This window comes from Hippocampus comes, unplaced genomic scaffold (genome assembly GCF_001891065.2).
Source record: "Hippocampus comes isolate QL1 unplaced genomic scaffold, H_comes_QL1_v1.1 scaffold94, whole genome shotgun sequence".
Classification (NCBI taxonomy): Eukaryota; Metazoa; Chordata; class Actinopteri; order Syngnathiformes; family Syngnathidae; genus Hippocampus; species Hippocampus comes.
Window position 1 is genome coordinate 2,809,921 of NW_017806059.1, and position 64,967 is coordinate 2,874,887.

Here is a 64,967-nt window from a genome sequence, read left to right on the forward strand (position 1 = left end):
GATAAATTGATTGATGTTGAAATTATCAAAAATGAACATTTTGTTTCAAAGGACTGTCTTCAAAAATATTCGAGATTGAATTTGATTCTTTTAGCATCAAATGTGATCATTTTCAGATCAAATACATTATAATTTTTACTTTGGATGATTATGCTTGTGGAGGCTCTCAGTCGTACAGGAAAGTTCCATCGTAGAAAGGGTTCTGTCAGTCGTCATCTGTACCTGTGGGTAAAAAACAAAAAACAAAAAAGGACGTTTCGCTTCTCTCACAGAAGCTTCGTCAGCGGTAGACAAGCTTCTGTGAGAGAAGCGAAACGTCCTTTTTTGTTTTTTGTTTTTTACCCACAGGTACAGATGACGACTGACAGAACCCTTTCTACGATGGAACTTTCCTGTACGACTGAGAGCCTCCACAAGCATATGCTGCAGACCAAAAGGATCCTTTTCTACCTGCAACCTTGCACAGCTGCAATACACAAACGCTGAATCACTCTTCACTTGGGCTTCAAGAAATCCACAAGTTGTTCCATATGATTGTTTCACTTCCATTTGTCTTTTACCACCTGACAGCTTCCATGATGTATGATGATTCACCATTAGCAGCTGACTCTGTAATCTCCTTTGCGAAATCATTAGGCGCACTGCCAACTCCGCGGTGATTTGTCCCAATACCATCATGGCCTGACAGGAAGACATTCCAAGTGTGATTTGCAACTTTTTCACGTCAACAAAGGAGCGATGTGAGATGTAGTCCAGCCCTGGTAAAGAAATGAAAGCTGTCCTTCAGGATTAAACAAATATTTGATGTCATCTGTGTAGGAGTATTGGATAGCAATTGGAATGTTGGATTCCACTTGAAGTATTTGATCATGTTGCTTAACATTAAAAACAAAACCTGATTATATGGAAGTGCGCAGAGTGGAACCAATGGGATGGCTTGTCATGCCCGTGACTCCGGAAAAAACATGTGAGCAATTTGGGCCATTCATCATTTAGCTGTAGCCAGAGTGAAGCTGGTCTGATACAGTTTAAACCAGTGGTCCCCAACCCCCGGGCCGCGAACCGGTACTGGTCCACGGGTCATTGGTGCCGGGCCGCACAGAAAGACCAAATACAGTAACTTACATTACTTCAGTTTTATTCATTTTGGAATCCGAAACGTGTTGTATTTTGAAAAGTTACTGGATTCTGTTATATCGGTCGACATGATGCCACTTTTGACGCAAGGGGAAGGTGGCGCTTCTTAGTCACGTGATAAAGTTACTGCTAAAATGAAACCCAAGAGCTCGCAAAATGAGTTAAAAAACAAAGTCTTTGGAAAGTTCCTTTGGGAAGGGGACAAGGTCCAGCCAGGAGACAGAAGAGGAGCCTCCGACTTTTAAGAAAAAGAAAGCTACATTTAATAAGACAGTATCAGGAGTCCTACTTAAGATACAGATTTATTTCAGCCAGAGATTCCCACGCAACAAGCCCACTCTGCATAACATGCGGCGATGATGAGTCATATTTTAAATGCACTTTTTTTTTTTTTTTTTGCGATGTATCTTATTTTGAAGGCACGTTTCAACGTTACCATAGCGACCAGAGAATTTTGCGGCCAGATCAGACGTTCCTCGTGTCATGATTCGTGTTTATTATTATTTTGCGAAAATACCAGTTTCATGCAGTATCATATTATTCTATTGTATTTATCCGGCCTTAAAGGCCGGTCCCTGAAAATATTGTCTGACATTAAACTGGTCAGGGCGGCAAAAAAGGTTGGGGACCGCTGGTTTAAACGACAGTGTGCGGTTCCCTCACTTGGAGATGTGGGGGGAGTTCATAGACGCTCACAAGTCCCATCTTAACTCATCAGTGAAGCCCTACAAGTTTTAAACATGCAAGTCATCGTGCCTGACCTGACAGTCAAAAGAATTTCGCCATACGAAGCCACATTTTAAAGTGAAATTTTGTCTTTTTAAGGAAACAAATAAAGAAGATGTGCTTGCAGCAGGATTTATATACCAACAGTGTGTGTTTACCCTCTGAGAATTGAAATGGACATTAAACAACTACATATACAGCCAATATCAAACTTATTGGAAGTGGATATTAACTACACTAAGGAAGGGAACAGGGAAATACGCACAGTCTCATGCACACACACGTTCGCCCTCTCGACAAACATATTAATGAGCCTCATCTGTCGCAACACATGCACACACACAAGTTACCTGCAATTTCCACAGACTATTACCATAATGGTTTCAAAGGTCATTAGAAATAATCCCAGGATCGTAAATCACATTTAACACTGTTGAAATTTTCCTTCATGTTAACCACACAGCAAATAGTCTATGATGCACACAATGTTTCTGTTTATCCAACAGAGACGATATCACCTGAAAATAAATGGAGCAGAGGAAACGTTGTATTATTTTGTGTGGACTTGACGTTTTTCGTTGTTGACTGACGATTTCAAACGAGAGCTAGCAAACATGCATTCAACCACAAATGGACTGGAAATGATTTGTTGAGTCCCATGCACTCTGAATATATTGCACTAGTCTCTCTCGTCAGATATACAGTACTGTGTTTACTGTCCAAATGCACACAGAGGAACATCCGACATTGGAATATGTGGAAATACTGTATTTTAGAATTGAAGTAAAAATATGTAGTAATAATGTCCCAATTTTATGATGCCTGTTCACCCACTTGAGTATACTGTACTCCAGCCTACCCACCTGTCATTTTGTCTTAGTACTGTTTGAAGTTGTGTGTGGAGCTCATCCTGGAATTACTGGTACTTTAAATCAGTAATAACTACAACCCTTTCATTCGTGATTGAAAAAAAAAAAAGCACTTTATTCATTTATTCAAGCTTAGATGATTTGGAACCTGTGTGGTGAATACAAACTGAGGATTTAACCATCCATCCATCCTTCACAAGGGTCGCGGGCTGGGGCGTTTCCCAGCTGTCTTCAGGCAGTAGGCGGGAGACACCCTGAACCGGCTGCCAGCCAATCGCATGGCACACAGAGACGAACAATCACATGCGCTCACACTCACACCTAGGGACAATTTAGAGGGGTCAATCAACCTGCCATACATGTTTTTGGAACGTGGGAGAAAATCTGGAGTACCCAGAGAAAACCCACGCAGGCATGGGAGAACATGGAAACTCCCACACAGGAAGGTCAGAGCCCGGAATTGAATCCTGGACCTCTGTACTGTGAGGCAGATGTGCTTACCAGTTGACATCGTGCTGCCCCCTTCACAAACTTCCATCCATCCATTCATTTTCTAATCCGCTGATCCTCACGAAGGTCGTGGCCGTGCTGGAACCAGTGATGCAAATGACAGTGTTGACTAGCCCAGTTGACAAAAACGTTTAAGTCAACCGACTCTGCTCTATGACCATGAGACTGTTGGGTTTTTTTCTTCTTAAATATTCATTTCAATCATTTTTTGGCACCGGCACCAGAAGGATACTTTTCCCAAGACATGTAGTGGAACAGTTTGCACCACGCATTATGCTTTTTACGCTAGTTTTAGCACCAGTCATCACAGTGTCAGATCCGATGTCACTCTCTGGGCTGCCTGATTGAAATCACAAGAAAATGGCTGGTTGTGCAGATACCGTTAAGTGGCAATGATTGCCACACTTCTCTTGTGCGGTACATGCAACACCACCACCAGTATGTAAAATGGGGTTGCCAGAGAAACGCTAACGTTCTGTCATTGTTGTTTCAGAAGACGGGCAGCGACTTCGACTTGGGGCCATAAGAGGGAGTGATGAAGGAGCTGCCTCGCCAATCTGGCAGTATTTCGCTTTAAAAAAAAATTTTTAGTCCATTATACAAATACAATGATACGCCACCTTTGCACAATAACAGCTGGAAGAGGCTTTGTCATGATTCGGTTTGGGACCAACAGGTGGCACTGTAAGGCTCCCCTGCAGCTGCACACCTGTTGGTCATTAGGTAATTAGTGGCTTCAAAAGGACTCCCAGCCCGAGCAATCTTTGTCGGGTCATTGTTGCTTTGTGCTACTATCAAGTTTCATTGTTGCTTTGTGCTGCTGTCATGTTTGTTTGTTGCTGTCAGGTTTGTTTCAGTCAGGTTTTGGTCATTATGTTTTATCTTCGGTCATGTGTTTTGTTTGATACTTTGGACTTTGTTTGTTTTGGATTTAGTTTTCTGAGTTTTAATACAATCTTTCAAGTACACCCTGCTCCTCCCTCCTGCCTGCATTTTGGGTCCAACACCACCTCGCTACCGTGACAGGCTTCAGCTGACTCCTGAAACTAATGGGGACAAGTGGTGAAGAAAATGGATAGATGGATGGATGGATGCTTTTTACAACACTATTATAATTTTCATTGATCTTTTGGAGTGCGTTTTGAGTCACACTTGAGTGAAAATCATTGTGCTTCATCACATCTGAACGAGATGGCCTGATCTCGCTCAGATGTGATGAAGCACAATGCTTGTGCAGTCAATAAAGCAGCAGATGTGTGAAGAGGGTCCAACGAAGGACACACCAGCTGCCCAACAACAACAAAATGCCAAAAGCTTCATCAAAGAGTGCGTGTGACAAGACTCCGCTCTTGATGTTCTGCGTGCCTGTGCATAGTAACAACTGTCAACAAGTCAAGTGGCCGCACAGAACAACGCAACAAGCAGCAGTCTGTGTGTGTGTGTGTGTGTGTGTGTGTGCGCGCGTGCGCAATGTTAACATCATTGGCTATGTACGTTCATAACCACCATGCTGACGTCAGCACGCTCACCCTGTGGGCTGAAAATGCACACATGCACACTCACACACATACTCACTGGCGCACGCACACACACACAGGTGCACCCACACAGCACTTGTTTTGGGAAGCTAGGTGCTACAATGCAAAAAATTATTTTCCTACGGATGACAAAATTGACATTTGGGTTTTGGCTTGCTCAGTCGTTGATTATTACAGTAGATGTCAGTTGAGGTTTGAAAGAAAATGTCCTGTTATGAAAATGAGAGGCAAAAGCCAAAGAAAAGTGATCGACTTCCTCCCTATAGCCCAGAGATATTGTCAGAGTTTGTCCACGTCTTAGGTTTTAGGATTATCATGACCTTCTTCCGGCGGCCCGGTGGTCCAGTGGTTAGCACGTTGACCTCACAGTGCGGCGCTGCAGGGTTCGATTCCGGCTCCGGACTCCCTGTGTGGAGTTTGTATGTTCTCCCATGCCTACGTGGGTTTTCTCTGATTGGACACTCCAAATTGCCCCTAGGTGTGGATGGTTGTTTGTCTCTGTGTGCCCTGCGATTGGCTGGCAACCGGTTCAGGGTTTCCCCCGCTTACTACCCGAAGATGGCTGGAATAGGCTTCAGCATCCCCCGCGACCCTTGTGAGGATAAAGCAGATCGGAAAATGGGTGACCTTCTTCCTTACAATATTTTGTCATCTCAAAAGCTGGGGGTTCATAAATGTGTTTTGTTCACAACTGCGCGACATGGGAGTGTGTAATATCACATTGCAAAAGACAGACAAACAGGCTCATGACAATCGCTCCATGCATTCCATTGCTGGCTCCTTCTGTTATGAGTCAGTTGAAAACTGGAGACTGTCTGAGGTACATTGTAAAAAGTATAAATAAATGTCGGCAAAATCAGCAAATAACTAATTCCTCTCAAAATATCCCTTTACAGTGAGCGATATACCACGCCCATGTCCCACTTCCCTAACCCTAACATACAGTAATGTCCAGAGAACGGCACTCAATCAGCACCAAAATGTATGTGGACATCTCTACTTATGCCCATTTCAACTTCTAAAAATTTCACAATGATACGCCTCTCTGTGGCTCATGATGGGATCACTGAGAAGCGCACAGAGCTCATGAATTTCGCTGCCTTCTCTGGTAACTTTGTGTAGATGACTGCTGCTTGAAGCCGATGCAATACAACATGCGCATTATTTTCTTAGGGCATTCTGTCCCTGGGACGGAACAGTCTGTCAGTGCGTCCATGGATGCCCATTTTTGGGACGCACGACGGAGCATGAGAATTTTTTTAAAAAAGGACAGACTAGCAAGGACGGAAGTGGGGTTTCATCCGTCTTTTTAATTGTCCCTTACTGGGCTAAGTATGTGGCGACGGGAGAGAAAATAACAAGGCCATAGTGTTGCCATTTTATTTTCTTAACAGCACAACTTTTTTCATCTCAACAGTATTTTTGTAGCAACACTGCTATCTGTGTACAGTCACAGAACATAACAAAGTACCTACTGACATCCATTTCACAAATGATCAATCCAGCCCATTTAGAAAGCTGGCAGTGTTCTGTTTCTCTGTGCCCACCCACCAAGATGTTTATGCAATTTGACACACGCATTTCTAAAAGTAACGTTTCATTTTATCATAGGAACTCTTTTTGTGGTGTGAAATACTAATGCTGAGTTGCTTATCACTAAGACTGTCATGTTCCTGTTCCTGGCTTCGCCAGCAGGTGGCAGGCTGAGCAGACTTGCTGGCTGCACACTGCTGCTAATCTGGTAATTAAGGACTCTGTATTTAAGGACCTACAAAGTTGCCACTGGTTGTCGGAGAATTGCTGCTGCTCTTGCTCATGTGACCTGTTTTCTAGACTTCTCGCTCTCGTCATGTTACTCTTGTTCTCGGGTTACTTTGTCCATAAGTACTGTATAGTTTTCGTTTTCATCGTTCTTAGCCTACGTGAATTGGGTTATTTGCATTTTATTTTGTTTGTCTCGGATTAATTTTCTTCCTTGCCTTTTGTTCAAGTGCTTTTGGTTATCGTTTTTGTTTTTCAGGCCCTTATTTGGCCAATGCTTTATGTTTCTACTTTGTCGGTGCGTTTTTGTATTAAGCGTTTTTGTTGCGGAGTTTTTGTCTGGTGTCTACTATCTTGGGGATCCAAAAACATTATTCGATTCGTTCGAATTGTGACAAAGATATTAAAAAATGTAAAGAAACAGTTATGTCATTTTTGTTTGATTGATGGCCTATCCGGGCCTCACAGTGCAGAGGTGCAGGGTTTGATTCTGTGTGGAGTTTGCATGTTCTACCCATGCCTGCGTGGGTTTTCTCCGGGTACTCCTGTTCCCTCCCACATTCCAAAAACAATGCATTGCAGGCCGATTGGACGTTCTAAATTGTCCCTAGGTGTGAGTGTGAGGGTGGATGATTGTTCGTCTGTATGTGCCCTGCGATTGGCTGGCAACCGGTTGGCAAGACGGCTGCAAGAGGCTCCAGCATGCCCCGCGAGCCTTGTGCGGATAAAGCGGTTCAGAAAATGGATGGATGAATGTAAAAAAAATCCCTCTCTCTCTCTTTCTAGTTTTGGGTCAAAATGTGATTTGGACCATAAATTTAAGGCAGTAGTGTCCAAACTGATATGAAATATTGAAACACACCAAAATAAGTTAATAAACCAATTACCTATTAATTATATATTACTGTCACACATGAATTGTCATCATCAACTCAAGTACAACTTTATTGTCAAATGCGCTGTAACGAGTGTGAAATGTTATTGTATTTAGTTAATTTGCATCTCTGAACATTTAGAAAAGCTATACAGTATGTAAAATAAATTCATTACTAAGTGGTATCATTTTTTTAGGATATGCTGCAGGCTGCTTAAAAATACACAAATGACACCTGGGCCATAGTTTGGACACCTCTGTTTCAAAGTGATGATATTGTTGCTTAAATGGCCCACAAGGGTGCAAAGGCGATTCCGTTTCACCGAGTCCTTTCGTGGCAGTTCTGCTCCAGCTGGGACTTTGCTATTGGGAAGAACTGTGAGTTGATTTGGTTTGGCGGTTTCTTCTCATCTGTTGGTCCAAGTTTCAAGAAGATCAAAGTTAGAGCCAGGGAGGACGGTAGTGTGGCTGGATCAGGGGCCAAGAGATTTTAAAGGCTGAGGCCCTCAGCGTGCTGCCACTAGGACCAGCTCGGTTTAAGGGATGGCCATCACCTGATGCCACTTGTTGGGTAATTTGGCAGACAAGGGTTTCGCTGTGCAGTTTAGTTGGGGCAATGCATGACAACTGGCACATGCCAGCACTTGTGGAAGTACTAATAATCGCTTCAACGCTTTCAAGGACAGGGGCAGTGGACAGCTTATCATGTTATCAGGTTACAGAGTGCATGGAAAGGTTAAATTAATCAGATTAATCGATTTTAAGAGATGTTTGGTGCCCTCTGAAATTCTTGGGGTTCAAAGCAATTGCCCGTGTTTTCCTAATGCTAAGTCTGCCTCTGTATCTGAGGTGAGCATTTACATCTTGTGAGGTGGAGCTGAGCTCTCACTGGCTAGCATCTTGTATAATGGTATGTACAGCACGACACAGGTTTTGTGTTACTTTTTACATTTGGGTTATTTTCTGCAAAAGTTTGGGATTTCAAGATTGCACAACCTCAGGGCTGTTTGACTTGAAAGACTCGTATTTAACGTGTGAATTGCCTGCCCTCTTTCAATGGGGTTTGGCACATTGTTGCATAAAACTGAATAAAATTCATATTAATTGTCACTTTGCTGATGAGCCGTTCAAGTTCAGGCCAGCTTACCTGCAACCTTAATGAGGACAAGCGCGAGAGCAGATGAATGGATGGATCCCCCATTTGTATTGGGTTGACATTGTGTCGAAATTGAAATATTCATGTAGATTTCTGGCACATTCTGCATGGCCTGATTTGGGTGATTGTACACATAATCACCAAGATGTTGCCAGAGAAATGTTGTTTACAAAGCCTGAGCAAATGTGGACAGATGACTCGAAATTTGATAGCACTATTCCGCAGCACACCATTTAGGTTGCATCATCGGGGTAAAACCACAGGAGATAGAACCATAAAACACACATGCACGATCATTTTACGGCACCCGATGTTGACATCCAAATGGTCAACTGGGGGGGGTAGATAAGAAAACCAATGGAGTGTGTGTGAGACGATATCACAAATACATAAATATGTCGTTCAACCAGGGCTGTCCAAAACTTTTTCGTTTGAGGGCCACAGAGAGAAAAATGGAAGGATGAAAGGGTTACTTTATATTGTTTGTATTATCTAGTTAATTTCATCAGCTTTCTGTGAAAGGATTTCCATGTTTTTTGGGGTGGCAAACAGCCGTTGAGCTCACAGAGGAGATCCACCTCCACATTCAGAATCAAAAAAAGAAAAAAACTGTAGTAAGGTGACCATTTTTCAATTACTTCAGGCTCATTCATGTGATGTCTTCATAAATCAGCCATAGAGCACAAAGTGGAAGAAACTATTTTTGCCTCTAAAATTTAATTGTCTTTATTCACTACAGTGTTTTGAAGGTAAACTTCTATTCTTTTAATCGCAAAAAAATAAATAAATTGTATCTTCGATGACAGAGAAAAGTTCTACAGTATCTAAAGTATGAGTAGGAATGGCACCAATTTTTCTGACAGCCACCCTACTCACTCTGACCACCATCACCTTTTTTAACAAATCTCGCGGCCCATGTCAAATGTCATTTTTAGTTTGTTTTTTGTTTTTTTGGTCTTTGTCATGTCACGGGCCGCGGAAAAATGGAGGATGGGTCGCAAAAGCCACCGGGGCCATAGTTTGGATACCATGTGTTAAATAAATACCTTCCTGAGATTTTCAATGCCTTCGCAAAGGCAGCATGTGTGAAATTCCTTGCATTTGATATAATTAGACGGTGGAAGTGCACCTAATGTTATGGTCGGTGAGTGTATTTGTCTTCATGTGTTTACCTGCCATCACAATGATGAGTGTCGCGACCTGGCAGCCGTCTCCGACATGACGTCGGCGTCAGGATGTGAGGTTGTCGGACAAATCTATCAACGGCTGCAGAACACGTGGAAAAGTGGAGCACAGCGTGAATAATTCTACCTGCTGAAGTCTCTACAAATGTCTTGTGGGGAAACAGACTGGTTCACAGTTCGGTCCTGTTCATTTTTCACAAAGTTACTCAAACAATCTCGGATAATGATTTTGCTTCCTCGACTGCTGACAAGTTCATTCATCATTTGCTCAAGACGGTTTTGATGACAAATTCTGAAACACACGTAACACTCTGAATAGGATTTAAGTGACAGTGAACGAGTGAGAGAATCAACAAAACTTCATCAGCAGTGGCAGCTTTCATTCTTTCACCCTTTCAGGTACAGCGGTTACTACAGTGGAGAGCTTATCATGTTATCAGGTTACAGGGTGCGTGAAAGGGTGAATGACGAGTAATGATGACAACTTTATGCTGTAGTTATCCTCCTTTAATATCATGAAATAGACGCACCTTGCCCCACCCGCCCCCAAATACACAGTCGCAGACAGACACAGGACGAAATAAGTGCGACTCCTTCATGTCATCCTGTTCTACCGTTCATCCCACTGGTGACGCAGGCTGATCCAAAGCACAGAGCGCTTAATATAACCTTGCTCTGGAAATGTCATCAGTGTTATGTCCACTAATCATACCTGCCAGCCGTTAGATCAACTAAGGACAGCAATTATTTGCTGAGAAGACAAATCAGGATAAAAAATACACATACAATATAATAATAATAATAATAATAATAATAATAATAATAGTAATAAGGCACAATGGGCGACTGGTAAGCATGTCGGCCTCACAGTGTAGAGGTGCAGGATTCAATTCAAGCTCCGGCCTCCCTGTGTGGAGTTTGCATGTTCTCCACGTGCCTGTGCGGATTTTCTCCGGATACTCTGGTTTCCTCCCAAATTCCAAAAACATGGGTGGGAGGCTGATGGAACACTCCAAATTGTCCCGAGGTGTGAGTGTGAGCGCGGATGGTTGTTCCTCTATCTGTGCTCTGGCTGGCAACCAGTTCAGGGTGTACCCTGCCCACTGCCCGAAGACGGCTTTGATGGGCTCCAGCACTCCCCGCGACCCTTGTGAGGATGAAACAGATTGGAAATGGATGGATGGATAAGAATAATAATTTGCTGTAGTTTATGACATGGTGTGGCAGTGTATTGATTAGGGCCTTGATATCGTACACAATTGCCATAAATGGCCTTGACAGAGACAGCAAAAGTAGAAAACTGTATGAAATGTCATCTGTGAACTTCAACAGGGTCTTCCACTGGTGAGAATGTGTGGCAGTTTTGCTTTTTCCCTTTGCTCTTAGATCATAGTATATTTTTACAAACTCCTCTCTCAAGTGGTTATTTCTCCATTTCAGAATTTCCGAGATAATCATAAGCTCCGTGTGTCTTTTAGAGCGGCACTTTTAAAAGAATACAATTGAGATTTGAATTATAATTCCATTCAGAAACTACTATACACTTGTTTCTGTCAAACATATCATGAATGGCATGCAGCCTTTTACAAAGTGATGGTTGTACAGCTCAGGAGAATTTTCGCAATGTCCATGATTGAAAGGGAAAGTAAAATTCTGTATGCTTTTTTTTATATGTTGGTGAGCAGTCACACATTTTCTTTTTCTTTTGCCAAACGTCTTCTGGAATTACTTTTGCTGCAATGCATTCATATCATTTCAATGTACATGCCAATTTTTGGGGGGCAACACATTATGCATTTTTATAACTTTGGGTTGCATTGAGGAGCCACATTTCAAATTTGCTCACTGATCCCAAAAAAATGCACGTGAGCAACTCAACAAACACTAAAAACTATATTATCCATTATGATTTTAATAGATGTGTGTTTTAAGGTTTAGGGTTGCAATTAAAGGCTAATTAAATGACTTTATAGGAGTCTAAATGCAGCATGGCTTGATGGAGAAAACAGTCGAGGAAATCACTGACAAGCTTATCTCAGTTTCAGTGTTATTTCATTCCAATTTTGGCAAAGGAAATACTTGCATTTCAAGAAAACTTGACTTTTATATGGGAATATAGATTTTTTTTTTGTTTTAATCGGGGAACGTCTTTTGTGTGCATTTCCAAACTCAGAGGAGATTGTGCTTCCAAGGGAACAATGTTTGTTCCAAGGGAACACTCTGTGGGCTTGCCTTTCGAGGAAATGTTGGCATAGCAAGATTGGAAACACTAAACTGAATTTACTGAACACGTTCGGACATAAATCCATGTGTGTGTTGCCCCTACACTTTTTTGTATGATCTTTTTCCAATTCAGGATTATCATTTACATGATGATTATTGTTGTTGTAGGTATTTTATTTATTTAACTCAGACGATACCTTTTCATTGTTGTTATGACTGTATTTTGGTAATTGTCTTGCAGCATTCTTTTGAAACTGATGCGTATGTATCAACTCACCCGAAAAAAAAAAAAAAGGTGAGTTGATAGCTATCTACTACTGCAGCATAAAATAAACCCGTTACAGTGCTGAAATATTCGAATTCTGCTGCGATATTTTTCATGTTGGAAAACAATTTCATCATTATGACCAGCAAATAGGTTGGTTGACTGGTTAGTGCGTCGACCTCAAAGTGCAGAGATGCAGGGTTCGATACGGCTCCGGCCTTCCTGTGTGGAGTTTGCATGTCCTCCCCGTGCCTACCTGGGGTTCCCCCCACATTCCAATATTTATTTCAGTATATTTTTTTTTGTACCGCTTATCCTCTCTCGAGTCACGGATGAGCTGGAGGCTGTACCAACGGACGGACGAGAGGTCGGGTACAGACTGGACTTGCCAGATAATTAAAGTGCACATAAAGACAGAAAATCATGACCCCTAACAATCACAGATATGAACAATTTAGAGCGGGGATAGGAAAGTGAAATGATGAAGGGGCGCCACAAATCTTCATCAGTGATACTGGGGGGGCCACATAGGACCATGCACTTTTTAACTGGATGTCTTACAAAAATTGAAATGTGAACAAAACATGCACATGCATGCAACATACGTGCTCTTAATATATTATATTTTTCATAATACATTTCTCAATGCATGTATAAAAGGTACAACGTTCAACAGTAAAGGGTTTGAAGCAAACAAAATAGATTTCAAATATTACACTATGTGGTTATTTTTTTTTCCCAGTATAAAAGGCTCTCATACAAAAGACGGCACAAAACTGGTGACCAAGTCACCAGGTTTAGTGCAAGAACTCCTTTTGTGCATTTCTTTCACAAAAATCAACTCATACAAAATTGTAATATTATTGAAATCTGATGTTTTTCCTGCATGTCATTCCAAATCTACAAAAAATGATTAAGCCTAGTGTTCACGTTGTGGTAGCTGCAAATGTAACCAAGCCATGTCTGCCATCTAAAGGCGAATGGTGATCTTATAACTTAAAACTTGACCTTGCTTTTGGCGGGGTAGAGATCGGGTCGAATAGTGAAAGCCCACGTAAAATTGATATTCCATGAAAAACGATGATCTGTAAAAAAATGAAATAAATGATAAATATTGGAAAAAAAAGTCTGCAGAGCTGTAGTAGAAGAAAAATGTTTTTAATCACCCCCCACCCCCATAAAGTGTTTTTTTCTTTTTTCAACTTCATTTAATTACTTGAATTAATAAAGGAGCCACTCACAGTGTAGTTGTGGCTGAATGCAGTTGCCCATCCCTGATTTCGAGTCTTAATTAAGTGAACCTAACTTGCACAGCCAACCTCAGAAATGTGAGCTGGATGTGCTCACCGCTCGCTCCGCTGCGCCTTTGCAATCACACTTCATGCTTTCGCCTTGACAGCAATGGCACTTGGAGTAGGTTCATGTTTATTTCTTCGACATCCCAAGCAAAAATCAATTTTACTTTATTGTACTTCATTCAATTAGCTGTCCGGAAAATCCCAATAATCTAATCGAAACACGGCTAATATTTAAAACTGTCATGTGGAAGTGAAATGGAAAGAGGCCTGCTCCGACAATCTTGGTGGAAGATACACAATCTCATTTTGTTGCTCCTCCAGGAGGTGCCACTAATGAATGTTTCTGCGGTAATAAACAACGTTGGACAAATTGCAGGCAGTTGTCTTGTTGTCCATAATGTCCCCAATAATCATAAAACCACAACGCTTTGCATCATGTTGGATTATTAATTTATTTTTTTTATTAAGCACATGATCATCATACTGTACTTTAATGTGGAAGGTAAAAAGTCATCGAAAAGTGAGACCGAATAATAGTTTCTGACATGTTGGCTTTTAAACCTTTTGTAGTCTAATAGCTCAGAGTTACAACCCAGTTAACAGCCGACGTATGCTCCCATCTCCTCTTCTGATTTTCTGTTTGTATTCCGGTTGTAAAACTGCATTTGCAGTTGAAGATCCCTTGTGGTTCTATATTTGCCGCACTACCATTCTTCCTCTTGTGTTCAACTGATCAGGTCCTGCTTCCACCTGTGTCTTGCCACAGCGATACATTTGGGGTCATTTCAGTCTTCCTTTCGCAACGTTTCTTATCGGATGGTGCCTATTAGCTTAAGATGCTCACACTCAAACTAAATCTCCGTGGTTGAAACAACATTTTGATTTGACCTCATTTACTCTTCCCATCAAAGTAGAGAAGATTCACACAGATAGCTCATGTTTGTTTGACATTGTCAGCGAAGTAGGAATTTAACAGGATGCCTATTACTACACCACTACAACTGCTCCGTCAAAATTTACATATGGGTGAAATAGCTAGCCCAGATCCTAATACAAAGAGCACCAATGTGGTTTTATACCCATCACATGGGTCAAGATTTTGATCCAACAATAGGTAATTGAAACTACCGACAGTGATGTGTTGAAGCGACCGAGAAATGGATGACCAGGTTCTTGATCTGACTGTAGTGAAAAATAACGCTAATTTCACTACCAACATTTTCTGAGAAAAAAAGTACCGGTAACGTTGTCCTGGCACCCACAACGCACCCATTACGGGCATTCCACAAACCTTGATTAGAACGCCAATCCCTGTGTCCAAATTCAGATATGTCAGCCCAGTGGATCAATTTTTTGGGACAATGTTACATTTAATGTTCTTATTTTCAGCTCTCCCGTCCACTCAAATTCAATCAAAATGTGCAAAACAACGGCTAACAACCATGCGCAGGAAATCCTGAAAAGGTCAACGTGCTGGAATTGTGATTATTTGGGGGATTTTTTTTTTTTTTTTTGACAGAGGCAACCAAGTATTATGGAAGAGAAAAAAGGATGCTAAAAGAGAGACGTTGACCCTCCCGGTTTGTGTTCCATGGCCGTGTAATTTTTTTCCCCTCGAGTACTTATGACTTTTAAAATGTTTTTTCTTCAGTTGGAACACAGAGTATTGACTGCTGTGTGCAAAAACAAATTGTAAAGGCAATAGAAGTTTACACTGTAGGCTATAAAAGTTGATTGGTGAGCAGGGATGGTAGCGCCCTGAAAAAGTTTGCTTCTCCTTAAATGTATTGGCTTTTCTGTCCTGGCTCATCCAAATCTCCAGAAGTTTCCTGCGTTTTCTGTGGGTCCATCTGTCTCCCCTGTCATCACGTAGTCACTATTAACTCTCCCTGTTCAATTCTTAGAACACTGATTTTCAACAAATACTTTACAAAATTACATGGAGGATATTTACATCCATGTCCTGCTTAATGTTAAAATCACATTATGTCCAAATGTTTCGAAGGAAATGGATGATTTTCTTTGATAAAATACAAAAAGGCATCTTGGAACATTCGAACAGCCAGACTGAGGGATAAGAGGAGCTTCGCAAGCTCATCTCTGGCTTGCGTGCTCTCAGCTTTTGGAGCAGCTGTGTTCACATTGGCTGCCACACTGCCTCTATGTGGGTGAATACAATCACTGCAGAAGTACAAACTGATCTGCAAGTTCTGTTTGGTGACATGCCATGCCGGCAGACATTTATTCATGGATGGATTTCTGACCTTTTTTGGAAAGTCGGAACTTTCATAGGCAAAAGTAACGCTGAGAGATATTTAAAAATACATACATAAATAAATAAATAGCACGCAACAAGCGAATCAATCCATGCCAGAATTCAATTCAGTAATCAGATCGGTATGTATCGAAGATAGCACGTTTCCTCAAGCAAGCTTCTAAGGCAGGGATCGGCAACCCAAAATGTTGAAAGAGCCATATAGGACAAAAAAAACAAAAAACAAATATGTCTGGAGCCGCAAAAAAATAAAAGCCTTCTATAAAACTTACAATGAAGGAAACACATGCTGTATGTATGTAGGAGACTGGACTGTCTCAGAATTGTTTGTTATTCATTCCTTTGTTGTGTGTTCACAAACGCCCCCATAGAATTTATTTTGTGATTTCCTCGCTTGATTTTTTTTGTTTTGGTGCATTATTTTCGCTTTTCTTAGTGTCAGTGAAGTGATCATGAATTTCCGTTTTTCGGAGGCTGTTTTTGAACGCCTCTCGAGTCGAACAAGAGGAGAGAAGGCACGGAGTCCGACGCAGACGTGTCTTGTGTTTGTCGAGACTGTTAAAAGCATAAATAAAGTGTACGTTTTAAAAAACCAACACCACAGCTCTCCTTTTTTGGAGCTGCAACATGTATCTATATCTATTTGAGCTATATTAGCCTACTATCAAAATCTTTTTCCATTTTCAAACATTTTTTATAAAGCTCCAGGGAGCCACTAGATGTCGCTAAAGAGCCGCATGCGGCTCTGGAGCCGCTTGTTGCCGACCCCCGTTCTAAGGTTAATTAAAGACTCGAAATTGTGCATAGCTGTGGTGACCAGTCCAGGCTGGACGCCGCCTCTCACCAAAAGTCAGCTGGGATAGCCTCCTGCTCACCTGTGACCCCAACAAGGACAAGTGCAGAAAAGGGATGGCTGGTTGATAAAGAAATAACATTAAATGAAACAGTTAGCCGAAAACGTTTCGTGGGTGGGGTTGGGAGGCTAATATTGTTCTCAAAAGAAATTACGAGAGCACTTTGCAATACATTGGCTACACGTGTGCTATGTAAACTACAACTATGATCCAGCAAGTCGCTGCGCCCAAAATAGGCCAGTTGTATCTATATATTTTTTATAATTGTAAGATCTTCCGTATGATATCCAGCTACATGAAAACAGGTGGGCGGGCCGGTGGTTGACTGGTTAGCGCTTTGGCCGCACAGTGCAGAGGTGCGGGGTTCAATTCCGGCTCCGGCCTTTTTGTGTGGAGTTTGCGTGTTCTCCCTGTGCCTGCGTGGGGTTTCTCCGGGTACTCCGGTTGCCTCCCACGTTCCAAAAACATGCATGATAGGCTAATGGAACACTCTAAATCAAGAGTGGGCAATCCCAGTCCTGGACGGCCGCTAGCCTGCATGTTTTCCATCTCTCCCTGTTGCAACACAGCTGATCATAATGATCAGATCATCAGCAACATCTGCGGAAGCCTGATATTGAACCTGTTCATTTAAATCAGGTGTGTTGCAAGAGGGAGGGTTGGGAAAACATGCACGAATGGTTGTTTGTCTCTGTGTGCCCTGCGATTGGCTGGCAACCAGTTCGGGGTGTCCCCGCCTACTGCCCGAAGACAGCCGGGATAGGCTCCAGCACGCCCTGCGACCCTTGCGAGGATAAAGCGGATCGGGAAATGGATGGATGGATAGATGAAAACAAGCTCCATTCTTTTCCAAAGAAAATAGACATTTTTTTCCTATATTTCACTCTTTATTATTTTTAATCCAGAGTACAGTTCTGTAAAATAGAACACTCTATCCCTGAAAATAGTTAGCTCTTAAAACAATCATGTACGAACTCCTTTACACTTAGACATTTTTTTAAGTTAACATGAGTAGAAGAATACAATCAGAAATGCACAGAGACATACATTTTTAACATTGTTCCCGAATATGCCGTAACTTTAAAATGGGAAAGTGATGGCAGAGTAAATTAGCCATAACCTATTGGAGATTTCAAAACAAACACGCTGCCAGTGTGATATTTTGAAGCAGTATTCAACAGACAGAACTTATTTCATTTTGGAATCAGTCAACACAAAATTGAGTTTGGAGCGTTTGCTCGAGAGTATGACTGAGCTATGACTGTGCGTCGGTGTAACCTCATTTTTCACCTGTGAGGGGAAAAACATTGTTTACCAATCCAATCAGAAATGAGACAATTTGATACTTTCCTACCAGTGACTTCCTATACTTTCATACCATGGTTTGCAAGGACATGCGGGGACGCCTTGGATCAGTCGGTCTTTGTCCATTTCAGACGTACTGCAGAATTCCCGTGAACACATTCCAAAACATTTGGACAAAAAGAAATGGCTTCATCACGATTCATTCGAGGCGTAGTTAAAAACAAACAACAGAAACCACTCGACATATTGAACTGGTTGACCAAAAGACATACAGTAATGGCTACAGTTGTGTCACACCAAATCATGTTCGTCGGGTGTTCCGGTTCCCACCATTCATGTTGTACAACAAGCAGAGATTGTGATTGGGGCACATTCCGCTTTGATGTAACCACTTTCCATGCATTTGGGCAGTTGTTTGGTATCTTTTTAATTCTTCTGAAACCTTTTTTTTTTAAATGTAAAGATGCAAGGCAGTCAAAAATTAAAACTAGGTTATGCGTGTTTAGGCACATCGGAACATTTCATCATAGCAAAGCACCCACATTAAAAGAGCCAACCTGGATGTTTTCAATGAGTCACACATTAGTACAATCGCCGCCGCCCCCCAGCAAATAAATGTTTGTCTGTCTAGTATTTGTACAGCAGTGCGACATCAATTATATGCTCAGAACTACCAAAATGGCCTGAATATAAAAATGACATGATTTGACATTGCAGAATAGGTACAAATGCACACATAAATCAGGGTGGGGCTCTTAATAAATTAATCCATCTCAATGCCTTTGTGTCATATTTACAGTGCAGTGACGGGAGACTGATTCTCCGGAATAAAATCCAACTGCAGACATTTAGGCAAGTATTTGGATTCCCGAGTGTCGCAGCTGAATCCCAGTACTTTGCTTTGTTACTTGATCTGCTGGAGTGTTAGTACGCTTAAACGAGAACGTTTTAGGTTCGCCAAAAAGTCCCAACTTGGCACAATTCGTCTTACCTGTGCTCCACGTCATTCATATTCAGGCCAGGATGAACATTGAAATCTTTCATTTCGGAACGAGTGCAATTGTTCAAAGTGAGCGGGTCAATGGGAAGAATTAAACCGTTTGGTTGAGCTTCGCCGGATCATAAGTCTTTCATCAAAAACGATTTGTCTTGAAATATCATGTGCAGTGTGAACATGGGAAAGAAACGTCATTATTGAAAGCAAAAGACAGGAGATGGTCAGCACTAGTTCGGTCGCCACAATTTCTTTTGCTTGATATTCAGTCCTCTGACTATTGTTAGGGAAATTAACGATACGGGTCGGACAGGCTTTCAGACTCCATATTGTCATAAGGTATACTGGTTTCGGAACTACAAGATGTAAGTATTTAATATAATGTTTATTTCGTCATTTCATCATGACTGTCCACTGCTAGTTGAGTCTCGCAGCGTTTTGCTGGAGGTGGCTTGTCTCTGGTTTGCGGGTAGTGATGAGACAACGTCCGGTGTCTTTTCAAAGACCGTGTGATTCATTTGTGTTTGTCGTATGTCATGGATGTGCACTGCTGGTTGTGTTTGTGGGCTTTGCATTGAATGTGGCGTGAGGATGTCAGCAGTATGGGGACCTCCTGGATCTTTCATGGCCATGCTGGCTCCTACCATGGCAGGGTAACTTCGATTCCTCCTCAGTCCTGTATTCAGACCCAGCGCAGTGCTCCCGAGCCCAGTAGAGCAAAACGGGGCTAACAGAGTACTTGCAGGTGCCAACGAAGTGGTGTGATGCGGAAGGGTACGGAAGCCTTTCAGTTTTTCCACAAGTCTCAGGTTCAACGTCTCAGTTTGACCATCGTCATCTGTCTGGCCACCTCCTTCCCTCTCGGCCTCACTCAGCACTTCCCTCAGGATGATGCGTGCCGGCTTAGAGGCCAGGAAAGTGTCAAAATATGGCAGGTCATCATCGGAGGGGCTGAACTGAAAATCTGGACAGGCGGTGGCAGATTTGCAGCAAGAATGGGGGGAATTTGGTGGAGTGGAAAGCTGCGCGAGGAGCAGGCTGTCAGGGCGTTTCTTCATCAGTCTGTCTTCATCCCCCATGGCAGCAGCACTGGACGTGGGCTGCTCTCCACTCGCGGGACCTCGGTCCCGGCTGCTCGGGTCACACGCCGACGCGGAGATCCCATGCTGCAGCAGGAGGCGTTCGAGCCCTAGTGAGGTGCTGGTGGTCTTAGTGGAGTCTCGAAGGTTGGTGGAGGATTCAACAAGGGAGAGGGATAAGGAGAGGCGGCGAGGGGTGCAGCAGGGTGTGTAGGAGGGCGTATGCGGGGCAGAGAAGACGACCGGAGTAGATGATGTGCTGCTCTGACACGAGGACAGAGCAGAGCTGTAAACGGATGGGTGAAAAATTATGGTGGAAGGGAGACAGGTGTTTGAATGTATCGTAGTAGGGGTGCAGGGACAGAAACAGACAGTCATTAGATTGATATTTGGCATTGAAATTGAGGAAATGTAACTCAATGTGGAATTAGCAATCAGTGCATTAATCACGAGCGGCACGGTGGAAGACTGGTTAACACATCCGCTTCACAGTGCGGAAGTCCAGAGTTCGCTTCCAGAGCTTCGGCCTTCCCGTGTGGAGTTTGCATGTTCTCCCCGGGCCTGCGTGGGTTTTCTCCGGGTACTCCGGTTTCCTCCCACATTCCAAATACACGCATGGCAGGTTGATTGCATGCTCTAAATTGTTCCTCGATGCGCATGTGAGCACGAATGGTTGTTTCTGTACGTGTGCCCTGCGAGTGGCTGGCAACCAATTCAGGGTGTTCCCTGCCTACTGCCCGAAGACAGCTGGGATAAGACTGCCCGCATGCCCGCGACCCTTGTGAGGGTAAGCGGATAAGAAAGTGGATGGATGGATAGGTCCGTTAATTACGCACAAAGATTTTAGCCTTTGAACTTTTAACAGGTGTTGAATCAGGTGTCGGTACATGACTATTTCAGGGCAGGCAGCTTCTTACAACTCCAAAGATAATATCCTGATTCCGAAACAGAACATTGTAAATCCCGAGTACAAAGTAGCTTATATTTTCCTGCTTATCCTGTATTGCGCATCGGGTTGAGGCAACCGTGAGCATCGTTAACCAAAGGACATTTTTCATTGCAATCATTTTTGACCAATACATTCAATAGTACGAAGGCTAAAGCATGATAAAAACATAGAAACATGCAAATGTGGCAAGGGCAAACTTTCCTTTTACAATAGGTGATGGTCCAGACAAAAGTGTGGGGACAAACATTTATGGCCACGATAGCATGCCACCTAAAAGATGGACGGACAAGCAGATAAGCCACTTCAACATATCCAAAAGTGGTCTAAAAATTTTGGGTAGTGCTGTATTAACAATGAAAACAGTGCAATCACTGGTATCCATCACTTGAACATTTATCGTCGTTCAAATCATAACGCAGTTCGATGTGATCGGTGACTGGGTTCATGACCTCAAATCATTTGTTAGTTATCTACGGTTAACTGCTGACAGCTCTTGAGGCAAATTCAGTTCAGATGTGCAGTCGGAAGACGAACGCAAACTCGATTTGGGTCTTCAAGACATTTTGAGTTGTCGTCAGCCTTCATTTTCGATTTGTCTCAAGAGGGCAGTGGCACAGCAACACACTCCCATGCCTTCCCTCACCCACATGCAACCCAGTGGGTGCAGTCATTGGGTCTGCTCTACGCCAGCCACGACAATCATATGATACAACTCCACTTCCTCGTCCTCAACACATGATCTGCCAAGGCCAATAAAATCACAGAGACAAGGTAAAAACGAGATTACGGCTTTGGGAATTAGGTAGAGAGGCACCATCATTACATGAATTACGACACACTTTCAAGTAATTTAGCTTCTGTTTTACCTTGAGGTCAGCTGATCAGAGGGATGGAGAATCCTGCAGGTGGTGAACGTGTAGGTGGAGCTCGTGTGGGACAGACACTTCCCTGGGAAGTTGACTAAATGAAAGGAAAGAGGAAAGAAGGGGCTGCGGTTGAATCGATGAGCAGGTTGTTCGCATGCAAACGAATCGACATGAATAGTGCAAGCACCAACAGAGTACACGAACTTGAAGGGGGAAAAAAGCCCAACATCCATAGCAGAAACCCAAACCAAAGCAGCAGCATTTGTGTCACCAAGGTCAGATTTTTAAACAGGAGCTCTTGGAATTGTATTGATTCCATTTTCGTTGTAGTTCCCGTACTAAATAAAAATTATATCATCAAACAGGGGTGCCCATTACGTCGATCATGATCGACCAGTAGATCGCGGACTGGTCCCAAGTCGATCCGAGGGGTGTAGAGGAAAAAAAAAAAACCAAAACAAAACATTTGTGTCTCTGTGCATGTTAGTAATATATTTTTGTGTTAATGCACACTGCACCCTAATCATTTTATCAGTCTCACTTTCAAAAAAAAAAAAACCTAAAATAAAGCGGGTCATCTTTAACCTACGGTGGCGTGTGACTGCGTCACCGGAAGTTGTTAGCGCTCAGCAGTCTGCAGTTGCAGCTTGTGAACAGAGTTGTTGCGCTATATCTTTTATCGTTGTCATTATTCACAGTCAGAGTTTGTTTTGTACAATTCACCGAGGGGACGGGCAAAGAATGGGAATCTGGAGGGCCGAGAGAAGCGTTTTAAATTGTACGCGTAAGCTACGATCGTTAATAGGCTGCAAAAGTGCGTCGAATGCCTCAGCGTCAGGCTGTTGCTCATCATGGCGTGCGTGTGTACTTGTGCGCAGTAACGGGTCGTTCGCAGGAGGTTGGTTGATCGAAAAGTAGATCTTCGGTAAAAAAAAGGTTTGGGCACCCCTGTCATAAAACAAATAGCAGCGTACACTTCATAATGCCATTAATGAATGCATAAAGAAAAACCACCATGGGGATGAAAGACATATACTAATACGGTGACGGGATAGAGGAGAACGATGGAAATAGGAACATTTTCTGTGAGGGAATTTTGCAAGGTGTGGGGCAAAGCAAAGGTGTCGCTGCGTTTGGAATCAGAACAAGCACTGTGCTTGTGCTGGGAGGTAAGCCGCAGAGCAAAGTCACAAGGTCAACTCCAATATTAACCGGTGAAGAGTGTCGTGCCTCCATGTGACTTGGACAGCTGCATTATAATAACACCTGATATGTGAGCTCACACGACCCTGAGCAGTGTCTGTGTGCTCAGACCGTTCACAAGCGAGTTGCTTTGACATTCGGACACACAAAGGACACCTTGGCGTTTCACATTCGAGATTTGTTTTGAAAAAGAAGGAAACGTACATTCACTGGTCACGTCATTCTGTGCAGCTAAAAAAACTAATGAGATCTAGAAATGAAACTGTGTGCTTTTCAAAGATCCGCATTCAGAAATGTAGCAATTGAAGAATATGGGCATTATTGTGTTTGCAGTGTGCAGAGATATTCTATTGCGTTTATTCATCTCAATTAAAATATTTTAAACTGTGACGAAGCGCACCACTAAACAACCAAATTCTCTTTTTAAACGGGCACATTTGCGATGCAGCTCGTTAAATTTTAACAGTACACCCAATGCTGTCACCAGTGAGCGTAGTGGCATCCGCTTGAAATGAAAATAAAGCATTGCAACGGGAAGGAGAATGTGAGAAGAATGAAGGGTTTTTTAAAGTGAATAAATATAGAATAAAACATAAAAGTACTCTGTTTTGATGGCGTTCGATGGCAGGACATCCTGGCACTGCAGGTGGGATGAACAAATGTGTCAATGTGTGCAGATGAGGGTGACCATGCAAGACGGGGGTGTCACACTGGGATGTTGAGGTGTCCGCTGTTCCCTGAATGCTCCCCTCCCGCCCACTACCCCGACGACAACCCCAAGCTCCAGGGTGGGGATGGGGTGAGTCGCTGCAACGGCAGCTAAGAGGCCACCTCACCAGGCAAGTGGTCCAATGTGCTGAGTTCCGTGACGTCCACAAGTCCGTTGACTTCAGCGGAACATGGCGTAGAGGAAGACGGGGGTGGACTTGGAGTCGCTTCTTTTGGTTGAATTTCCTCGATTGTCCCTGCTCTTTCACCACGCAGGGTTTCTGAGTGGCTACTGGCATCAGTGGCGCCATTTCTGCTGCAGCAGATGGAAAGTGAAGAACTGGAGAACAAAGGGTCCAAAAGGCTGTCTCCCGACAAGACTGCACATGAGTCACTTGAGACATCGTCCTCCTCCGGCTGGTCCAGTTGCCAGCCATCCGCCTCGTCCTGCTCATGCGATAAAGTGCGGAAGCCCTTTGTGACCACGCCGGGCCGATCATCCAGCAGAGCGCCCATGTGGGGTTGAGCCAACTGCTGCCATGCATAGAGTGTAGCAGAACCTGGGGGTTCGAAATGACAAGGAAAAAGTTACATTTGTCATCTGCATCATTTCTTTGCAAACAATCGATTATTCAACAAGAACTTTCCCCTGCTGATCTCACCTTTTCGTGCCGAGGATAGACATTTTGAAAACTTGTACTCATTTTTTAAATATCAAAATTCAAAGATAAATTCAGTGAAACATCAAAGCTATCAAAACATTGTTGAGAGTAATGAAAATCAAACAATCACTGCTGTTTGTTCGTATCAATCCAGGCTACAATATATACTTCAAATGTAAATATATAGATCAAGCAGGAGTGCACATTTAATATAGGTAGATGTATACAATTCGGCCGAACTAAATGTCGAGTTGTATTTACATGTGTGGAAAGTACTTTTAAGTCCACATCCAGACATACATATGTTGCGTGAAGGACCAGCTCTATCCCAGCAGAGTTTTTGTTTTTACAGTTTGTATAGTGTGGATGCATTTGCACCTGTGGCAAACATGCAAGAGGTGTTACCATACAAAATAACGTCACAAAAGGAAAGACAGGAAAGGAAAGGAACAAAATGAGAAGAATTTTATTCAAGTCTTTCACAAAGAAAATAGCTTAGCAGAAGAGAAATGGGAAATGCAAGGACACAACTTAAACGAAGGAAAGAAATGAGAATAGTGGAGTGAAAATGACAGAGTGCAAAGAAGGGCACTCGTCGATCTAACATTTTTCAAACACTTGTGCATTTAAGGCTAAAGCACACAACAAACTGCACAATTCAGTGTGCTCTGCTTTTTTTGTATTTGTATTTCTTTGTCAGTGCAAATGAGAGGTACTCGTTTTGCTTGGACATGTTGAGAAATAAATGACATCAGACACGAGATGGCGCCACATGACTGACAATGCACACGAGGCAGCAATTTGAAAAGTCAAGCTTTCAAATTGGTGAATGCCTCTATTTTCCAAACATCCACCAGTATAGTTTAAAAAGGCACTGTAGCACAAACTAAACAAATAGCCCATACAAAAACATTTGTAGTGGATGTTGTCTGAGTTGGTGTTTACGAACGAATGAATCCACAATGCGAATTTTAGCGTTCTGAAAATAGTCTTGGAATCCGTTAAATGTTAACACGCTGTGATTGCATGCTCATATTTCAAACCAACAGTGTGGTTGTGTGTGCCTGAAGTAAAAGGAATGCTGCAGAGTCAAACTGCCTTCTCGTGCTTCCAACACCTCCAGCAGACCTGTGACTGCAGCCGGAGGAGGTTGAGGGGGGAACTGTAAGCTCGGCTGAAGGCTGAGCTCCATCGCATTCGAGCTCCGTTGCAAGTTTGGGGCACTCAGACACATTTGGGAATGCCGATGGGAACGTAAAATCAGATATTGACCATCAAAAAGGCTCTGATTTTGACTTCCATTTTGCGTCTGATTGTGACTTGGTTTGATGGGATCCTGTGGGGATTTTTGAGCATTTTCATTGCGTAAGGGAATTGGATTGTCTTTGTCATCGTGTGGCGGATTAAAGGGATTGTGGCTCTGAGAACAATAATCACCTTCTAGCGGCTTTACAATCTGCAGCTTCTCCGGGAGGTAGGATCTGGCGGTGAAAGAGTATCCTGACCACATGCTCCCCAAGGACGGATGCGAGCAGAGCGAGAACAGGCTCTCCGTCGGTGTCCCAGGGCCTCCGCTACATTCGCTGCCCCCTTTTTCCTCCTCTTTGGCCAGGTAGGCCAACTTCCTCTCCCTCTCCTCTTCAAAGAAACGTTTTTCTGAGAGGTAGTTGTCGCGGCGTAGAGACAGACGCCGCAAGGCTGTCTCCAGGTCCCGACTGCCAGGGGTCCCTGGAGTGCCAGGGGGCCGCTTGTTTGAGTCCTCTGACCTGGACCGACAGACAACGTTCTCATCAATAAAGCTTGTCATCACAATGAGACAGAAAGGTACAGTATCACAAAACTGCAATGCATAATCACATCTACACTAAATTTGTCAGAGGACTCGCACATTTTTTTTTTACGAGCTTCTGGCATAACTCTGTAGACTGCATTGAAATATTTCTTTAGTTTGACAATTTTGATCCTCTAAGACAATTCTATTTTGATGCTGGCCTAGGGCTATTGTGACATTGACAGGAACATGACTTATGCACATTTTATGGATTAAAAAAAAAAAAAAGAAAGTAAATTAAGAGTCATTTACACATTTCCTCTACATTAAATAATTAGTACCCGTTATCTGGGGTCTCCAGGATGCAGCTACTTCTGTTGTCCAGCATTATTCCACTTCCTGTTTCGCCGCTGTACATGGAGTTGGAGCGAGGTGTGCCCACCCTGCTGGAGCGGCCCGAAGTGATACATGATGACTGATTGGAACCTGGGATGTTGAGTGGAGAGGGGGCAAGCGACGAACGCTGCTGACGCATGAGGTTGAGGTTTTTCACGGTCTGGAAAACACGCTTTGGCTGCAGTCTAATGCGAAGACCACATGGGGGGAAAAAAAATGGATGAAACAACAAATTACGGCTAGCCTTTGAGGCAAACTAGGTTTCTAATTGTACCTTAGCTCCTCAACATCTGGGTCATCCATCTGCAGTTCTTTCCGCATGGTGCCCTCAATTTCTGCTGCCAGAGAGTCCTAGAAAAAAAAAAAAGAAGCAAATTGTTAATGTCTGAATACAGGAGACATACGCAGTTTATATTGTGCTACGCTACTTCAAAGCTCACATGAACATAATACCTAAAATTAATATAATTAAAATTAGCTACATTCTCTTCTCACTATTCGATTTTACTTCAGCCTGCTCACCATTGGGAACAAGCCCAGAGAATGGAAACGCCTCTGTGTGTTTGATGAAACAGCTTTATTTCTCAGGTTTTTCAGCTCCTCTTGAGCCTCATGTAGCATCTCCATGCATTCCGCATACTTGTCCTGCAACTCACGCAACTAGTAGAAAGGCAAAGGAAAGTCAAAGGAAATGTAACGCTAAGAAAGTCAAAAACACAGCCAAGACAAAGGATATTCTGATAAGAAATGTGTTTACTTCCTGCACTTTATTCTCGTGGTACAGAGGGGGCAACTCCACTGCAAGTCTAAGTGTACTCAGCAGATTATTTAATAGGTTCACTAGTATAATCTTAGGACAGTTATGAACAACATTTATTTCAGAGTACTTATATACTGTATGAGTGACCGACTTAGCCTACACAGACAGGTGGGAGCTTCTGCATTATCATCTGTGGTGACTACAATGTTTATTTATTTAAAGTTTTCACATTGATGAAAAAAACATTTGATTGTGAAGTTCAATGTTGCACTGTAGAGGTTTGGATCTTGTGGTGATGTATTGGAAGACAAAGGTAACAGTTTTTTTTTTTTCTCTCTTTTGGTGATGTCCTCCAATATGCGAAACGCTTACACATTGGCCTCTTTCTTTTCCATGCGTGCTTGGAAGGGAGACTATACGGATAATCACCTGTGGATCTGCAAAGGTGTTTTTAGGAACAGTGCAGTAACAGGCCCTCAGGTGTGAATGTAGCCATAGTTATATAGTGTTTTTTGAGGGGCGGGGGTGGGGGCGGGGTAAATATTGTGACGTTACGGCATTATTCAGAGGTAGATTAAATCACTAAATACCCACTGAAGGCCCAGGTCCAAGACTCACCGCCACCCACTGAGTGTTAGAATAGCATTGCAACAACATTTCCCAAAAATAGTAAACTCTCAGAATGCTGAGTGAGAGTGGAATAGCCACTGGAAATTGAGATTATTGTGTCAGAAAAATGTGATTTTTGGGGGAACATTTTTTTTTGTGTGTGACATCGCCGAACTTGATAATTTCTCAATATAACTCGTGGACCCTTTTATTTGGTCTGTTACTCAGGGAACCCCTTCCCTAATTGGCTGACAAGTTTGGGTTAAAAATATACACTGATAAGATGGTCCCGGCCAACATTCCATGGGGTTATCAAAGCTGACGCATCGAAATTACACATTTCAAACGGCATCCATCACTTGCCTCAAAACTCCACGTCAAGCAAATTCAAAGACTTCCAACTTAAGTACAACTGGAACATTATTCATGAGAAGAGCAGCATGGGCAATAGAATAGGCCAAATACTTCAATCATCAATTGTTTTTTCCTGAATGTATTTGTTTTGGGGGATTTCAGAGGTGTTTTAAGTGCTCTTTTCATGTTTTGTTTTTTCTAAAAAAAAGTCCCCAAAGATGGCAGCCACTTGTCCCAAGTCGAGTTAAACAACTTAGTGTACTCCATCGTAGTGAAAGTTACTCTTGATTATCTACGTGAGCCGGTCTTAAACGACTTCCAGTATCACATTAGATAGTCACTCTGCACCTAATGCCATAACCCAGTGAGTGGATTTTTAGCTTAAAATTTGTTTATTCGAGGAGGTTGCTAATGTGGAAAATGTAAATTTACCTCAGCAGTGAGTTGCCGCTGAGCGTCTTTGGCAGCTCCAAGGTGCTGTGTGAGTTCTTCATTCTCCACAGTGTACTGCAAAAAATAATAACAAAATGCCCTGGTAAATACAAAGCCAATTTCAATGAAGTTGGGACGTTGTGTTAAACATAAATAAAAACAGAACACAATGATTTGCAAATCATGCTAACCTATATTTAATTGAACACACAAAGACAAGATATTTCATGTTCAAACTGATAAACTTGAATGTTTTTCGCGAATCATTGTTAACTTCCACTTTTATGGCTCCAGCACATTCCAAAAAGCTGGGACAGGGTCAGGTTTCCCACTGTGTTACATCACTTTTTCTTTCAACAGCATTCAATAAACATTTGAGAACTGAGGAAACTAATTTTTGAAGCTTTGTAGGTGGAATTCTTTCCCATTCTTTCTTGATGTAAAGTTTCAGCTGTTCAACAGTCCGGGATCTGTGATATCGTATTTTATGCTTCATAATGCGCCACACATTTTCAATGGGAGACAGGTCTGGACTGCATGCAGGCCAGTATAGTACCCATATTAATTTACCACATCCTCTTTTACTACAAAGCCACGCTCTTGTAACACATGCAGAATGTGGTTTTGGCATTGTCTTGCTGAAATAAAGAGAAACATCCACAAAAAAGACTGGTTGGATGGCACCATATGTTTCTCCAAAACCCGTATGCAACTTTTAGCATTAATAGTGCCTTCACATCTGTGTAAGTTACCCATGCCTGTGGCATGAACAGCCCCATTCCATCACAGATGCTGACCTTTGAACTTTGCATCCATAACAGTTTGGGCGTTTTTCTCCTTCCTCTTTGGCCCGAAGGGCAGGACATCCACATATCCTTTACGCGTTGTCGCTTTTTGGTGCAGTGCCCATCCACAATGTCCAAAAATAATTTGTAATGTGGACTCTTTTCCCACTTTGCATCAGTCTTAGATGGGGCCCATCGGAGCCGGCAGTATTTCTGTGTTTTTGATAAATGGCTTTTGCTTTGCATAGTAAAATTAATTTTTGCACTTAGGGATTTAGCGCACAACTGTATTTACTGACATCGGTTTTCTGAAGTGTTTCTGATCCATGTGGTGATATCCTTTACGCGTTGTCGCTTTTTGGTGCAGTGCCGCCTGAGGGATCGAAGGTCACGGGCATTCAATGTCGGTTTTCCGCCGTGCAGCTGACATGCAGGGATTGCATCAGATTCTCTGAATGTTTTGATAATATTATGAACCGTAGATGATGAAATCCCCAAATTCCTTGTAACTGTATGTTGACGAACTTATCCTTAAACTGTTCGACTATTTTCTCAAGCAGTTCTTCACAAAGGCGTGAACCTTGCCTCGTCTTTGCTTGTGAAAGACTGAGCAATTCAGGGAAGCTCCTGTTATACCCAGTCGTGGGAAACACCTGTTCCCAGTGAAACTGTTCACCTGAGGGATGTTCCAAACAGGTTTTTGATGTCCGTTTGCCACCAGTCCCAGGTTTTCTGGAACGTGTTGCAGCCATAAAACTCAAAGTTAATAATTATTTGCCAAATACAATCAGTTTATCAGAGTGAACAGTAAATATCTTGTCTTTGTAGTGTATTGTAGGTCGAACATTATTCGCAAACCATTGTATTCTGTTTTTATTTGTTTTGTTTGACACAAAGTCCCAACTTCATTGGAATTGGTTTCATAACATGTATAAATGATATAAATACAAATAAAACATGCTGGCAAAATACAATAGGGGAATAAACACCATTTTGGCCTTTTTCTGGAGGTCTACTATCTGGGAGAGAAGATGAGTGATCTCCTCTTGCTGTCGGGACGCATCCTCAGACTTTCTCGCCAGCTCTTCAGCCAGAGAGGATATTTGCAGATTGGCAGCACCTGGGCACATCAGAGGGTGTTCATTAAGAGGACTACACTGCAGACAACGTGGCACAGTGGTTAGCAGCACTTTCACAAAACAGTCAACATAATAATGAGTCAAGGTGCTTAAATACTCACGAAGTTCTTTGACACAGTCATTGACCAACTGTTGTTCTTTTTCTTCATAGCAGAGGGTTTCTGTCTCCAAGTGACTGGCCTGGAGCAGACATTCGAACTGATAACTTAGACTGAACACTAGAGGGAAGACGTCTTAAGGAAAGCACGCTAAGAGTCTCCCGAGCAAACCTGAGCCTTCTGCCTGACTTTGTTCATTCAAGTCACACAAGACATACTTTGTGCATAACCTTACTTAGAGTAGACAAGTTAAGATGACGTTACACAAATGTTGTGCATAACATCAGTGAGTGTGTACGAACCTCAGAGCGAAGAGATTTATTTTCTTCTTCTAGATCTTTCAGTTTCTTCTGCAAGGAGTCCAGGGGGAAAAAAGTTGGCGTTGACACATTGTTCTCACTGGGTCGGACACTATTTAAACACATGCATACACATACACACACACTGATTACTAACAGTGTAAATATGATACACTAACTGCCCCCCCTCTGAGTTAGGTACAAAGTCATCATGTAATGAGACGAAACGAATTGAGATGTCAACAATACAATACATCCTTATTTAGATAGCACTTTTACAACAACTGTGACTGTAACAAATGTCTTTACAGAACATTTGACATTGACAATTTGACCTCTGAAAAGATATTTTGTAGATTGAAGATACAGTTTAGACAGTACACTATAATATATTTATTATGGTTAATTTTTGGTGGGAAGTTTGTCCGGGATATTTCCAAATGGAAAACACCTTGACATAAATCTGGTTGTGAATTAGTTTTACAGGTACAGAAATAAAACCGAGCTGGAATGAAACGTGGTTGTATTTTGTAGCGGTGTGGGATTGTGCTGCATCACACTGATAGGAGTTGCCAACTTTTGCTTGAGAGAGAAAAAAAAAGCTGAAAAACCCCTTCTCAGTTTGACACCAGTCTAAACCGTCCAAACAAAACACCCCCCCTCCCCAACCCCAATCAATTTTTTTCATCAAATATGTATTTCTTTCATTTTGTTACACTATAACTTCATGGCAAAATTGTATGTGAAGAGGAAGACACAATGAGACAAGATGGAAGATGAGCAGAGAAAAGGCAAAAAAATGAAGTGAGACTCACGGTGTGGAAGTGATCGACTCGCCCTCGCTTTCCTCAGCAGCGTTGGTATAGAACTGCAAAAGCTCATCTTTCATGGAAACGTCATGGCGTAACTGGGATACCTAGTTGTGTCAAAGTAAGAGAGAAAAAAACCCCCACTAATAATGGTTGTGTGTTGGAACATCCCACCATTGCGATCTGATGCTGAAGAATATCCTTTGATCAAGGACTATTTTCATAGTTTGAAGGCATTGTATGGAAATTGAGTTGAGAATGACAAGTATGCTGATCACGATCAAGAAGCCATAAACATTGTAAGATCACACTCCCACCTCCTCTCGTATGTGCTCAACTTGTTCCTCCAGGAGTTCGTTTCTCTCACTCAGGGCCTTGTTTTTCTTGAGGAGCGACTGACCAATGCGAGCTGCTAATTCCAAGTCACGCTCTTTCTGCACAGGATCCATTAGGAAACAACAAAGAGCTCCAGTATAAGCCACCAAAAAAAAGCTTGGACAATGAGATAATTTTTTTTCAGTCATTCATTTTTGAAACCGCTCATCCTCACGAGGGTCGTGGGTGTGCTCATGCCTATCCCAGTAGTCTTTGGGCATTAGGTGGGGTAGACCCTGAACTGGTTGCTAGCCAATTGCAGGGCACACATAAGACGAATAACCAGGCAAGTTCACAATCACACCTAGGGACAATTTAGGGTGTTTAAAAAACCGACCGTGCATGTTTTTGGAACGAACATGCAAACTCCACACAGGGAGGCTGAAAACCCACATTTGAACCCAAGACCTCTGAAGTGTGAGGAGGACATCATAACTGGTGGATCGCCGTGCCTCCCCTATGATAATTTTCTTTCAGAAAAAAAAAATACTAAATGACAATGATAGAGCAGCTAATAAAACAACATAATTGTCAACACTCATTTTGCAGTTATGCAACACTCCTTGGCTTAATCATTAATAAGATGGCTATCAAATGGATGATAAATCTCTCTAAGAGACAAAGCAAAACATCAATTACCGTAGGTTCTTAAAATAACCCTTCAGAAAAATGTAACTTTTTGTTGATGTCTGAAACGCTGTTCATTTAAAGACATTTTAACATCCATACACATCAAGCCATTTGCATTCTCATCCTTTTCAACCTGTTGATGAACGAGTCGCTGATGTGCATCCGCTTGATTTGAATATTAAACGAGTGAAAGTTTCTCACCTCTTCCAGCAGTCGAGTGACGGCGTCAATGTCACTGTAGGTCTTTGTCATCTGTCCAACTCTATCAGCACACAGCACTGCACAAACAAGACACGGTTTACTTGCACTTTAAATGTAAACCACTCCCACACTTCACTGATATCATTGAGAATAACAGATTCATGAAAAAAAAAATGTCAAGTACATAATTCCATCGATAATTATGACTAACCGCTGCTTCCTTACACTATTTCCAGCAACATTCACAAGAATATCAAAAACAATAATAAATATCCACAAAAAAAGCATCACAATAACATATTAATAAATATTTTGACTGTATAAATGTATTCTAAGAATCCATCCATCCATTTTCCGAACCGCTTTATCCTCACAAGGGTCGCAGGGGGTGCTGGAGCCTATCCCAGATGTCTTTGGGCAGCCGGTGGGGTACACCCTGAATCGGTTGCCAGCCAATCGCAGGGCACACAGAGACGAACAACCATCCGCGCTCACACTCATACCTAGGTACAATTTTGAGTGTTCAATCAGCCTGCCAAACATGTTTTTGGAATTTGGGAGGAAACCGGAGGACCCGGAGAAAACCCACACAGGCCCGGGGAGAACATACAAACTCCACACAGGAAGGCCGGAGCCGTGATTCAACCCGCGACCACTGCACTGTGATGTTGACGGGCTAACCATTGGACCACCAGGCCGCCTATTCCAATAATATATATTTGTTAATTCTCCACATCGGTGCTATTTGAACAAATACAGCATATTGGTGAGTACATAAATTCATCTCAACCATATTTCATGTGTTTATACTACTGGCTTAACGAGGGTATTGTAATACTAATGTCTCGAACACAGCCAGAGACTGATTAAGATTACAGAGTTCAATAAAGTTAGGGAAAAATAACAGTTGAAATCTGTCAGTGTGTCACACCTGCAAGCCATTAAAACGTACCTACCCCAAGTATGTGTCAAAGGTTGTCTCTCGAACGTGTTCAAGGTGTGTGATAGCTTTCTGTTTGGACGTTTAATACCACACAGCACTAAGAAGCACGCACATATTTTATATTTCATTTACTTAAAGGGGACTTCCAGTACATTATACTGTACATTCTATAAAAAGTTACAGACCCCATCACGAAACACTGGAAGATGGGTGAATGGTTACAGGGATTTATATAGTCGGGGACCTTCCAAAATGCAAAACAGAGGTGAACAATGCAAATAAAATATTTTCATTTCCTTCAGTGCCACAGGTGGGCCAGGAGCTCCCATTCTTCACACCGGGACAATACTGACGAGATTTAACTTGAAAACAAATGATCAAATGAAAAAAAAAAAACCCCACACTTTATAAAAGGATATACTTCGGGCCAGAGGCGGTTTTACCTGGTGGCAAAGTGTAGCCACCTCCACCAAATGCCTCGCCATCCCAATTGCCACCACTGTTGGCAATAAATCCATTCCTACAAAATTCAAAAATGTATTCCAATGTTCCTGATATTGTCTCCATCGTATGTAGAGTATAAACATTTTAATCACCAATTTAAAATTCACTCCCTCTCTGACACCCTGCTCACCTTCCAAAAAAATGGTTGCATCTTTATGTGCCACCAATTATATACATATATATTAGAGCTGTCAGTTTAGCGCGTTATTATCAACATTAATTTAAATGAATTTTAACGTGATAAAAATTTTTTCTCGCGAGATTAATGTGGCACACGTCACAGCGGATTTTACGTTGCTCTATAAATAAACCGGAAACAAAACAACAAGTGCGCTGCAGAAGTTGACGTCCATGTCTGTTTTGCCAGCCATGGCAGCGCGAGACACAGAAAACGGATACTTAAAGAGTTTATGAATGGAAAGTTTAGTTTTAAAAAGTTGCCAGATTGTTCCACTGACAAGACCAAAGTTACCTGTATGTTTTGCAGTCATAAACTGAGCTATCATCATAGCACGTCAAGTCTGAAATACCACTTAATGGCCAAGCACACAGCTGATGTGAGTACTCCGTCCCCTCGTCTAAGACAGACAGCTATGGATCATTTCAAAGCGAAGAAAATGGATGACACGACGAAGAACAAATTTGCTGAAGCCATAGCTAAATGTATGGCTACTGCATGCAAGCCTGTCAACATTGTCCACAGCTCGACTCAAGCTGAAATCATTCGCATTGCATCAAACGACTCCACTACGGATTGCCAGCGAGAGCCTCCATTACAAGCTATGGACAGAAATTGTACGTAGCGGAGAAGGCTAAGGTACACCAAGCGGGAGAGGAACGTGCTTGTTGTTTTGTTTCTGGTTTATTTATAAAGCAATGTAACATCCGCTGTGACGTGTGCCGTGTTAATCTCGCGAAAAAAAAATTTAATCACGTTAAAATTCATTTCAATTAATGCCGATAATAACGCGCTAAACTGACAGCTCTAATATATATATATATATATATATATATATTCAAAATTAAATTTTGTTTACTACAAAATGAATAAAAAAACGTAAATATTGAGCAATAATGAAAGACTTAGTTGAGTTGAAAACAGGTGTTATACTCATTTGTGTAAGTGACTGTAATTTAATATGTAATGTGATGGATGTTTTCCTGGTGTTTTACACACACCATATTGTCAGCCATTTCTCCGATGTCACAGACAGCAAGAAGAAGGGATTTTATAATGTATATAGTTGGGTCAATCAAAAACAATAAGTTTGTTTTGTGTTGTTACATAAAACCTAAGTAAACTTTTTAGCTCCGCTGACTGCAACAGGAGCAGGCCTAATAGAATAAAAAGTCTCGAGCTGAGGCAGTCTACAAAAATGGCTAGTGGGCAACAGACAGTAACTATACTGTAAAAAGAAAACTAACACCAAGACAATGCCCCCAATGGGGCACAAACCCAGAAAGCAAGTCATAATCAAATATGATACATGCTTATCCTCACAAGGGTCACAAGTGTGCTGGAGTGTATCCCAGCTGTCTTCGGGCAGTAGGCGGGGTTGACCCTGAACTGGTTACTAGCCAATCGCAGGGCACAAATAGACAATCAACCATTTAACTCACAATCACACCTTGGGATAATTTAGAGTGGTCCATTAACCTGCCATCCATGTTTTAGGAATGTGGGAAAAAATACGGGGTACCCTGAGAAAATCCACACAGCCACGGGGACCTGCAAATTCTATTTTCTGATGCGTTTATCCTCACAAGGGCCGCGGGGCATGCTGGAGCCTATCCCCAGTGCCCCTTTGGGCAGTAGGCGGGGGACACCCTGAGCTGGTTGCCAGCCAAACAGGCACACACAAACAAACAACCATTCACGCTCACAGGGAAAATTTAGAGTGTTCCATTAACCTGCCATGCATGTTTTTGGAATGTGGGAGGAAACCACAGTACCTGGACAAAACCCAGGCATGGGGAGAACATGCAAATCCCACACAGAAAGGCCAGGGCCTGGAATTGAACCCTGCACCTCTGCACTATGAGACAGACGTGCTAAGCAGTCGACCACCGTGTCGCCACGTGGAGACATCAAGTCTCTTTAAAACAATGTCAAATCAGCATCCCTTCTCAGCTACAAGTATCCCAGGTCAGACCAATCCAAGGGCACTAGGACTTAAAGACTTAAACACAGCAGGAGCCATGAGGAATGAGGAGTACAGTAATTCTAAGCACAAACAACAAAAAGACCACCTTCAGAAAGAACTTGTTGCTCTTCGTCCATCTCATCCACTTCCACCTGTTCTAGCTCACTCTGACGAGCAAGATGAACAGAGTCCATTTCCTCCTCTTCTCCAGTGCTTCCTTGTCCAGGCAAATGAACAAACTCTGTATCGTTCTCTTGCCGCCACTCTGCTCCATCGTCACAACCATTAACCGGAAGAAGTGCTGCCATCCCCCATTCAAATTCAGACTGCTGAACCACAATGGCTGCAGGTGCAAATCCAGGGCACCTCCATGCGTTGTAGACATTCTACTTGTTGATCCATGAAATGTGCGAGCTCTTAAGCATGTCTGATGTCATTTGTGCTATTTAGTGCGTGTGTGTGCCTGTGTGTCTGTGACAACAAGACAACCAGACTCCTCCCCTCCTTTGTGATTGGTCAGTCAATGGCTCATGCTATTATCTGACTAGGGTAAAGTGAAGGGATATATTTTTCAGCCCGCCAGCAGATGTTAAAGGTTAAAATCATTCCAAATAATTCATCATTACATCTTCATGCACATTGGCATGCTCAAAAGAAAAAAAAACCCTCCAACATTCCAGGCTGGAATGTTTAATTTCCAGCTGACCCCCTTGAGAAAGAAAAAAAAAAAAGCTAACCTCAGAATACAAAGTTTATGAGGTGTGTGTAATATAAGAAAGGCCAATCCTTAACCCCCCTCGAGTGAAAGTAACTTGGTAGAGTCCTGTTCAGTCTCTCTGGTGACAATAGTGCCAGCAAACAACAACAGACATGCACCTGTTTGCAAGGTGTGGCCACACAGTCTTTAGTGGTTGAGGTTTTGCTACATGTCAAAGCACAAACTGAACCACAAATGAATGTGGGTCGCATCCAAGAATCACGACTTTCTGCTCATTAGTGCCTGTTAATTATTGAAATTGCTCTACAAAACTGATGCCAGCTTACTGAGTTCCCCCTCGCTTGAGTAACTCAACTCAAAGGCAGTATAGCTGGAATGGTGCGGTCAACAAAAGAGTGCTGCACAATGTGCAACACTTTGCTAGTTGTCTTTCTGGTCACGTTTACTTTTACCTTTATTCCAAAAGCCTTTTATTTTTCTTTTACTCACCCACACTCTTATTTCATGAGCATAGCCAACTTATAAAATGTGGTTATGGACAAGGACAAAATTGTTGGTACTCCTCAGTTAATGAAAGAAAAGCCCACTGTGATCACAGTAATAACTTGAATCTGAATTCATGTTTTAAAAATAAATAAATAAATAACCAGTTAAAAATCAGACATTCTGCTTTGATGGAATTATTATCAAACACATCCTCATGAAAGAAGCCTGGACAAAAATGATGGTACAACTTGAAATGTTTCTGAACATAGAGAGTTAACCTAAGGCATCTAATTGACATCACAGGTACCTTCACACTTGGAATCAGTGAGTCTGCCTAGTTAAAGGGTTACAAGGAGTCACTGAGATTTTCGGTGGAATTTTTTTAAAACAATGGAATGAGCATTTCAAACAACTAATATACTCCGTAACAAATGAAATGATATTGATGAACACGTATGTGTTTCTGATCAGATTAAATGTTGATCATTACTGTGAGAAATCCTTAACATGAACAGTGTATTCAGATAGATGATTATCATTAACTATTAATAACAATGTTTCATTAAAAGGTAATTTGAGCAGTTCTGCGTTTGTAATTTCTTGAATATGATCCGCATTGGGATGGAATGCGGCCGAAAAAAAAAAGGGTTCTCTTGCAACTGGATTTTGCTCGCACCTTTATATATGTGCCCACTTACCCCGCAAAATTGCTGCTCCCTATGCTCAAAAAATCGCAACTTATCACGTTGCTATTCATATGGGTAGACTGATTGATTACAAATTTGAATACGCCTGTGATGCTATTTAGAGGACACGTTAGTTTAAAATGCCCCTATGGGCAAATTACTTATACGACGGGTGTCATTTTTGTTTTTTTTGTTCAGCTCATCTTCTGTTGAAGCACAATTCAAAAGCAAAGTCCGATTTTCATTGGTTAAGATTCAGTCAACAACTTTATTTCTTTTATCAATTTCAAATTTCAAAGTTATTCATGAACAAAGCGAAACCAGCAATTTTGTCCACGTGTGGAAATACAATTGATTAGATTAGTGTGTGTATTAGTAGATTAGTGTAGCATAAAAAAAAATAAAATAAAGATTAAATAATGATTGTGTTCTTGGCTATAGTTAGCTCATTCCAGTATTTCTGGTTTGTCGGTCACAGCCCTAATTTTCAATAAAGAGATGACTTCATGATGAATATCTGCACTGTGCGTACTACCAGTACTCCCAAACTGCAAATCTAGAGAAGCAATGCATTTTTCAGCAGTGGTCCACCAGAATAATTAAGCACACTTATGACATTAGTGTTCAACTACATGAGCAAATAGATCAAATTGTCTGTTCTTTGCCACGCAATAACCACATCAATATTGCTCCAGAGTCCAATTGTTTGGTGCGTTCACAAAGAATGGTGGCCTCAGCTGTATAATACTAAGTTACAGTGAAACTCCTCTACAACGAAATCATGTTTGCAGCAAGAAATGTTTCACAACAGGGGGTTTTTCACTGTAGCAAATTTGATCTCAGATGTAAACACACACACACACACACACACACACAAACGTATGTGTACACGCACACACAAACGTATGTGTACTCTTTATTTTTATTGCAATAGTGCATAGGTATGAGCATACACCTATTTGACACTTCATATAAGGGGTGTTCACACGGCAACATTTGCTTCGGTGATACGCCGGCGCTGCGCCAGTAGAGCGGTCACACGTGCAAATTTACTCCGGTGTAGCCCCGGAAAACAGCTTACTCCGGAGCAAATTTTTAAAGGTGGTTTAAAAATTTGCTCCGGAGCAAAAGCTCGTTTGCGGAGCAGCACCGATGAAAATTTGCACGTGTGAACTCTCCAATTTGCTCCAGAGCAAATGCTTGTTTGCGGGGGAGTAGCCTCGCTACGCAGGAGAAGAGTTGATTACATACGGTGAGAATGCGTTGCATTCGTGCTCTGTTGGACTTCCGTCATGTGTTTGCTTAATAACGACACAAGACATGGCTGGTAACAGTAGCAAGCGGCACCTCTTAGGTTATACCATCTCAACTAGAACGGGGGGGGGATAGTCCCCAAACGTCATCTTTCCTTTTGTAGGAGACTGGACTGTCTCGGAGTTGTTTGTGTAGTTTGTTCCTTTGTTGTGTGCTGACAACCCCCCGCCCCCCATATAATTTATTTAGTGATTTCCTCTCTTGATTTTCTGTTTGGCGCATTACATGTTTGCTTTTCTGAGTGTCATTGAAGTCATCGTTGATTTACGTTTTCGGGGGCGGTCACTCGCGAGCTGAAGGCACGGAGACCGAGAAAGAGAAGGACATGCCTGTACAGTAGTTGCTTGAGCTGTGTATAAGTTTGAAAAAGAACCAACACGACAGCTCATTTGTTTTCTGTTGTTTTGCTCCGCTGCAGAAACTGCCGTCTGACCGCAAGTGGAGCTGCACTGACGCTGCGCCGGTTGTAAAACGCTCAGCGGCTTTGTACGTGTGACCGCTACACAAAATTTGCTCCGGTCTCAAATATATCGCAACAAAATACATCAGTGTAGCACCGGAGCAAATGTGTGCCGTGTGAACACCCCTATCGTCAGTGTAGAAAGAAAAAAAGGGAAAGAAATTGCGAAATTTACGATCAGCATTCACTTTCATGAATTTCTTGGATCATGTCTTTTATTTTGTTTCCTCCGTCTTTCATTTTGATCACTTTTACCCTCTCTTCCAGCGTCAGAACTCTTCTTGTCTTAGCCCCTTGACATCCAAAGGTCCGTTTTGTAGCCATTTTAGCAATACAACGTTCTTGCTGTGTCTGAAACTAACAATAACATATACTTCCTGGACTACTGCGCATGTGTAAACCAGTGTGGCGGTTGCTGTTGCCGTTTCCGAACAAGAACGAAGCAGTAGAGGTCGCTGTTGGATTAGACTTCGTTGTAGTGAATTTCATCGCGAGGCAAGAGCAGAGAAAAAGATTTCGTATAACGCAACAGGGTTTTTTTTCATTGTATGGGGGGCAGGAAAGTGGGAATGGTGTTAATGCATGAACATTTTTTCACACTCGGGGGTATTTTCGCCCATGTAGGTTTCGTTGTAGAGGAGTTTCACTGTACTCACATTAACAGAGGCTGGTGTGCCTGTGTGTGTGTGTGTGTGTGTGTGTGTGTGTGCGAGAGATGGGAGAAACGGTCCCCCAAAACTTCCAGTTACGCAACATCTTTTCACACAGACATACATGTTGTGATTCTCCTTCACCCTGTGACCCCCCACACCCCAAAAAAGAAATAATTAAAATAATAATAATAATAATAATTGCATCCTTGCTTGGAACAAAAAATTAACATACAATCCCGTTGAAAAAATAAAGACAAAAAAAAGTCAATAAAGTGATTACATGAAATGAAATTCCGGACTATAAAAGCCACACCTGTCTATAAACTGCAGGTGCCCATATTGTAACATGAGATATTTGCAAAGAAAGATGGTACACAGAAAGAGGTTTCAACGTTTAATCACAAACCTTAACTTTTCTTTCCAAATAATGGCTGAACGCGGCACTCACACAGCTGGTTTAAAAAAAAAAAAAAGGCATCGTTCCCTGTCGAGTAATGAAAAAATTGAAAAAGTCCTCACTGGCCGTAACTCTCGGTCAACCATTTCTTCATTAGGCTTTCTACCATCCACGCTTTGGTGTCAGCTTTCACAATAATGTCTTTTGGGAGGTTTTCTTTTGGCATATGTAACCAGGTGAACAATACTATGACTGTTGTAGTGAATGCTGCCTCGTTTAAGAAATGGAGCATTGTCACTTTAAAAGGAGAGTTGGATAATCTCGTGGGAAATCTCGTGAGACTTGGACCACGAAGTGAAGGCAGACTCATGCTGAGCTGTGCTTATTCAGACCTGATGTACAGTGAACCCTCGCTGTAACGCGGTTCACCTTCTGCGGCTTCGCTGTTTCACGGATTTTCTTCGTACAATTTTTTTAAAATGCTTTTTTTAAACAGTGAATTGTGTTCTGCTTCCTGATTGGCTAAGGGACTGACCAACGTGAACAGTCTCCTCACCTCGTCTCTGGACAGCTTGCCAAATTTACCTTTGCAAATTTTTGGTCTTTGGTTTCTGTCAAGGAGGGGAAGCTCAATTTCGACCTACATCATAAAATGTGTCCGTTTATTTATACGTGAATTCTACTCTCCGTTCCTTTTCAAAAAAATGAAAAGGATGCCTTCCTTCACCATAAGATCGGTGATTGGCTCATTTCGCTGTCAATCAAAAAGAGATTCAGCTTCAGATAGATCATCCAATCATCATGCAGAAAAGCTGAGTGTCCGGGCCAGCTGATAAACGCCCACTGTCCATAGACTCCCAGAGACCCTGAGCGTCCGATGGGCGGGACAAAACCAGCATTTATCCAATGACTCGTCTCGTGTCAATGCATTGGGACAACCTATCATGAGCTTTCTCGACGCCCAGCGTCCGCGCGGTCGACGCTCAGCGTCCACACAGTTTAAAGCACAGTGAAGCTGTGGGAATGAATGAGAAGAGAGTCGCGTCATAACCAGTAATAACAAGTTGATTCGGAACAAAGGTTGAGCGCGTTGTCGGGCATACAGTAAATATTCCCATCCCCGGAATTCTATGAAAAGGAATATCTTTCACCCGTAATAAAAACCTATGCATTAACATTTTGACTACGATATTACGTGTTACTGGAACTTACGTAAGCGGAAATTCCACTAGCCGTAACCCGGATGGAGGCGTAATGCCGCGGGAGCTTAAATACACGCAACGCCCACCCGATGCGACGGAAAAGACACGACGCTGAGACACGTTTTCACTTCGCGTCAACTCATGTCTCGCAAAGCTACATTGTTGTCTGAAAAAAAACAGTTGACTTGAATCAACATTTCATTTTGTCCCGGGAGAGAGAGGAGGTCAATTGTAGGTACTTTGCATTCATACAAATCAGTGGCGGATGCTGGTCTGTCAAGGAGGGGAAGATCAATTTCGGCCTACATCATAAAATGTGTCCTTTTATTTATACGTGAATTCTACTCTCCGTTCCTTTTCAAGAAAATTATCTATGACCCTGTCATACCAACAAGGTGTCTTTTCCAGGGACTTAACTAGTGTCCTCCAACTACAGCAATTACAATAAAACCCACCAGAAATAAAAGATTAATTTGTCACTAGTCGTTTTCAACAAAGAGAGTGAGAGAGAGATGATTAGAAGTCTCCAGTTCAACTCAGAGCAGAATGAGAATTGAAAAATGCTCCCACGGATGCCTCCACCAAAAGATCGGTGATTGGCTCATTTCGCTGTCAATCAAAAAGAGATTCAGCCTCAGACAGATCATCCAATCATCATGCAGAAAAGCTCAGCGTCCGGGCCAGCCCACAAACGCCCACTGTCCATAGACTCCCAGAGACGCTGAGCGTCCGATGGGCGGGACAAAACCAGCATTTATCCAATGACTCGTCTCGTTTCAATGCATTGGGACAACCTACACTGAACTCTCCAGACGCCCAGCGTCCGCGTGGTCGACGCTCAACATCCACACAGTTGAAAGTACAGTGAAGCTGCGGGAATGAATGAGAAGAGAGTCGCGTCGTAACCAGTAATAAGAAGCTCATTCAGAACAAAAGTTGAGCGCATTGTAGCGCATATTTAGTCAATGACATGTCCACACAATTGTACCGACACACATTTATTTCATCACTTACTTTTTGACATTTTAGGGGAAGCTGAGCTTCCCTTGCAGTCTTAGAGCAATCGCCTCTGCATTGTATACATTGTTCGGTATTGTATATTAACTGTAAAAAATAAAGCTGACGACTTCACGGATTTCGGCTATCACGGGTTCTTTTTGGAACGTAACCCCGGTGATAAATGAGGGTTCACTGTATCAGCAATCGGCATTGTAATCCGGCTAATATTAAGAGTAAAATATCGTTGTTTGAACGGTGTCACATGGTGGGTCGTGTGAACAGCCATGAAGCAGGGGAGATTAGTTGTTTTCCGCGTGTTTCGGGCACATACAACATGCCATAAAGTGCTCACAAGCCACTACTGTTGCCTATTTTTGTATACTTTCCTATTTGTTCGTCCCATTTGACATATCTCAGTCTTTATAACTGTAAAAAATAAAGCTGATGACTTCACGGATTTCGCCTATCACGGGTTCTTTTTGGAACGTAACCCCGGTGATAAATGAGGGTTCACTGTATCAGCAATCGGCATTGTAACCCGGCTAATATTAAGAGTAAAATATCGTTGTTTGAACGGTGTCACATGGTGGGTCGTGTGAACAGCCATGAAGCAGGGGAGATTAGTTGTTTTCCGCGTGTTTCGGGCACATACAACATGCCATAAAGTGCTCACAAGCCACTACTGTTGCCTATTTTTGTATACTTTCCTATTTGTTCGTCCCATTTGACATATCTCAGTCTTTTATTTTATTAATGTTGTACATTTTCTATGTTCAGTTACGGATAAATCCTTCATAAAAAATAATTTGTGTTCGGTCAAGTCCGTCATGACCCAGCCACGCAGCTTTCGGATTGCAGTCCAGCTCAAAACACAGGTGAAGTGCGCCCTCTCAAGGCAGGTTGTTTTCACTGTGATACATGATAGCGTCCTACTGTTACTTCTCTGCTCGAGCGCTCCCTGGTGGCCGTTGGAAAAATCTTTAAACAGGCCGAATCATTAAATAAGCCGCAGGGTTGAAAGCGTGAGACAAAAGTAGCGGCTTATAGTCTGGAAATTACGGTAATTACATAACGGAAACAAATGAAACAGTGTGCCGAGTAAGACGAGACAAGGCACACATTCAAGAGTGTAAGAATATGAAGATAAAAGGGAGGACCAGTGAAGATACCAACCGTAACTGTAACTCACCTATAACCAACCCACAACATTTAGTCAGTCACATGAGTAGGTAAAGTCAATCAAGCACGTGGGTCTTCTGTGTATTAATTTGTCAAACAATTAGAACAACATTTAGTTTTTCAACCACTCCACTCCACTGACTGATCACTGCTGAACGTTTCACTGTAATTGTTGACCAGGTGTTTAGATGCAAGCCAGAAAACAGTACAGTCTGCCCACAGAGTGTCAAGAGTTGCCCACAATAGCCAAGAGTGACTCAGCTGCCTCTGTAGAAAACCAACAGCCTCAAATCAAATTCTGCTGCCGGTGGGAAATGTAAACACAATATCCAGATTACGCAATGATCATTATAATACTCTTTTTTTTTCCCAGGAAAATAAAAAGTACTGTCGTTTAACATATAAACATTAATCCTGCTCAATACCTCTCTTCCTTCTATAATGCATATATACAACTAGAGGACATGTGGTTATCAAACAGCATTACAACACACATGCAGAAGGGGTTACACTCAGTTCAGCCCTTCTAAATTAATCCTCTCGGTCTTAGTATGAGAACTCAAAAAAAAAAAAAAGCCGGCTGACGACTATTCTTTCATTTACTCCTTAACTCTTGTGCATTATCTGACAAGTATTTAATAATTTGTTGACTTGCCACCTGTGAATTTACAACGCAAGCCGGTCTGCTTGCAGTTTGACAAGATGCCACATATAATACACATGATTGTCTTACCATCAGTGCACTCTTCATAGTACCAGTCCAATTCATAGTAGTCTGCCTTCACAAACCTCTGGCCCCGTCTCTTCATCCTCACTGCTAAGAGTCACAGTTGTATTGTATTTTCTCCAATAGCTCTGGTCGGTCCAACACCCCAGCATGCTCCGAGATAACCAGCTGTCACTGGGGTCTTATATACTCTAATGGTATCCGGCCGTCAACAAAAGCTCCATTTTGCTAACCTCCAATAACGTATGGTAACCAGCTGGCACAGTGTATTGCCCCACAAAAGATTTGCTCAAATTTTTTGCAGTTCCTTTTGCTCCCACACTCAGTAGCAGCTTGCTGTCAGGGTAGTGTGCTCCATATTGCTTCTGGTGCCATCCTGCCAAACAGTTCCCAGATCTGTGAACTGTGGCATCAGTTGTCTTGAAGGATCACAATACTCCATTGTTCCACAAATAAGTGTCAACGTCCTTTAATCAGTCTGCACCTTTCGATCGAGTGAGTCCATCATTCATATCGTACGGTTTTGCAGTCACTGTAGATGTGTCAGTATCTTTTCTTGTCCCCATCCATCAATGGCTTCCTGTCGATATATCATCCAGTCTGACTAATATCAGCATCTTGTCTTGTAATTAGTTCACACAGTATTACTGCCTTCTATTTTGCCGCATTCTCTGCCCAGTCCCAGCACTTGCTCTGCACGTGGTCGAGTGCATCTTTTACAGTGACTCAATCAATCCAGAGATGCAGAGTGTGACAGAGCAAGCAGCAGCAGTCACGGGTTTTGCAGCAGAAACGATGACACAGCGGAGTGGGCAGGGTGGGCCAATTCTTACAGCCAATGAGAGGGAGCATTGCCATCTTACTGCCACCCACTGATGCTACGTCAGCAACCTCTACCACCCACTCCCTCTCCCCTAACTTGTCCTTGTGAGTGGTTGCTATAGCAGCAGGGCCATGGCTGAGCAGCATGTAAAATTAGCATGGAGTTGGAAGAGATGACGTGGGCGACTCAGCTCGAACAAACCCAATTCCAGTGAAATTGGGATGTGTTAAACAAATAAGAACAAAATGATTTGCAAATGATGCACAACCTATGTTTAATTGAATGCAACACAAAGACAATATATTTAATGTTCAAACTGACAAACGTTATTGTTTTTAGCAAATAATCATTAATTTAGAATTTTATGGCTGCAATACATTCCAAATGTTTACCTCTATGTTACGTCACCTTTTCTCTTCACAACATTCAATAAACGTTTGGGAAGTGAAGTGACTAATTGTTTAAGATTTGTGAGTGGAATTCTTTCCCATTCTTGCTTTATGTACAGTTTGTTGTTCAAAAATCCACTGTCTCAGTTGACATATTTAATGCTTCATAATGCGCCATATAGTTTCAATGGGAGACAGAGGTCTGGACTGCAGGCAAGCCAGTCTAGTACCTGCACTCTTTTACTACAAAGCCATGCAGTTGTAACACATGCAGAATGTGGTTTGGCATTGTCTGATGAATGTCAGGGTTTTCTATCCGGACAAAGTTAAGCAAATGACTCAACACACAGGGAAGATTGTCTTTGTAATCGGCGGGAGCGGATCTGCAAGAGCGAACGACGGGCAGTTGCTCAGAGTTCCTTGTGCGCCTGTCGGACTTTTATTGTTTACACATGCAAAATACAAGAAAACACTGCCGCCGATATTTGCATACCACGCCCCAGTCCAGCCCATTGGTAGTGATTTGATTGACTTGGTTTAAGCTTTGAACCACCGATACGCTGACACCTTCCAGTCTGGTCGACAACGAATAAGCAAGTCGCATACTTCGCAGATGACAAATGTTCGCCTGGGCGCGACACCAGTTCCCAAACCGTCTTTTGACGTTCTACAACACTTTGTTGTATGATGTCATTTTGCTCGTAGATTTCTCTATCAATGAAATAATCAGTGGTATACAGGAAAAATATGCTGCTTGGATGGTAGCATGTTTCTCCAATTCGTGTAAGTATCTTTCAACATTAATGGCGCCTTCACAGATGTGTAAATTTCCCATGCCGTTGGCACTGACACAGCCCCACACCATTACAGATGTTGGCTTTGAACTTTGCGTCCATAGCACTCTGGATGGTTCTTTTTCAATTTGGCCCAGGGGACACGACGTCCACAATTTCCCAAAACAATTTGAAATGTGGACTCGTCAGACCATGGGCATTCAATGTTGGTGTTCGGCCTTGCTGCTTACATCCAGTGATTTCAATGCTGGTTTTGGCCCTTCCCACTTGCATGCAGTGATTTCTCCACATCCATTGATAATATTATGAACCGTAGATGATGAAATCCCTAAATTTCTTGCAACTGTAACCTTAAACTGTTCCACTATTTTCTCACACAGTTGTTCACAAAGAGGTGAACCTTGCCCCATCTTTGCTTGTGAATGACTGAGCTACTTTTTTATTCATATTTATTTATGTTTAACACAATGTCCCAACTTCATTGGAACTGGGTTTGTATAACTCCCAAGATTTAAAAGAAAGAACATTAATGTCATATTTTAGAACTTACAAGTCTATCACCGCTACTTATGCAACAAGGCAGCTTGAGGTATAGAGCACATTTCATACACAAGGCCACACAATGAACTTCACATCAGCAAAGACACAGACATTGTACAGACATGAAGTCCTCACATTAAAGGACACAATTAACTTTCTAACTGAAAGGCTTCTTCAACTACACTTCAGTGTCCCGCCCCACCCCCAAAATTGACTTACAGTATTCCAAAAACATCATAACATTACATGAACATTTCTTTCCTGTTTGAATTCAGATATACGGTATATGAAGTATACAGTATATACCAACATCATCAGATTCCCCTTCACAATCAACACAAGAGCGCAAAGAGTGGTAGCTATTACCGATCTAGTCACTGAACCGTTGTTTTTACTGCACAGCAACTTAATGTTGTGACTAAGGAGTGTACAGATACAGCATATTTATTAGACATCTTAATTGAGTTCCGGTGTAAACATGTGGTTGGTGCATATTCTGTATTTAACAAGCCATTTCCTGGAAACTTATGACCTAGTGCCATAGAAAACACCTGACCTCGAATCCTTATCAGACAGCAGGTTGCATAATTCGCATCATTTTTGAGAAGATACATTTCTGGTTATGTGACACTGCTATTTAATAGCACAGAAAAAAGGATCAAACAAATGAAAGTTCGGATGGCTGAATGGAAGGATGAAACAGATACTAACCATCAGTGCTTGAGCAAACTGACACCTGTGTGTTGATATCTGACCCTTTGGTGGAGGCAGTGAGGAGCAAAATGACTCCAACAGCGGTGAAAACAACCGCAGACAACAGTAAGGAAAATAAAGTTAACAATAAAAAATTACAGCTGTTTCCTTGTCGTCAGTCAGACAAAAACAGAACAATAAGGTCAATGTGCCCATGCTAGCATGGCTCGGATAAATTGAGTTACTGCTCTGAGCAGATGCTATTTATACGATTGCTGAGCTAATTATAGAAGCAAATTTACACCAGAGTCACTGTTCAAGGGGACGTGTCCTTTTAAAATACACCAATGTAAAATGGAAACAATTTTTACATTTCCTGATGTTTGGATGTGCATTTGTGATTTATATAAAATATTTTGCTAGTACCACTGAAACACTCTTTAAAGAGACACTGCAACAACAAAAAGCTGGAAAAGGTGGTACGACCCTTGCCTGGATACAGCACCTTTTCCCGTACCATTATCTTTTAAACAATTGACTGTGAGACTTTGCCATAATTCTTGTAATCATCATGGTTGTGTTTGTCTGCATTGACACTTTTACCATCATTTTGTAGATATCTGTCTGTCTTTATTTGTATTACTGCATACATTGTAGCATTGTCGCTTTGCCAGGATTGTGCACTTTTTGTCTATTTTTGATCAGTATTGTGACAATATTGCTTCATGTTTATTTCTGAATGGCGTCCTGTGCTTTGCAGACTTATTATGCATTGTAAATGTATTTTTTTGCCATCTATCCATCCATTATCCAGAGTCGTGGCATGCTGGAGCCTATACCAGCTCACTTCGGGCAGTTCACCCTGAACTGGTCGCCAGCCAATTGCAGGGCACACACAGACAAACAAGCATTCACGCTAACAATCACACCGAGGAACAATTTAGACTGTCCCATTATTCTGATCCTTATACGGCACACATCGCACAGACAACAAGCCAGATGCTGATAAGGCCAATACAGCTATGCCTAGAATAAGAGTACGAGAATACAATTCCAAATAGCAGCGAGAGGAGAGCGGGAGCAAGACAGAGAGCAGATGCCACACAGATAGACAGCGAGAGACACGGAGACAACAGACACACACAATCAGGGGCCGAGAGGCGCCGAGAGGGGCTGAGCGAGACAGAGGGGGACAGAGTGAGTGAGAGAGATTGTTGTGGCAACTGTGGCCGAGCAGTTGATTATACAAGTTCAAGCAGCTCGTAGGTGAAGGTCGAAGTAAACCATAACTTCCTCATTTATGGACTTGAACTTCGCTTAAAAAATCAGTGTCAGTGATACCACTGACACTGATTTTTAAAGCGAAGTTTTAGCACATGTTACAGTGATCACCATGATAACCACGGAGTAAAGAAAATATACATACATATTACATAATACACCTGAAAAGAGAAGCACTTACAAAAGTACTTGAGCGTCTCCTCTATCTGTTCCGTAGTCAGGTCGAGGGAGGAGTTAGGGTCCACCAGAGGCGTGTGCAGCCAGTCATCTTGCTCGTAGCCGAAGATCGTGTCGGCCCTCAGCTTGTAGACTGGCAGCTGCTCCTCCAAAAGGCTAATAATCTCAAGTTCTGGCAAGTCAGTATTGTTACAGACATCTGAAAAGACACATGTTGAGTCATTGTTTGTGTAGGTGAAAAAATACACTGTCAATATATATATATATATATATATATGGTCAAGTTACTTATTACGGTGTTCGAGTGCAATTACAGTAACAATTTTGTAACGTTACAAAAGAAAGCACAGTACGCCATCTTGTGGTAAAATTGGATAATGTTTGCATGAAATGAATACATTTTTTTCATTCTCTTTACAGAAACATAAACATTCTCAGACCATGTTTACTTTTGAGTTAGTCCAAGTTTCTTAATAACATAGCAACCTAAGAGCTACATTCTTTTACTCATCTAAACTATGTGAGGATAGGCGTTTCAGAAAATGGATGGCTTTATGGATGGATGGATGGATTTTATAGCACTCGTGGTGCATTATCTATTTTAACAAGTATTAAATAAAAGATCAATTTTTTGGAAAGGCAAACAACTGTCCACAGTCTGCCATGCCTATAGCTTTATTTCGGGCTTCTGTGCCCTTCATTTAAAACCACACATTGTTGTCTGATGCAGTGGAAAAAATGAGTCATACTGAAGTGTGAGTTACAGTATATGCATCTGTCCACAAATCAGTTCACCGTGTTATTAAAAATACCACTATATGTGACCTGTTAAGCGATGTAGTTGGGGGGGGGGGGCACAGAAAAATTATAATGAGCCAGTTTATATGGAGAATACAGCTTATAATAAATAGCTTTGGTTGTCCCACTGCTTTTGTCCTTTTCCTGCCGTTATGGTGTTCTCATTTCTGTCTGTGCACACTGTACTCTCTAACAATGCTGTCTCACACAAATTGCTCAATCGGACTGAAAGCCTGCCTGTGTTCAAGAAACATACAAACATGCACATAGCAGCTGAATCCTTCGGTAAATACAATCAATAAGATTTGATCACAGCACATTCATCTATCTTACAAAGCAATGGCCCTACAACAAAACTATCTTAAAATTCTGAAACATTTTAAATTATCTATCAAATGTGGTTTGATGACAAATTCGAGATACACTTAACAGTCACAACATTACGTACACACGTGTATAACAATGTCTGTGCATAATAATAACTAGTGTATAACAATGCTCTTTTTGAATTGATACAAGGTCCAGATTTTAGGACATATGCATTGTTTCATTGTGGAGGTTGTTTGCAGTGGTGTAGAAACTACACTGCATCACACTTTACCACAGAATTGAATAGAATGTAGTTCTGGAGTTTTCACTGCAATTCTGCACTATAGGTGTGCAGGGTTTATAATATTTATCAAGGATTTTGGTTTTTTTTTTAATTCTGAATTTGCCTATCACAGTAAGCAATCAGGGAGGAAGCTGGTGGGAGTCTAACTCAGATGTGAACTCAATTCCAAGCTCAGATATTAGGTCTGGAGCTCTTCAGTTATTTTCGTTCTGAAACACTTGTCGACAACTACCCAAGTAGGTAACAAACATATGACAAACACTTCAAACACTATATATTGAGGTTATAATTGTCATGCATGTTCACTTCCACTTTGGATTTTGTGCAAAGGCATCTTAAAAAAAACAAACAAATAAAAATAGATTCATGATCTAAAGAAGGTCAAGTTGAGAGGGATTTTAGTTTAAATTACTCTGTGTGCAAAAAAGACAAACTTATAAGGTCATATCGCATGAGTAGTAGTTTGCAGCTGCACCAATCGAAGACAAGTTCAAGTTCAAATGCAAGAATAGTCCACTGTCACACTGTCATTCAGAGCAATAAACAAACACTGCAACATATGTGAGCGTTATGCATGGCAAGGCTTATTAGGTCTGTCTGGTGACTACAAGAAATAAGAGGAAAATATTTTGGGGGGGGAAACATTTGAGATAATGCCAATATAAGTGAGCGCCAAACTCAATGTCTTTCATCAAAAAGGCAAATGATTATACGTACTGCAAAACAGCAACTTTTGTTGCAGTATCATTGTGAACAGAGACTGATCAGCAGAATGAGTTAAAAAATAGGCTGGATTCAACACCCACTGTAATGTAATGTCGGTGGAGTATATTTTATCGAACAGTATGGGCCAAGTTTAAACCCTTTGAATAGTAAAGCTCCTGTCCAGCATGGCTGCCCTCCAAAAGCAATACAGTACAGTGGTGAACGCTACAGAAAGCTAAGGGACTACTTCCCACATGTTCAGAATATTCATTACTGTTAATGAACTGGAAAATGTTATGGACCTTTTTAAAAGTTAGTAGAAGAAGGCAAACATCTTTCGGTATAAAAACGAGCACTCTAACAACCATGTCAACACAAAGGTTTTTAAGAGTAACAAGAGTAAACAAAGGTGACTGTCACAGCGACAGATGACAGGATGAGACAGAGATAAACTGAGTGTCAACAATAGAGCAAATGTGGGTAACTGTCCATATGTCAAACATGTAGCTTACCAGACAGCAATTCAAACAGCACAAAGACAGCAATGTACTCACTCATGTTGCCTTAAGCCTGAACAAAAACCTTGAGCCCTTGACCTATCACATTTTCCACAAGTAGCGACAGAGCAAGGACACAAAAGACTCCACAGTCAGAGAAGAGAGAGAAAGAACATTGGGAGGGTGAGACAGGAAGTGCAAGGCAGAGGGTGCAAAAAAAAAAAAAAAAGGCAGAACGGCACTGCTTGGAAGAGCCATAGGAAGTTAAAGGGAGAGGGAGGAGTGAAGAGGAGAAGAGAGCTGAACTAAACTGGTTCACCATGCCTCACATGCCAATGACGAAATGCACATGGACCGCCCCGCACTCGCGCTCTCTCTCTCTCTCTTGCTGTCTCTCTCTCCCCGCAACTAGACTTTTCCTACTCGTCACACAAGCTGCAAACATTTTGCTCACCAAAGCATCAGATTTTGAATGAGTACAATTGTCACTTTGTGTGGTTCGAATGCCTATCAACAAGCATTTGTATTTATTTTTAATCTTTTCCAATACTCATTTGTTTAATTTCAGCGAAACATTTATTGACACGAGAAAACCGATTTGAGTTCCTAACAGATGGCAAAACTAATATCCTACAATTGTTTTTCACAACAAATGAAGGAAAAAAAAAGCCATCAGTGTGATGTTAATTGTATACACCAACACGGTTACATGTGATAATGACTTGTGAAATTCATTTCAAGAACATTGTCCAAAATCCAAGACCGTATCAAATGTTGAAAATGCATCACTCAAACTGAAGTAATTGAATTTTACATCCTAGGAAGGGAATCATCAAGAAAATGCCATTTTTATTTCTGTGCTCGTACAAACTGAGAACCGCTCACATCAAACATTAAAGCATAATGGCTTCTCCATTAAGCTCTGACTGTTACAGTTGGTGAGCAAGTCCGCAGTTTAGATTATGTTTGTCTACTCGAATAACTGTCTCACTGAAGTTCTGTTTCCCCCTGCCCTCACCCACCCAGCATCCTGGAATTACTCAACTAAGTTACTCAAGTCTTTGCATCACAGTTGGCTGGTTACTATGGCGAATGAAGCACACAATCAAGCATGACCCACAGCAAATGTGATTCAGCTCTTGGGTGTTTCTCAAGGTTGAGATGAATTATTCACACTCAACAAAAACGTTTTCCACCAGCAAGCATCCAAACAAGAAACACTAAAGGAAAAAGAGGAGCAAAAAAGTGAGGAAAAAAAACAAACCCTAGGAAAAATGTGAAACGCAATATGTGGGGAAAAAAAATGCTGTTCGTTTTCCCCTGACAAGTTAAGATTGCCTAGATACCAGTAGATGGCAGCAGTGCCTTTTGCTACATTCCTGCAATGTAATGATTTACAGTGGTCTCTGAAAGCCATTGGGGAAAAGGTGAGATTGGTTTTCACAGTACTGCAACTGTAAAACTATTATTGCTAGTAGTAGTAATAATATCTGGTTTAATCCACAGATAATATGGCATTTACATTGCTCAACAAATGAAGACTCAAGTTAAAGAACATCTCAAGACCTAAAACAAGATCAGTGACTGAAAAGCAACCATCTGTCAATCACTGAGTAAAAAACATTCGTACCCAGACCAATCTACTCCTGTCGCATCCCCTCATGTACATTTTTGCAGGGGATCACAAGACTGCGAGAATGCTAACCAAAGTAACCATTGTCTTATACTGCATTTCTTTTTGATACACTACATTTGAATGCATTTGTTCTGAATGCACCGTGACAATGATTAGGTCAAGACCTCAGTCCCAAAACATCTAACAATGAGGACGAGGTTGGACAGGTATGGTGCAAATTACTGGACCCACTCCAAACCTCAATCAATAACAAGCAGCAAATGTTTCAACTTTTGCCCCGACTGTGATGTGGAAAGCAATGGGCCAAAACAGTGTGTTTCCAAGGTGGATTGTTATTTCAAATAATAAGAGGAACTGACCTCATGGTCAAGGGTGGTGCATTGGGCGGGCCTTATCCTGTAGGTTGTGTGCAGAAACAATCCTTCACAGTCCACATTTCTAATGAAGCTATTTTTAGATTAGATTCTGTGTAAGTGCTTGTATTGTCCCCTCCATGCTCCATCCGGACTGCAATAACAGAACTGGTTCACAGCCATTTATTTTTTAGATGTTCAGCTGAGGCCTGAGAATCAATATCCATTACCATGTCATGCGACACATACTCTGCTGTTCCTATTTAGACTGTTGAAACAGGAGTGCCAAAGCGAGATATTGGCAGGCTAAGGTCCCCTAGTGCGCCTTTAGTAACAGGATGTGACATTACGACAGGGTCCCACTGAGGGACACTTTCTCACAGTATATGCTTCTCAGCTTTCAAAGATGCAGAATTACAGGCTGTGGGCTGATAAACACTCAAATAACTTCAATGTGCAGCTTCAATAATGAACTGATGAAGCTAAATGGACCTTAAGAAAGGAAATATTTGTGACTGTTAAAACATATTCATTTATCATTTGCTGATTGAGTGATACTAAATGGGCTGCAGTTTGTTTGGCCTCCAAAGTGCAATAAAACAATCATGCAATATTACCAGTAATGGTCTCGGCATCCCTGTAGACGACCAGAAACCTATCGAGCGAAGACTGCAGCCGTGCCTCGCTGACATACTCTTCTTCCTCTTTCTCCCCGTCGTCGTTGACCAAATGGATCCCTGGCTTAGCTATCTGCTGAGAAAGTTTTTCTGGGGATGGGGTGGAGGTATAGGAACAGGTGTGGGGAGGAAGAGTCTTCGGGTCCAGCTTGGCACTGAGTAGCTACCACGATAAAGAAGGACCAGCCATGGACAAACTCAAGCAGCACAAAGGAAAAGCTAATTTAGATTTAGTCTGATGTAACAATAAAACTAGTGCAGGAGACCACACAACCATGACTGGAGATACGAAAGTCCAACAGTCACTGCCTGTAAACCTGAAAGAGAAGGAAGGACAAAGGAGAGAGAAAGCTGTGGTTAACTTCCATTTTAGATTACAATGCAAAAAAAGTGTCTTCACTCAACAACACAATAACTATAAATGCACACCCATAGAGCCACTGAAGATGTCGTGGTCACCTGGGTGACATCGATGCAGGCAGTGAGGGTTCAGTTCCCACACAGTGATGGTGTGAATGTGATGTAAAAGGTTGTCTACTCTCTATACAGTACGACATTTGCCCTGTGATTGACTGCTAATCAGTCCATTTTTTTGCCCAAAGTCAGCTGGAATAGGCTCCAGGTCCAGGTGACCCTAAACAGGTCAAGCGGTAGAAAAAAAGTGGGACAGCTCGAAAAAGAAATGGTCATAAATTACCATATTGTAGCTTACCGCACATGAGTGAATATGACCTTAACCTTTGGTGGCTAAAAACGCTGAAAATGAATTTCAGACATCTGGCTAAAATTGGCCATACAGTATCCCTCGCGATGACAAACCGTGTCTGAGTCATTAACAGAAACACCACTCATCAAGTAAATAATTGCAGTGATAAAAGGTCTTAAGAGTACGCAGTTGGCTTTTGTGGTGAATATATGAACAAAAAAAGATAACATCAAAGTTGGAGAGGAATCATAACTAACTGCTGTACATATAAGGGATATCAGGTTTCTGCTGTGGAAAGTAGCAAAATGGCTGCTAAATTCCATTACTTACTCCAAGGACTTTCTAAATGTTTTCGGTTAATCATTTAGCCCCAGTGTATATTATGACAGCCTTCAATAGCTAAGGTCAACAGGAGAGAGAATATCTAACTAAATCCTGTGGCCAGGGAGTTGTTCTACCGCTAAGCACTGCGCTACCTCATGGACAATTGATTGACACACACACACACACACACACACACACACACACACACACACACACACACACACACACACACACACACACACACACACACACACACACACAAACTGATGCATTCACAAGCATACCAAAACAGTACCAGTAGACAGCGGAGTACTATAATATACAAGTTATATCCATGCCGAGCGCCATGGCACTAGTTTTCCAAGAACTCACTGGCTGGAAACAGGTGTCCTGAATATGAAGGGAGCTAATATCAACTGCAATCTGACAAACTAGTGTTCTGACAATCCAGACAGGTCTTGGTCTCGAGAGCAGTCTCGACACCACATTTTGGAGGTCCTGCTCCCGTGTCAGACTTGACTCCCAAAAGTCTTGGTCTCAGACTCTGGGTTTTCCGTTAAAACCAGTGGAGACCAGCACAGATCTGCTATTCTTCAACTTCATAAATGTGATAATGAGGAGAACCACTTGGAAAAAACAATGAATACTGTACCTCCAGTTATTGTGTTACTAACCCTCCTGTAATGACTGCAACCTTTGTGTTGGTGTGTGTGTGTGTGTGTGTGTGTGAGGGGGGGGGGGGTGTAACCTTTGGTGGCTAAAAACGCTGAAAATGAATTTCAGACATCTGGCTAAAATTGGCCATACAGTATCCCTCGCGATGACAAACCGTGTCTGAGTCATTAACAGAAACACCACTCATCAAGTAAATAATTGCAGTGATAAAAGGTCTTAAGAGTACGCAGTTGGCTTTTGTGGTGAATATATGAACAAAAAAAGATAACATCAAAGTTGGAGAGGAATCATAACTAACTGCTGTACATATAAGGGATATCAGGTTTCTGCTGTGGAAAGTAGCAAAATGGCTGCTAAATTCCATTACTTACTCCAAGGACTTTCTAAATGTTTTCGGTTAATCATTTAGCCCCAGTGTATATTATGACAGCCTTCAATAGCTAAGGTCAACAGGAGAGAGAATATCTAACTAAATCCTGTGGCCAGGGAGTTGTTCTACCGCTAAGCACTGCGCTACCTCATGGACAATTGATTGACACACACACACACACACACACACACACACACACACACACACACAAACTGATGCATTCACAAGCATACCAAAACAGTACCAGTAGACAGCGGAGTACTATAATATACAAGTTATATCCATGCCGAGCGCCATGGCACTAGTTTTCCAAGAACTCACTGGCTGGAAACAGGTGTCCTGAATATGAAGGGAGCTAATATCAACTGCAATCTGACAAACTAGTGTTCTGACAATCCAGACAGGTCTTGGTCTCGAGAGCAGTCTCGACACCACATTTTGGAGGTCCTGCTCCCGTGTCAGACTTGACTCCCAAAAGTCTTGGTCTCAGACTCTGGGTTTTCCGTTAAAACCAGTGGAGACCAGCACAGATCTGCTATTCTTCAACTTCATAAATGTGATAATGAGGAGAACCACTTGGAAAAAACAATGAATACTGTACCTCCAGTTATTGTGTTACTAACCCTCCTGTAATGACTGCAACCTTTGTGTTGGTGTGTGTGTGTGTGTGTGTGGGGGGGGGGGGGGGCAGAAAATGCTGCATCTTTTCTTCAATGCAATTACGTTTTTTGCCAAACCTTCATTTAAAAATCCGTGGTGATTTATTTTTTACAAGAACTTTAGAACATTTTTTTGGGCTCTCAAATGCATTAAAACAATATTAAACTGAAACCAAGAATGCCTTGTGCAACGTTGCCATGGTTTTTAAAAATTACTTTTTTATGGCCTTGGCCTTGTCTTGGTCTCTGTTTGTCACAGTCTTTGTCTTGTCTCTGTCTCAACTCCCAAAAGAGTCTTGGTCTTGGTTAGATCTGGTCTTGAGCAAGTCTTTATCTTGGATGGTGTGGTCTTGAGCACAAAAGTACAACATACTGACTGAACATATATAGAATAACTTTACCTAAAATAGCCAAGTTAGCAAATATTCCTTCCTGCCTTTGCTGGACTGTTTCTAGATTGTGTTCATATTGAAACAAAAGCAATTCTCGATGAGAAACAGTAAATTTGAAGGGTTTTTTTTTTTTGTGTGTTTTTTTTTTGTAATTGTGTTTTCTGTTGTATATATGTTGGTCCTGTGGCTTCGTTTTGCAAAGCATTTAATAAAAATATACAGCAGCAGATTTTAAATTTTCTCCAGGCAAGCCTTTCCTCAATCATGACATTCACTCAAAACTTGCAAATCTAGTATTTTGACTTCAATTGAAACATTTAAAAGGTAGTACCATCTGTAAATAAATATTGCATGTCTTGCTTGTAGATGATAGTCATGTGCGTGAAATTAGTGAACAGCCGCTATATCCTATGGTGAGACAACCAAATCCAAACAGGCAATTTATTGATAAGCCAGTGCCCATAGTTCTAACACATCAGCCATTTGTTGTAACTATGACAATCAATATGTAAATTCACAGCACCGTGTCACCATTCAGCTTTTTCGTAGAGCTTGGCACTGCTTCTGGGAAAAATAGCCCACGTCTGCACTCACGCTTTCTGTAAAGCTGATGTGAAGCAGCACTTTGAATAGCGGTAGCACACAATACTCCTGCCTTTAAAAACATCTGACACCATTTTTACTGACTACCTAGAATCTGTGGCTCAACAAACGTGGGGTAGACCGTAGCCACTCTTTGAATGTTTGTTGTGAAGACATTAAAGTGAGAATTCTTGCCAGAGAATCAAATGCTCAAAACATATCTTAGAAACTGTGTAGTTACTACACAGCCGCAACTGCAGCCTGAGCAAACGATAGCAGTGAAGAAGTTAATGTAACGAGTCATAGCTAAGCTCTTGGCCAAACTAAACGCAAGAACACCCCGCGTATGAGCAAGTCTGCAACTGACAGGCTGACAAATGTTCTTGTCAAGTGCACAGCGATAAACTGCAGGCCGGAAAGCATCGTTAGAGAAGAGGGATTAACAGAGGTGTCGCAAACAGCGTCCTATGAAACATCATGCAAACCACAGTGTGGGACTACAGCGATGACCAAAACTAGCAAAATGTATGACGGCAAAAAGAAAAACAAACTTGACATTTTAGTGGAGGGTGCGCCCAACTTTTCTGTTACAACAAAATTGCTGGATCTCAACTGGCAACCACAGCTATTTAGGAATGACCTAAATAACATTATTTACATATCATTAACAGTACTTTATTGATGGTAAGTGGCACCTCAACCCATTTTGCACTGATCGTAGCGAAAACACAAACCAGGCACTTTGCTACTAAATACGGCAAACAGTTTCTCCAAGTGTCAAATGACTGGAAATTGAAAACAACATATCCATCACAGATACAGATACATGCAGTACACTCAGACAGCGCGGCAAACTGCTGGCTGGTCTGAGAGCCCTCCTGTACGAGCACATTGCCGATTTCCTTTTCCTCCATCAGTCTGCCTTGATTGCAATGGGGGTTGCACTAGCCAAGTGCCGCAAGATAATGAGCCATTTCAAACAAAGCCGGAGAGTACCACAGAAGTTAACTAGCGACAAATAGCAACTGGGAAAAAAAAAGAGTGAGCAATTTGCAATAACAATATATTTAAACAAAAAATACCTCTTGGTTTCGTGTTTTTCTCAGCATTTTTAAGTGAGATTAAAAATATATTAATTAGAACAATTTATTACAGATCATAATTAATTTTTGTTGTACTAAATTGATGACAGTTGGCTTCGTCGGCGGCACTGGCGGTTGCCTATAGCGGGTGACATTTGCTGACTGAACGTTTTCAGAGATTCAGATGTCTCCTAAAATAATTTTTTCTTCATACTGTATACACGTATTTGTAAATGACATGTTTATACTGTACTACATGTTCATGTTTTTACATTTATAAGCCGATCAGAAAATGGATGGATGATTAGGGTAACCTCATGTGTTCCACGATTGTCTGGCTAGAAAATTAACACCAACTTGTGCGAAGATGTTCATTTTTGGGGTTTTTATTTTTTTTATTTTATCCGATTAAGATCTCATTCATTGCTATGTATTCCGATACCCATAGGAATAAATAGTTACCAGTAGTTAGTTTTCTTTGTGACTACCTTCTCCAATTCCTATGTAGAGTAGAAAATAAACATGTACATAAAAACTTGATTGTGTACTAAGTGTGTGTTTGAAGCAAAGTTGTTAACCTTTAAGCTGTAAAACTAAGTCAAAACTCTTCAAATGTATCAACTTTCTCATGAAAAGAATGCTTCTTCATTGTTGACACTTGGAAAAATTATCCAAAAACTGGCATGGTACCCCTGGAGGCATTCAAGATTAGTGCAGTCATTAAACTCGAGTTGCCATCACTTAATTAAATAATTAATTGAGCACACTTATGTTACAGTTGAGAATTTCAATTGTGGGAGTAATGAGCTCGCCACAGTAAGCGTAGAAACAGATGAAGCTTTGCCAAGGTAATTATCGTCAGCAACACACCCAACAGACCTGTGTTCAGCCATTTATGATTGATTGGAACACCAGGCATGCATGTGTCCTTGGTTTTAGACATGTAAAAATTTTTAAAAATGTTTTAATTTACATTTTTAACCACAAACCACTCTTGTTGTTTAAGTCTAGTGCCTAAAATGACTTCCCTTAATTTATCTGTTATAGGAACCTCATGTAAACGGCCTATGTTTCTTACATAGCAAAAGTCTAACAGTCAATTAAATTTTTTTTAGAATCTCTCACCAACCATCCATCCATCCATATATTATACAAGCCGCTTATCGTCACAAGGGTCGCGGGCGTGCTTTAGTCTATGCCAGCTGCCTTCAGGCAGTAGGTGGGGGTAGACCCTGAACCGGTTGCCAGCCAATCGCAGGGCACACAAAGACTAACAACCATTCACACTCATAGTCACATACAGGGACAATTTAGAGTATTTAATTAATTTATCATGCATGTTTTTGGAATGTCGGAGGAAACTGGAGTATTGTGAAGTGGACATCCTAACCAGTGAACCACCGTGACACCCAGTTATATTTTCTCAAATGCAAGATTCTCATGTTCCTACTGGAACAAATGTCCAAAAGAAAAAAAAAAAAATCACATGTGGTCATTTATACCCATAGTCAGGACCGCATGAATTTTGTGATTTCTGTGAAAAAAAAATTGAAATGTGGCATTATAAAATCGTAACCATTAAAATTAGCCTAAAATAGCTTGAATGACCCTATTGTTGGAAGCCAAAGCGCATCAGTATTCAAATACATGTGCTCTAAATGTCTCCACAGGAAGTTGATAAAAAGATGATACAAAGCAGATTGACTTGTATGTAAGCGTCCAGAAAGTCATAAGTCCAGTCAGACAAAACTTCCAAACAAAATTCAGCAAATGGAGCCTCGATTCCTTTTTCAAGCAGAACAAATGTTATGATACAACCAACACCATTTTGCATATGGATTACCAATAGTTCCAGGTGCACTGTAAAACATTACCAGTCATAATTGATTTCTTGTCTTTTTAACACAAACCATTATGTGCTCAGTCGCACACTTCTTGATGTGGTTGGTCAGTTATATTATTGTGTTGTAACACGATTACCTACAAATCAATGAGATTTCTTATCAGTGGCCACATGCAGCATTTAACAAACAAAACTTGACAAGATAATTTGCATTGAATATGTGCTGGCATGACCATACATACAGTGCAGTTGGTCCTTGACCAGCAACATATTTGCCTTCTTGTAATCTTACTGCCACCCAAAACGGAGATGATAGTGAGCAGATGTTTCATGGATCATGTGATATTGACAACAAATAAACTGAAGCCTCATTTAGCTTCTGGGCGGTCCAAGACAATCTCACCATTCTAGAATTGCTGAGGTCATTTATTCCTTCAAACTTTCAAAGTACAAACAATTTAGATATAATGTGGTGTAATCCAGCCAATGTCTCTTTCACACTAGTGTTGAAACTTAAATAGAATTAATTTTTAGAAAAATCTGATCGTAGAAGTATTTCATCACTGCAATTTAATATGGTGTCCAACAACCTGAAATGACTGATTGAAACGTTAACCCTTCAGCTACAGACTGCTGTACGGTACGGGTCACAAAAGGTTTCACTTGGGCGAGATGACCAAGTTGAAGATGAAGTTGCTTGTCATAAGAAATGCCACAGTATGTTTTTTTTTAACTGTTGAAAATGCAATTGAAATCACTCATTCAATGTATGCCAGTACATTGCCGTTATCGCTCTGTAACTCTCAGGAGGCCAAATGTGGCGTTAAAAATGTAATTAAAATCACTCATTCAATGTTTGGCGTGTACATCGCTGTTATCATCGCTCTGTAACTCTCAGGAGCCCAAATGTGGCATTTTGACCGCAGTGCATTTTGCACCTGCTCAACTTTGAGCGAATTATGAACAAACTTTATAAGAAAAACATTCAATGACACACACGCGACTTTTTACCTACCGTGTTTGGAAAACAGCTCAGATATAAAAGGACGTATTAAATCCCTTTTGTCTTCCGATAACTAAAGTTTGGAAGCGTTAAATTCCATTGAGGAAACAGCAAGGAGAAATGATTAGTTTATCGCACTCACTTCAACTTGAGAAGCCTCTCAAAGTAACAACATCCATGAGTAATTCATTACAACACAAACAACTAAATTCCTTTTGCCGTAGTTAAATTAATGTTAACTTTAGCCTGCTTGCTCCCAGTTTGTCTGCCACCGCCGTAAAACGTTAAATGGGAACAAAGCCCCAGGAGGACCAGCACCAAATGTGTCAAACATTAAGTGATGACATGGACTTCCTTGTTGGTATTTTCAAAATAAAATATTCAAAATTCAATACTGTAATAATCTCAATTCATCTACCTATATGCTCATGTGTAGTTGTACAGTAGACAGTATATTCCTGACAGTTTCAGATGTCAAGTTGTTTATAAAGTATTCCGTATTAAAATATGGTTACCTAAGTACCAAAATGTATAATACCACTGGCGATTATGACTTCCGGGCTAGTCGTGAACGAGCAGCTTTCGGTAAACTTTTGCATTGTAGGGCGGTGCTGTAAAATGTTTAATTCATACAATGTGATTGATGTGAGAGAAACATTTTCTTTGATCACTTGTTGATATGATTCAAACAAAACCGTTTACATTCTTTTTCTGTCAACATGCAGACATCAGCATAATGAAGAAGTGGCAAAAGTACAAGTACCCACGCTGTGGACATTCAGATTCAAAGTTTCGGTCTATTTTATATAATACTGTAATCATTTTGATAACTTGCCATAACACAGGTTGGCAGTTTGATCCCCGGCCATTGCGACCATGTCGAAGTCTCCATGAGCAAGACACTTATTTTCTTTATTGAACAAGTCAAATTACAAATCACAGAAAATAAAAACCAAACAAACATTACAGTAGAAGATATACAGTATTTCCATAAATTTTCCGTTCCGCTTATCCTCACAAGGGTCGCAGGCAGTGGCGGGCCGTGCATTTCAACCTTAGGCCTTCAGTGACGTCACATACATGAACACAATACTGTATAGGCTCGTCAAGCAGCACTTAATTTCAGGAGCATTTAAAACCATCAAGTATGCATTCACAATTAAGAGCAGGAAACTAAATTTACAGATAGTCAAAAATAAAAAGAATGCCACCCAAATTACGCTGTGTGATCTTAAACAAGTCTGTCCAATAAATTGTGCAATGTGGCAGTTTCATATAAGACACTAACCAAACAATAACAAAACAAACTATTCTTTGAAAATAAACAGATCATTTGCATTTTGAAAATCGGCGATACAACAGCAAATAACCGAAAATGTTGAGCAGCTGAGATTGAACGAACTTTCGTGCACGAAGGTGACTACAATGCGCCATTATAAATTGCAGGTGAGCAGATTTATTCGATACATTTTTGTATCTTTGTCATTTTATTTAGTTACCATGAATTTAATACTAACGAAATAAAATGACAAGAAGAAATGTAAAATAAAATTCATTGACTCACCAATGTAGTTCTCCACAGCGTCTGCTTATTTGAAAATAAATAAAATAATCCTTTCTTTTCTCAGGAACACTTCAGTGGCTCTGTTGTACAGTTTTCAGGTCCAATAGCAAGTCCTTTTCTATCGACATGGAAGCTAATGCTGAAAGCCGTTTTTGTCCGGTCGTGTTTCTGGTATAATTTTAATTTCCCGATTTTTTTTTTTTTTTTTTTACTTTTTCGTTGTTGAGCTCCGTCTCCCGGCGTGCCTGATTACCGAGCTGCAGATATACGCGAGTGTCCCCCAAT

The 64,967-nt window shown here is 41.5% G+C and overlaps 1 protein-coding gene and 1 long non-coding RNA gene across 5 annotated transcripts; both read right to left on the minus strand.

Annotated features, from left to right (window-relative positions):
- Positions 1-17,542: 17,542 nt before the first annotated feature.
- LOC109529633 (trafficking kinesin-binding protein 1-like) lies at positions 17,543-53,117 on the minus strand. 4 transcript variants are annotated; one of them, XM_019893004.1, is made up of 16 exons: positions 52,874-53,117; positions 50,208-50,402; positions 33,095-33,171; positions 32,206-32,322; positions 31,895-31,995; positions 31,083-31,191; positions 30,784-30,862; positions 30,533-30,663; positions 28,759-28,833; positions 27,126-27,263; positions 26,878-26,954; positions 26,549-26,788; positions 25,874-26,202; positions 23,903-24,334; positions 21,864-21,957; positions 17,543-20,334 (listed from the first exon to the last, which is right to left on the minus strand). In XM_019893004.1, the coding sequence occupies exons 1-16, from the start codon at positions 52,875-52,877 to the stop codon at positions 19,371-19,373; spliced, it is 3,162 nt and encodes a 1,053-aa protein (XP_019748563.1). In that variant the 5' UTR covers positions 52,878-53,117; the 3' UTR covers positions 17,543-19,370. The 4 variants fall into 4 exon arrangements, with proteins under 4 accessions (XP_019748563.1, XP_019748564.1, XP_019748562.1 ...); XM_019893005.1 differs by lacking the exons at positions 50,208-50,402; positions 52,874-53,117 and adding an exon at positions 45,513-46,302; XM_019893003.1 differs by lacking the exons at positions 50,208-50,402; positions 52,874-53,117 and adding an exon at positions 36,792-37,148.
- Positions 53,118-55,695: 2,578 nt separating this feature from the next.
- Positions 55,696-63,442, minus strand: LOC109529650 (uncharacterized). The gene is made up of 2 exons (XR_002170869.1): positions 63,131-63,442; positions 55,696-55,799 (listed from the first exon to the last, which is right to left on the minus strand). It is a non-coding gene; the product is annotated as an uncharacterized LOC109529650 (long non-coding RNA).
- Between the last annotated feature and the right edge of the window lie 1,525 nt (positions 63,443-64,967).

What these genes read in the sequence shown, in the direction of transcription:
- LOC109529633 (XM_019893003.1), bottom strand. Translation starts at nt 36,993, where the DNA reads ATGGCAGCACTTCTTCCGGTTAATGGTTGTGACGATGGAGCAGAGTGG. An exon ending in GAGTCGATCACTTCCACACC is followed by an intron (nt 31,192 to 31,894) that starts GTGAGTCTCACT and finishes GTGTTTAAATAG; the next exon opens with TGTCCGACCCAGTGAGAACA. An exon ending in TCTGATCAGCTGACCTCAAG is followed by an intron (nt 20,335 to 21,863) that starts GTAAAACAGAAG and finishes ATCCGTTTACAG; the next exon opens with CTCTGCTCTGTCCTCGTGTC.